This window comes from Hippopotamus amphibius, chromosome 8 (genome assembly GCF_030028045.1).
Source record: "Hippopotamus amphibius kiboko isolate mHipAmp2 chromosome 8, mHipAmp2.hap2, whole genome shotgun sequence".
Taxonomy (NCBI): Eukaryota; Metazoa; Chordata; class Mammalia; order Artiodactyla; family Hippopotamidae; genus Hippopotamus; species Hippopotamus amphibius.
Window position 1 is genome coordinate 20,663,458 of NC_080193.1, and position 56,480 is coordinate 20,719,937.

At 47.2% G+C, this 56,480-nt stretch overlaps 2 protein-coding genes across 6 annotated transcripts; one reads left to right on the forward strand and one right to left on the reverse strand.

Moving 5' to 3' along the window:
- Positions 1–5,278: 5,278 nt before the first annotated feature.
- Positions 5,279–22,171, forward strand: KMT5A (lysine methyltransferase 5A). Of its 4 annotated transcripts, none has more exons than XM_057744999.1 (8): positions 5,279–5,340; positions 10,161–10,282; positions 11,401–11,557; positions 14,624–14,843; positions 15,218–15,305; positions 18,280–18,339; positions 20,262–20,452; positions 21,188–22,171. In XM_057744999.1, the coding sequence occupies exons 1-8, from the start codon at positions 5,331–5,333 to the stop codon at positions 21,396–21,398; spliced, it is 1,059 nt and encodes a 352-aa protein (XP_057600982.1). In that variant the 5' UTR covers positions 5,279–5,330; the 3' UTR covers positions 21,399–22,171. The 4 variants fall into 4 exon arrangements, with proteins under 4 accessions (XP_057600982.1, XP_057600984.1, XP_057600983.1 ...); XM_057745001.1 differs by lacking the exon at positions 5,279–5,340 and adding an exon at positions 5,350–5,376; XM_057745000.1 differs by lacking the exon at positions 5,279–5,340 and adding an exon at positions 9,588–9,897.
- Positions 22,172–25,839: 3,668 nt separating this feature from the next.
- Positions 25,840–46,003, reverse strand: RILPL2 (Rab interacting lysosomal protein like 2). Of its 2 annotated transcripts, none has more exons than XM_057747256.1 (4): positions 45,335–46,003; positions 37,056–37,138; positions 32,562–32,675; positions 25,840–26,374 (listed from the first exon to the last, which is right to left on the reverse strand). In XM_057747256.1, the coding sequence occupies exons 1-4, from the start codon at positions 45,650–45,652 to the stop codon at positions 26,344–26,346; spliced, it is 546 nt and encodes a 181-aa protein (XP_057603239.1). In that variant the 5' UTR covers positions 45,653–46,003; the 3' UTR covers positions 25,840–26,343. The 2 variants fall into 2 exon arrangements, with proteins under 2 accessions (XP_057603239.1, XP_057603238.1); XM_057747255.1 differs by having other exon boundaries at positions 37,056–37,207; positions 45,335–45,999.
- Positions 46,004–56,480: the final 10,477 nt, after the last annotated feature.

Consider the following 56,480-nt stretch of genomic DNA (forward strand, 5'->3'; position numbering starts at 1 on the left):
AGAAAGCCCGCATGTAGCAAGAAGACCCAACAAAGCCAATAAATAATTAAAAAAAAAAAAAAGAAGGTATTAACTAGACAAAGTGAAGAGGAAACTGTACTTCAAGAAGAGGAAACAGCATATGCAAATGTCCTGAAACAGACAGGAACAAAGCAAGTGCACCAGTTCTTAAGATACTGTTTCTGAGCTCCAAACCCAAGCATCTGTGCTCTGCTTGGTGATGCACTGCACAACTATATTTCTGCTTTGCCAGCTGTTTCAGTGTTAGACTCTGCAAGAGGGAGTGCTGGAGGGAGACTCCTAGGCTGGGGGAGGAAAAAGTTTCCTGTGAACGTCATCCCAGCAGCTCCTCTTCACCCTGGCACATGCCTTTCCTTCCCATAGCAGCAGCTCTATCCAGTTTGCAGCTTTTCCCCACACTTTACTTGCAGAGCTGGCCTCGTCACACCAAACTCTCCTCCCAGACGTGAGGACCAATGAGAGCATCCACAGGGTCACCCTCTCAGCTCAGAGACACTAGCACCAGCTGAGAAGAATCCCTTCCTTGGAGTGTGGGTTTCAGCAACATGGGACCCCTCTTTTTTCTTTTAAACTTTCCTCCAACTTTTTTTTTTAAGTGAGTGAGGGACTTCCCTGGTGGTCCGGTGTCCTGCAACTTTTAATTTTTTATAATTTTTAAAGGTTACACTCCATTTACAGTTATTACATGGGGCCCCTCTTCTACATTTCGAAGCTTAAATTACACCAACCCCTTCCCTTTGTCCCCTTAGCCTGAGTGGTGAGAACTGCTTCCCATAATTGCAACCTCTGTGAAGCCTTAAAGTCCTCTCCTTACCCTTTCAGTTACCTAGTTAACCAGTTTATACGTAGTTAACAATTTATTATCTTAAATTATCTTCATTAAATAACTGATGTACTGTCTGTCTCCTGTCTGCACCTTGATTGATACAGCAAGTAAAAAGGAATTACTAGTAGGATTGCAAAAAGTAGATGAAGGTCATTCTCAAAGAGCCTTTTATAGCTGAATTGTACTTTATTTTGTAAGCTACAAAGAACTCAGAAGCCTGTTATGCAGAGAACTGCCATGGTTAGATATGCATTCTAGAAGAATCACTCTGCAAGCAGTGTAGCAGATGGATGTAAGAACTGGGCTGCAGATACAAAGAACAGACAGGTCAAGAGAAGATAAGAACAGGACTTCCCTAGTAGTAGAGTGGTAAAGAATCCGCCTTCCAATGCGGGGGACATGGGTCCGATCCCTGATCAGGGAAATAAGATGCCGCATGTAAGACAACGCAGCCCACGTGCAGCAACTACTGAAGCCCGAGCGCCTAGAGCCTATGCTCTGCAACAAGAGAGGCCACTACAATGAGAAGCCCCCACACCACAACAAAGAGTAGCCCCCACTCACCGCAACTAGAGAAGGCCCGCGTACAGCAATGAAGACTCAACACAGCAAATAAATAAATAAATAAATATTAAAAAAAATAAGTTCATTCCTAAATGTCTACCATTTCAAACTTTTACATCCCCATATGCTTTATATTCATTCTCTCATTTAATTCTTTCTTTTATTTTTATTTTTGGCTGTGTTGCACAGCCTGCAGGCTCTTAGTTCGCTGACCAAGGATTGAACCTGGGCCTTCGGAGTTCTAACCACTGGGCAACCAGGGAATTCCCCTCTCTCACAATATACCTATGAGGTAGAGTATTGTTTTACTCTCTCTTGCGTTCCAAGTATATCACATATATTTTATATATATATATACTGTATGTATTAACATATATGTATATATACATATGGGGAAGTTTATATATTTATATGTATCTGTGCATATCTATCTATCCATATATATGTACATATTTATATATATACACACATACATATAATAGGAAAATGTATGTATATTATATATACTCACAGATGAATGGAAGGAGTTAGTAGATCACAGTGGCCACCAGCTGTGGAATACATGTCCCATTCAGTAGAACTTTATAAGAACTGATGCTAATAAAAAAGAATTGAGGACTTCCCTGGTGGCGCAGTGGTGAAGAATCCGCCAGCCAATGCAGAGGACAGGGGTTTGAGCCCTTGTCCAGGAAGATCCCACATGCTGCAGAGCAACTAAGCTCACGCCACAACTACTGAGCCCACGTGCCCTAGAGCCCGTGAGCCACAACCACTGAAGCCTGTGTGCCCCAGAGTCCGTGTGCTGAAACTACAGGGCCCGCATGCTGCAATTACTGAAGCCTGCATATCTAAAGCCTGTGCTCCACAACAAGAGAAGCCAGTGCAATGAGAAGACTGCGCACTGCAATGAAGAGTAGCCCTCACTCACCACAACTAGAGAATAGAGAAAGCCCACGCGCAGCAAGGAAGACCCAAGGTGGCCAAAGGAAAAAAAAAGTATTGGGACTTCCCTGGTGGTCCAGTGGTAAAGAATCCGCCTTCCAATGCAGGGGATGTGGACTGGATCCCTGATTGGGGAACTAAGATCCCACATGCTGCAGGGCAGCTAAGCCTGACTGCCGCAACCACTGAGCCCACGTGCTCTGGAGCCTGTCCACCACAACTAGAGAAGAGAAATCCCGCACACCATAACTAGGGAGAGGCCTGCACGCTGCAACGAAAAGCCTGTGTGCTGCAACAAAGACCTGATGTAGCCATTAAAAATAATAATAATAAAGTATTTAACGACAGCAAAAGCCTGGAGCAAATATTAATGCAAAGACAACACTAGAGTAAGGACAGTCATCTCAGCACTGGCGTGATTTCACCCAAGTGATGTGGCCATCGTAGGGAAATGGAGATCATTAAGCAGACATTCCTGAAGCATGTCACATTATTCTAAGATTCTAAGTCTGGATGCAGATTACTGTAACTTAAGTAGCTATTTGCAATCCTTCTGTTTGTGTAACTGTTTGCAAAATTACTGTTGCAATTCACCAATCTATCTACCTCCCCTTGGCTTAAAACCACATAGTGACTTCTTATCAGACTTGGGATAAAAGTCTCAGTACTTACTAATGGCTTTTGTGTCCACCAGGGTCCAGTCAGAAAAGCAGAATTTGAAATAGGAAATTCATTAAACAGGTGGTGGAGGACTGAACCAGCAAAAAGGGAACATTGAAGTAATTTAATAATAACCGCAGGAAGCAGCTCCCATTTCTATGACTGGAGAACAAAGAGAACAGTTGGGGTTAGCAGAGCAAGAAGAATCAGAAGAGGATTCCTGGAGGGCTGGTTCTTTTGCCTCTGAGAAAGAGGCACCATGACATTGGTGCTGGCCCTTCAAGGGCTTAGGGGAGGGGCCCTGCAAAGCTGGGGCTCAGAACTCTGAAGAGGGGCTGCTGCTGGTACTTCTGAGGTAGCACACTGAGGCTATTTCTGGGAAGAGCCTGGAGAATGAACCCAATGCCCTGTCAGAAGCAAAATGTTACCATGATAAGAATAGCAAGAAAATGGGCATCGGTGAGTCCCTCCCACTGCCTTCCACTCTCCCTGTATCCTCTCCTATTGACAGAACCTAACACTAGCTGACAAAGGTGCACTACAGTTTGCAGCCCAAATATTGCAAAGCAGGGTAGAGAAGAGAGAATTTGGACCTGAGAGACCAGCACAGCCTTCAATGGCCTATGTGATCTAGCCCCTGCCTACCTTCCCAGCCTGCCCTCCATTCTCCTCATCATATATTCAATTCCAATCACATTAGGTTTCTTTTTCTTTCCCAGGACAACCAGGCTTATTCCCACTTCTGGGCATTTGCACTCACTATTCCCTCTACTTACAAGTACCTTCTCTCTTCAGACTCATTTTAAGGTATAACCTAAAGCCACCAACTCAAAGTTTCTCTGACTTCACCAATCTATAGAAGCAACAATCTCCCCACTCACACTCTGTAAAATTCCCTATTTTCATTTTACCCATCTCATTAATCACTATTTAATATTTAAAAAGTGGTTTCTTGTTTGTTTCTTTCCTAAAAAATTTAGGGATGTCTTAGTTTCCACTGTATCCTTGGGGGACCAGACAGTGTCAGGTATACAGCTCAATAAATGTTGAATTAATGCATCTTAGTGTATTTAATATATTTACGGAAGCTAGAAGGAATCTTGGAGATCACAGCTGATTCCATCATTTGACAGCTAGGTAAACTGAGGGACAGAGCGCTGAAATGATATACCAAAGGGCACACAGTGAGTGAGAAAAGTATTGCTTCCTACTTTTCCCAGTGCTTTCACATACATCACGGTATTTTGCTCTCCTGCTTTCCTGGTGCAATGGTAGGGTACTTGGGCAGTGGTGAGGATTCCAAAATCTTCTTGGGGAACAAGAGAGAGAATGGATGAGAGACTTCTGCTCATATCTCCAGGAGGGGTCCCCAAGGAAGAGCTGTAACTGGACACCTTACCTGTATTCAAAACAAAGAATACCCAGGACACCTGTGCTTCTCTGGGAGCTTACCAACCAAGCTCCCCTGGGTGGGAAAAGGTGCAGGGTTGTTTCCCTGGGGTTAAGGTAGCCCTCTAGTGGACTAACAGTCAAAAGACTGATCCAGGACCTGCAATTAAACTGCTGGGTGACATTGGACAGCAAGTTAGTTACCTGTTCCTGCTGGTCCTCTCTTTCCGCATCTGTAAAACGGTTGGGGTGTATTGCTAGGATCGTTGTGGTTCTGGGAGGCTGACTCAGTCGGTAAGAACTGTGCCCGCGGGTTTTGAATACTTAAAGAATAGACTCGATAAACCTTTCAACCTAGGAATGACTGGATTAAACTGCTGGAAAGGTCAAGGTGGGTGAAGATGTTAAACTGCTGGGAGCTAGGCTCCCCAGGTCATAAGGGTAGGTCGAGGGGTCAAAGGTCAGGTTCCGGGCAAACCCGAGAAAAACCGGAAGTCCCCACTGGGTCTACTCAGAGCTGGGGCCTCCAGCCGCGTGACTAAATCCCTCCGGGGCGGAGCTTCAGCACTGGGAGAGGGCGGAGTTTGGGGCCTCCCAATGGCAGCGCGGAGGTCCTTCTAGCGCAGCCAATCAAAGCGGGGAGACAGTAAAATTTAAACCCCCGCCCCCCACCTCCTCCGCTGAGACCTGTCCTGAAAGCGTTTGTAGAAAGTGCGGCCGCTTGCCCCGCCCCCGCCGGGGAGGCGGGGAGAAGGGCGGGCTTTTCCTCCCGAGTTCGCCTATCACGGCGGGCCGCCTGGGGAAAGGCGGGCGGCGGTACCAATCAGCGCAGCAGCCGGGGCCCGGCGAAGCAGTTGGCTACAGTTGCTGCAACTTTTTTCGAAAGCTGCGTTTCCCGGGAGATCCTAGGCTGTGACAGAGCGGGGCTATGGCTAGAGGTATTGGCCCAGGTGGCCAGCGCCGGAGCAGCTAGGGTAGGGGGTCGCGCTGGAGGCGGGACCGAGGTGGCGAGAGCTGCGGCGGTGAGGCGCGCTCCTGCCAGCTGCTCGGAAGGAGCGCGGGGGCAAGTGGGGGTGCGGGGGGAGGGGCTGCGGAACCTTCCCCACCTCCTCCCCCCTCCCAGCTCCCGAAGCTCCCAGAAACCCCTCCCACTCCCGTGCCTCGATGTCCCCTCTTTAAAGGGTGGGCACCTGGTGGCCTGCCTCTCCCGAGGCAATGGGCCATATGTCAAAGCTGTTTGGGAACTAAAGCGCAGGGCACCTCCAGGGAATGGTTGTCATTGATACAAACGGGGGAGGGGGAGGGGCGCTCTATGGTTGGGAAAGGAGGTGACCCCGAGGCGAGGGCGCAGGTCGGCAGCCTGCGTGGTGGGGAGCGCGTTGGAGTGGACACCGCGGCAGGCGCCTTCCTTTCCTTCCCCACGCCCTGAGTCAGCTCTGCGCCGCCGGGGCGGAGACGGGCCCCGCTGGCCCACTTTGGGCTGAGACAGGTCCCCTGGCACCTCCCGGGGCGGCCCTTCGCGCCGCTGCTGATGAGGACTGCTGCCCCCTGGAGATGGCTTGGGTGGGATTGTGCAGCCGCGAGCGAGGCGATGTCCCTGCTTGAAGTTCTTCGCACAGTTAGTTTGCTGTCAGGACAGGGATACCCACGTTATGCGGCAAAGGGATCTCCAGCCGCTGGTTATTTCCAGCCGCTGTGTCTCCTTTCTGCAAAAACTCGAGCGTGGCGGTTCACTCGAATTATTTAAAAGAAATGAGTTGAGGTTTTACATTTATCTCAAAATTCCCAGGGTATTACATGTTAGGAATTTACCTTAATGCAGTATGCACCCTATAGCGATTATAACGAATAATATAAGAATTTATTCAGCAAACATTTATTGGGCTTCATTGTTTTCAGCCCGTGCACCCAGTTGCATCATTTATTCTCCCAGCATCCCTTTAGGGTCTTTTGGGACAAGACTTACCTAGATTATGATTAAGAAATGAGGCATTGTGAACTTCTTGTTAAAAAGCTTCATAACCCAGTCCACAAAGAAAAGTAAGATGCCCTAAATACTTTTCTCCAGAGAAGTGAAAGCATCTAAAAGTATATTTAGTAATACCTGATTAATTTATCTGACAAATCTTAATAAAGCTATGCTTCCACGATTCATTTTTTCATTTTTCCCATCACAGCAAAATCTTTTAAACTGCTTGTTTTAACAGTAGTGCATTAAAAAAAAAATCTTGCTTTAATTAATCTATGGGGAAAAAAGTGAACCACCTTGCATTGAAATCCTTAAATACTTAATATGGGCAAATAATAATTACCATTGAGAGCCAGGCACTTTATTATGTCAGTTAATCTTTACAAACTGTAATTTCCATTTTCCAGAGATGGACGCTGAAGTCCAAAGTCACCGTACAGACTTTGGCCATTCTGTGTCTTTGCTTGTTCCACTCTACCTCCCTTATTTAGCCAAAGTGAAGATGAGTGTTCCCACTTCTACCATAAAAGGCTTACAAATCACCTTTGCAATGTACTGGTTAGTGATTCTCACAGACTCACATGACCCCCCCCCCCCCCCCCCCCGGCCATGAAGGGTCAGTCTTTTTCTTCTAGAAAAGAGGTCTTTGTTCCTGACTTGTAGTTCACTTTGAGAGCCCTGCTGAGTCACATGAACAGAATGTTCAGATACCGGGCAACTCCTCCCTGGGTTTGAAGTTTTACAATTATGTAAATACTTACAGCTCAAGGATGTTAGTTCCAATAGGATCCGTCTATCTACTTTTCCCCATTTCTACTGCCACTGTGAGATGGCCTCCTACTTGGTCTCCCTCTTTCCAGTTTATCGTGCCTCAGCAACTAGAATGGTGCCCAAGAACACAGGTTTATATCATGTGACTCTCACCAGTCCCTCCACTCCAAGCCTCCCCTTTTGTTCTTAGGATCAAAGCCATAGTCCTCACTGTGGCCTATAGGGGCCTACCCATGCCTCTGGCCTCAATGTGCTCCATCTGTGTTTGTGTTCACGGTTGTGTCTTTAGCACAGGGCTTGGGACACAGTAGGAAGTCAAAAGATGCTTGTTGAATGCATGACTTGGTATTTTAGTGTCTGAGTTTGAGGTAAGCAATCTACATTTTTTGTGCTAAAGTATCTTCATCTCCATCAGTATCTTAGTCATGTAACTCTTAGGCAAGTGATTTCGCTTCCCCAAGCCTCAATTTCTACATCTGTGAAATGGAATAGTGCCTTCTCATAAATAGTTGGGAGGATTAAGTTAAATAATGTATTATTTTACGGCCTAACACAGTAAACATTCAGTAAGTGTTAGCTATTTGTATCATTGCTGTTGAATTCTATTTCTGTGAGGTCCTGAGCAACATTAAGAGTTTCTATTTCTGTGACTGGGTACATGTATTTGTTATGCACATATGAACACCTCACGTACAGAGAAAAGAAAGTGTTTTGAAACTTTACTACATTTTGTACTACATTTACTGTATTTTGTGCTACATTTCCTAGTTACTTGAGCTGCAGAGTTGAGAGGAATGGGTGCTAGACTTGTATTTTAATGTACCCCTGCATTTTGTGGGCTAAGATAGAGAAAGTTATAGCCATGAGTATGTGTGTGTAATGGGGGCGGGGGAGTTAAAATAGTATGAGAAATGGACAAGATGATCTGAGCAGCTGCTCCCCACCTCCAAACCATGATTCCCATGATAGTTTGGCAACAAACTACAAAGCTTCTCTGCCGTGCAGAGGTAACAGACACTGTTACACATGGCTCAAGCTGGGTGTCAGAGTGTCACTTTAGAATCCTAACTCTCTGCAGTCTCTTGGGTATTCAGGTAGGCAGAGTACCCTATCCCCCTGGAGCTGGTGGTTGGGTGGAGATGGAGGGGGTTCCCCAGTCCTACTCTGAAGGATTCTAAAGCATGAGCTGATTTGGGAGGCATTGTCCTGAGCAATGTCTTGCCATCTAATCCTCTGTCTTATCCCTTCTCAGGGGAGGCAGCTACTTAAAGTGACAGCCATTTGTTTATCTGTGGATGTTGGAAGGTGCCCTGGGTGGGTTATGGAATTCCTTGTTCTTGGTTTTTATTCATGAGGATGCTGAGGCCTAGATTGGGGGAGGGACTTGGCCATGGTCACAAAGCACCTATGAGGCAGGTGCAGGGAGAGATACCCAATCTTTGCCTCCCAGACCATAACCCAAGGCTAGATGCCCCAAGGTGTCTTGTTTGCATCTGTGACTTTGCACAAATACAGGAACTCTTTGGCTGTGGGCCCTCAAACCCTAATGGCTGCAGCAAAGTGGTTCAGGGCAGTAAGCTATGCTGAGATGCCGAGACACCACAGTACCTGGAACCCCTGCCTCACGGAACATTTTCTCGTGGGGGGGCAGGAGACTTGGGTGACTTGCTGAACCCTCTGCGACACCATTGACTCCTCCCTCCTTATTTGCTCATCTGTAACCGGGAAGTTAGTGGCTGGAAGTGTAGGCTCTGGTGTCTGTGGGCCTGGAAATCTATTTCTAGTTCTGAGAACCTGGCCAAGCTCCTCACTTCTCTGAGGTTGTTTTCCCTGTCTGAGGAAGAGAAACTAATGGTGTCTACCTTCAAAGGGCTGCTGTGAGGTTGGAATGACATAAGGTATGCAAGAGAAGCGCCCAGCAAACATACCATTATAATTCCTGGCTCTATCCCCCCAGGGTCTGGGCCGGTCCGGAGCAGACCGCCTGGGTTTGACACCTTGACCTGATCGCTTTCTAGTTCTGTGGCTTTGGGCAAGCCCTTGCACCTCCCCGGAGCCTCAGTATCCTCATCATAAACGGGTTCGCCACAGGACTGGTCCCCACGGGCTTGCCGAGAAGGTTCGGTGCCCAGGAAAACGCTCCGTGGGCACAGGCTCGGGCACACAGGAGGGCTCTCGCCAGTGGCGCTCACCGCTGCCGACTGCGCCTGGCACTGACCCGTCTCCCGAAATCCCCGCTGAGCCGGCGAGAGCAGCAGCCTGGCCCGCCGAGAGCCCGCCTGTTATTATCATGTTTCCCACCCCTTCCTCCCCAAGTGGCTGAGGACGCGCGAGAGGGGGCGCGCCCGAGTCGGGATTCGTCGCGTCGGCGGGGCCCGCCCCTCCCCCCTCCCTCCGGAGGAGCCTCGCAGCGCCGCCCCTGCCAGCCCCCTCCCCGGCCGGGAGCGGACGGTGGGCGGCGGCGAGCGGGCGGGCGGCGGAGGACGCGCCGCCAGCGCCTCTCTCCCTGCGTCCTCGGTCCCGGGCCGGCCGGGGCTGCTGCGGCGCGCGGGTGCCGGGCCCTGCCTCGCAGGCCATGGGGGAAGGGGGCGCCGTGGGGCGCCGCCGGCCCTTCCCCGGGGCGCCGCGGCGGCGCTGGTGGCGGCGGCAGCAGCAGCAGCAGCGGCAGCGGCAGCGCTGGTGGCCGGGCCGCGGCGGCGGCGGCGGCGGCGGCGAGGGCGCGGGGCGCGCCGCCATGGGCCTGGCCGGGCTGCAGGTGGGTGTGTCGGGCCCGGCCGCGCGGGGGGCGGGCGGCGCGCGGGGCCCGGCCGGGCCGGGCGGCGGGAGGGCGACGCGGGCCCCGGCCCGGCCGGCCGGCCCCGGCCTCCCGGCGGCGCGGGCGGCCCAGCGCCGCCGGGCCCTCGGAACATGGCTGCGGCGGGAGGCGCCACCGCGGCGCCCGGCCCGGGCGGCCCCGCTCCCCGCCCCGCCGCGCCCTGAGCGCCCCCTCCCCCGCTTCCCCCGGGTCCCCCTCTCCAGGCAGGAAGATGTCCAAGCCCCGCGCGGTGGAGGCGGCGGCGGCGGCGGCGGCGGTGGCAGCGACGGCCCCGGGCCCGGAGATGGTGGAGCGGAGGGGCCCGGGGAGGCCCCGCACCAACGGGGTAAGCAGGCACCCTCCCCGCACTCGCTCGGCGCGCCCCGAGGGGCCGTGCGGCCGGGCGCCCCCGCCGGCCCCGCTCCGAGAGCACGTGGGCGCGCCCGCGGCCCTGGGGCGGGGGTGCGGGCGGGGCGCCCGGCCGGGCAGCTTCCTTTTCTGCTGCCTGCCTGGGAGTGGCGTCCACACTCGCTCCGCCATGACCCTGGCAATGTTTTGACCTCGGAAAAGTTTGTGTCTTCATGGCATTTCCATTCCCTGAGACCCAGCCACCCCGGTGGTGGCTGCCTTCCCAGAGTGTGCGGTGCCTGCCCGGGGCCCTCGGGGAGGTCACGGGTCTCGCTGACTTGGTGTTGAATGGCTCACCAGGCAGAAAGGCCCAGCAGGGTTTCTGGGAGAGCCCTCCTCCCGTCTGTGCTTACTCAGAGGAGGAGAGGCCCCACGCCCAGAGACACCAGCAGTGACCTGTACCGCCCCACCGGCCTGCCCACCGCAATAGAGGGACCGCCCTAAATGCGCTGGCTCTAGGCGTTTCTTTCATTAGCTCTCGCACCCCCCCAGTTAGCCTGGGAGAATTATCCCAGTCGCAGCCCAGTCCCGCAGTTCTGGGAGGCTGCTGGGCTACATGAAATGCGAGGGGCCGGGCTTGGGCGCACAGAAGGCTCAGGCAGGAATGGCAAGTCCTGCCAGCTGACCTCAGGACGGAGACGTGGTTAATCAGGTTCCCTGAGGCCTGTTTCTGTGCTAGAGTCCCTGCAACTCTTGCCAGGGCAGTCAGCTCCTGCACTAGGCCAGCCCTTCCATTTCCAGCCTTGTTTACCCTGGTCTTTCTGACCTCCTTGCTACTGGTAGGTTGCCTCCTCCTCCTTATAGAGACCTTTGTGGACAGCTGGTTCTCCTGCTGGCCAGATGTCCCCCTTGGCGACTGGAATTCAAGACCGACTTGGACTTGGGGGATTCTAATCCCTCCACTGCTCTACTGGGGCTGGCTTCCTCTCGTAGACCAGTTTTTGAGAGATGTCGTCTATTTTTTGTCTTCTGTGCTCTGATTTGCTCCTTCTCGGTCTGAATGTTGTGGGATCTTCTTCTGCAAGCCTCTTTCAGAATATGCGTTTGTCGTTTTAGGAGAATGTATTTACCGGGCAATCAAAGATCTATACCTACATGAGCCCGAACAAATGCTCTGGAATGCGTTCCCCCCTTCAGGAAGAGAACTCAGTTGCACATCATGAAGTCAAATGCCAGGGGAAGCCATTAGCCGGAATCTACAGGAAACGCGACGGTAAGCCTCTGAAATGGCCCCGTTCTGACCACGGCTGGCCACATTATCCTCCATGATAAGGCCTGTATGTTGAATTTTTATCCAGCCTTTTCAAGCCAAAGTTCGAAAGATTTGAACCATGTTCTGTCTTGCTGCTAAGAAACACAGACACAGGGGAGAGAGAGGCCTGTTCCAGGGCGTGTGCCCTGTTGGTCTAACAGGTTTTCCCTGCTTTCACAAGAGTTAGTGTGTCGTTCAAACTTGATTGTCTTGTCAGGTTGCAAAAAGACGGCACCTGGCCTGTAGTTAGAGAGCTTCACAGGTGCTAAAAGTACAGAAATTATGAGGCTAGGTTGTCCAGACCAGGAGTTTGCAGTCTGGGTGAGTCGTGTCAACCTAAGGAACTGATTTCCTCCCTTTTTTTTTAATGCTGACCTCTTTTTTTTTTTGGTTTGTTTTTTAGTTTCTTTCTACTCAGGCGTTCAGTGCTAGCCTCTGATATTCTGGAATGAGATTTGGAGTTAAAATATTGAGCAAGAAAATACATGATTGTTGAAAATTCTGTCCAGCCCTGCAAAACATGCTGCTACATCTTAGAAATCTTGCTCTAGTCCAAATATTCCCTTTTAAAGATTCAGTGGTGGGTGCATGAGCTTTCCCCAAGTCACCATGCCCCCTTCTAATTAAAACTTGCCTTAAAGAAGCAGAGCTCTGCCACCAGCAACTCTGTACAAGGAAGCTTTGTATTCGTTAACAGAAAGTGCCATAAGGGAAGGCATAGCCCAACCTCTGGCCCAGATCTGAGACCCCGGGGCAGCCCCTGGCCTGACTCACGCTGGTGCACAGGGTGATATTACTTCAAGTGACTTAGGTTCTTGTCCTAGCTCTGCTGTTCATGAAAGGAAGGGATGTGGGCAGTTTGCTCCTCTTTTCTGAGCCTCGGTTCTCTCATCTGTACAGTGGGAGAGAGAAGAGTCCTCCACCTCACAGGACCATTCTGAAGATCAGTTAAAGCACATGTGTAGAAGAGCTTTGTGAGGGAATTCCCTGGCAGCCGAGTGGTTAGGACTCGGTGCTTTCACTGCTGTGGGCCCCAGGTTCAATCCCTGGTTGGGGAACTAAGATCCCACAAGCCTCGAGGTGCTGTCAAAAAAGGGCAGAGGGATGGGGGCGTGGGGAGGTGCTTTGTGAGGTCAGCCCGTTCTCCGCTGGACTGCAAGCATCACGGCCTGCCTGGCATCGGCAGCACTTAGGACAGCACTCACCACACTGGGACTGAGGAAGGGGCTCTCTCCAGATGGCGGTCAGCCAGTCTCACATCCCTCCTGGAACAGGGCGAGATGTAGATTGTCCTAAATGGTGACACGGGGCACAAGCTAGCTTATTGGACTCGTAGCGTTGTGTTACTACATGACGATAGTCAGAATTGGGGGCTAGAAGAACATTGGAGGAGACCCCACGGGCCAGGCTCTTGTCTGTGAGTCTCGACCGTTTTCCTGCCTTGACACAGACTCACGTGACAGCTGACGTCCACGGGCAGCACACCTAGTCCTAGGGTCCTGTCTCAGCCTTAACTCCCTCTCGTTCCACTCAAGAGGGCGTGTCCAGGAGCCAGAGAGTGGTCTGGGTGGGTGCCGATGTATTTATTTTTCTCTCTTGTTTATTGAGATATAATTCTCACATCCTGAAGTTCACCATTTTAAAGGGTACAAATGAGTGGTTTTCAGCATAGTCACAGATAGGTGGAACCATCACCTCTGTCAAACTCCAGTACATTTTTCATCACCCCAAAAAGAAACCCCGTACCTATTCACAGTCACTCCCCATTCCTCCCTTGTCCCAGCCCCAGGCAACCACGAATCTATTGTCTATCTCTATGGATTTGCCTATTTGGACATTTTCTATAAATGGAATGTAACATGTGGCCTTTTGTGTCTGGCCTCTTTTACTCATAATGTTTTCAAGGTTCATCCATGTTGTAGGCTGTGTCAGTACTTCGTTCCGTTCGGTGGCTGAATAATACTCCATCGTGTGGCTATAGCACCTTTTATTTACCCATTCGTCATTTGATAGACGCTTAAGTTCCATTTTTTGGCTGTTACCAATAAGCTGCTACAGTCGTTCGTATACAGGTTTCTGTGTAGACATATGCTTTTAATTCTCTTCATAGATGCCTAGAACTAGAATTGCTGGGTCATGTGGTGACTCTGTGTTTAACATTTGGGAGAACTGCCAGATTCTCTTTCAAAGTGACTGCACCATCTTAAGTTTCCACCAGCAATGTATTATTTAATTATTTTTTAAAAGTAAATTTTTTTTTTTGGAAAAAAATTAGTTCAACGCTGGTGCCGCACAACTATTTTTAGTAGCAAGTCATTGGCGACATCCCTCACAGCACACTGACCGGGGTCACAGCACCATGCTGGGAGCCACCGTGAATGCTGGGCTTCAGCTCTGTTAGGGGAGGGAGTTAAAAAAAAAAAAAAAGAAAAGAAAAAGTCTGAAATGAATCATGCCGGGCAGCTAGCTCATGGGGAAGAGGTCTTGGCTGGGGAGAGGCTCTGCTTTATCGCCTTCCTCCTTTCCACCAATGCTGGAATTTAGGAATTTAGCTTTTTTTCCTGGGGTCTGCGGCCCATTTCCTGAAAAGCCATCGCTCAAGCCCTCATGCCAGCGTTGCCAGCCGTAGTGCTTCTGTTTCAAGGGTTCTTTCCCTCAAGATGCGCAGAAGACCTGATGTGTTGATTAATTAGATGAGAGGATTCTGCTTACAATGTCAACTCATCATGGTGGAACACTTCAAATATCTTCTAATTGTATTTATCAATTATACCTCAACAAAGCTGGGGAAAAAAAGATGCAGAAGACCAAAAGCTCTGCCTGGTATCTGGGTCAAAAAGTAAAGCCCAATGCTTTTTGCTCATGATACCGGTTTGTGGACACCAGGCTTAGCAGCCGAAGGGCACAGCTGCCCGGCACGCCCCTGCCCCTTCCTCCTCAAGCCTGCCTTAGCGTGCAGCCGAGGGCTGGAAAGCGGGAGGTGGTGGGTCCAGAGTCAGCCTTTCTCTCCCCACCTTCTGCCCACAGAGAAAAGAAACTCTGGGAATGCAATACGAAGCTCCGTGAAGGCCGAGGAACAGAAGATCAAAGACGCCAGGAGAGGGCCCCTGGCACCTTTTCCAAACCAAAAATCTGAAGCAGCAGAACCTCCCAAAACCCCGACCTCGTCTTGTGATTCCCCCAATGCAGCCACTGCCAAGCAAGCCCTGAAAAAGCCCGTCAGGGGCAAACAGGCTCCCAGGAAAAAGTAAGTGCCCCCGGAGGCCACCCCTAACACAGGACGACCTGCCCAGTGTCAGCTGGGGTGAGGCCGCCCACCCTCTCAGCCCCTCGAGCCGGCAAGGCTGATTCCTGAGTCACCACCAGGGACACCACTGTTTGTCAATACCTTGGTCTGGCATGGGTCCAGAGCTCAGGAGCCCCCTCCCCGCCAAGAGTGGGCAGCCTCACTCTGAGGCCCCCGTGGGCAGGTGAGCCTAAGTGACCCTGGGCCACAGCGGAGAAAGGTGTTTGAGTGGCATGGCTTCCAAGGAGCCTGTTCCTAAGGGGTCATGTGCCTCCTGGATGTGAATGTGGTCTCGGTGCTAATACTTGTTTCCTCCTCTTCCTTTCCCACCCCAGAGCTCAAGGAAAAACGCAGCAGAATCGCAAACTCACAGATTTCTACCCTGTGCGAAGGAGCTCCAGGAAGAGCAAAGCTGAGCTGCAGGTAGAGTCACGTGGTTTCAGTTCCCGCTCTCCGAAGGGGGGAGGGCATCCCAGTGGGCAGTGCTTGCTGTGCACAGCCTGAGCTCTCTTTGTATCATTTTGGGACAAGTTTCTTGGCCTCCGTGGCCTTGATGTTCTCCTTGGTCTAGAGGGGGTTGTCATAACGCCCTGGGTCACCGTGAAGCTTACTTCAGATGCCTCTGTGGAAGAGCCTTGTCGCCTATAGCATGGGGCATGGAAAGTCAGGACTTATCATGAAAGCGGTTCCTTCAGGAGTTGTTGGCAGGGCCGTTGGAGCCTAGGACTGTGGGGAAGGCTGCGTGGTCTTGCAGAGGCTTGTTTGTCTGCTGTCCAGAAGTTTCATGTTTCCAGGTGGTAAAGAGTAGTGACTTGGGAACCACTTCCTGGTTGTATGACGTTGGGCCAGTTACTTAACTGCTTTGTGCCTCTTTGTCCTGTCTGTAAAATGGGATAGTAAAGTAGCACTGTGTGCGGTGGTTGGGGGGTTAGATTCGTTAGTTAATGCATGTAGGACACTTAGAACCATTCCTGGTAGGCAGTGAGCACCTGTTAACGATTGTCACCGTTGCTTCCCCTGTGTTGTCCCTTCCCGGGGCCCCTCTCTGCTCTTTCCTACCCAGCCACTGTCCCTCGGAACAGGTAAAAACCGGGCAGGAGAGCCTACTGCGCTGTGAGAGCCCCGCCCGCCGTGTGCAGAGAGCTGAGCTGTGCACAGTCAATCAATATTTGATGCAGTGAGGCGTGGTTACTGCCTTTCTGTTAGGGAAACCCAGGGTGGGGCCTGGCCCTGCAGACCCCGGCTGCTTCCCTCCATCCCCCCACCCGGGGGCAGCAGAGCAGCCTCCAGGCCTGGGAGTAGTGCTCAGGATTGCCCCCCCACCGGGGGAGGTGGGGGACCCTGGCCTTCCAACCCACACAGACTCCTTCAGCATTTTGATGTTAAATCTATAGCTGTACAGACAGTGATCTAGCCGCTCCCTCTCTCCTTCCCTCTCTCTCTCTCTCTCTCTCTCTCTCTCTCTCTCTCTCCTTGAATTGATAGGACTTCATTTTTTAAAAAAAGGCGGTGGGGGGGCCCTCCATTTTTCCCCCTAGAGAGAAGCTTTGGCTTTATTTCCTTAGAAAGGCAGTGTCTTTCAGCCAAGAACAAGCTGTTACAAGCTGTTTGCCTGCAGCGGGAGGCTGTGCGAGGTCATCCCAGAGACAGCACTGCAGAGGGTGAGGCGGTGTCGGCCCCCAGAGCCCAGGACATCTCCCAGCCACTGTCAAAGCCGCAGGGAGGCTGGGGGTCCACGGAGGGCTGCTGTGGGCTGCAGGGTGGGGGCAACTGAGTTGGCCTTTTTAAATTAAAAACAAAAAAAAAAATGAGGGGTTTTCTGTCTGGATTGGTGGAGGCTGCAGCGGGATGTGCTGCGGGTCTGCTGAATCCTGCAGCAGACGGGCAGAAAGCAGCAGGCACGTCCTTCCCCAGAGCTTGGTCTGCAGGCACAGGAATGCTCGCTCTGTCACTGGACCAAAAGCCAGTGGTGAGGGGGAGCCACGCCGTGCCGGCCACCATTTGTGTTGGAGCTGCCAAGTGGGCCCCACGGCCAGGTGGTCGCTGGCCAGGGCGACGCGGTGGCTGTTGGCCGGGGTGGTGGGGCTGCGGCTGGCGGGGTGACATCGCTTGACAGCAGAGGTGAAGTCCGAGGGTGGGGCAGCGGGGCCTCCTCTCAGGGGTGAGGTCAGGCCCGACCACACTGCCTCTCTGGGCTGGCTAAAATCGAGGCCCAGGCAGACGGGACATAAGGGGAGGGTGTGGGCAGCTGGGGTGAAACAAGTAGAGAGCCCTGAAGACACCTCGCTGTGGCTGAAGACAGAGTGGGTGGGGCCGGGTCTAGGTCCAGGGTCCACGTCCAGGGCAAGAGGGTGGAAACTGGGCCCTGGAGAGATGCCCTGAACCCCTCAGTGCTTCGCTGCGGGGACCCCTTCTCTGGTTGGCCTGGCTGCGGGTGAGGTGACAGGCAGCCCTGGGGGCAGGGACTGCAGTGTTGGCAGTGCCGGGCTGCGTCATCCCCAGCCCAGCCCAGCCCCGGGCCTGATGTGCAGAGCAGCCTGCTGACTCCAGCTCAAGAACGTCTCGAGTCCGTCCCTCCTTCCTGTGCGCAGCCTTCACCCGCGTTCAGACCTTGCTCCCTTCCTGCCCACTCAGGCCCCGGGTCCCCAGGGCACTGCTGCAGGAATCCTCTTCAGGACACTCAGAGCTGGTTGCTCGAGTGCCCCAAGCCCCTGAGCCTCCAGAGTGAAATTCGGGACGTCTCCCCGGCCCCCGCTCTCCTCAGCTCACCCCCTCTGCCTGTCCCGTCACAGCAGGAAAGTCCCCCGTCACGTATCCCAGTTTTCCTGTGATTACTCGCATTTACTTCTGCATACTTGTAACTAATTATTTAACCAGGTGGTTGTGCGTGTGCGTGTGGTCGGGGCGGGGGAAGGGGGGGCTGTTGTTGCTCTGAGGGCTCACTAGGTGCCAGGTACTGTTGTAGGCCAGGAGATTCCACAGTGAACAGGAGGTGGGCGCGGCTGATGGATGGGCACACGCGCCCCATCTAAAGGGTGTGGCCTCTGATCAGCCCTAGGTGATTTTATATGAAGTCAGAGTCCTGATTTTTAGATGTCAGTGATTTAGATATTTTTTAAAACTCTGCCTGGGGCAAACAGAACATGGCCACAAGCCCGATTCTGCCCTCGGGGCCACCACTGTCTCCATCCTGGCCCGTTTGAACCCCAGGTGGCAAATGGTCCATCTCAGGCAATGAGGAAAGGATTGGGGCTTGGGGGCCCAGGCATCGTTGGGGACCGATGCCCTGGAGGTCAGCTGTGAGTGACCCTGTGGGCGGCCTGGGCGGCCAGGCTACGGGAATAGCCCCGGAAGGAACACTGATGCACTTCTCATTTTTTCTTTCTTCCCCACCCAGTCTGAAGAAAGAAAAAGAATAGACGAATTGATTGAGAGTGGGAAGGAAGAAGGAATGAAGGTAAGGGGCTGCGGGGCCCACTGTGTGGAGGCTAAGGCTGTGGAGTCGCACCTTCCCTGGTCCAGAGGCTCGTGTAGGAGCTGTGCTACTTTAACCCCCTGATGGTCACTGTGACCAGGCAGGCTGTTTTAAGTTGTCAGGGGGCCAGATGCTAAAACTGTCCTTAAGGGAACGTCTCACGAAGGAAACATGAGATGTTATCCTGAGAAAACTTTGTATAAATTATGATGAAATACATATAAAATTCACCATTGTAACCACTTTTAAGCGTACAATTCAGCAGCATTAAGTACATTGTACGTTCACAGTTGTGCAAGCGTCATCTCTGTCTAGTCGCAGAACCTTTTCATCCTCCCAAATGGAAAGCCCGTGCCCATCAGCAGGCACTCCCGTTCCCTGCCCTCAGCCCCTGACAACCAGTAGCCTGCTTTCTGTCTCAGTAGATTTGCTTATTCTGGACATTTCTTACAAATGGACTCATAGGGTGTGTAGCCCGTTGTATCTGGCTTCTTTCATTTAGCGTGACGCTTAGGGAAACTTTTAAAAGGACAAACTAATACATTTTTTCTGGACTGCTTTCCTGGGAAATGGCAGTGCCCAGAAGATTGGCTTTTCTCAGTGTATTTCAGACACATTAGGGTTCATGAGAGGGAGTAAGCCTCTGCAGTGGGGGCCACGTGGGCCTGGGCTAGGACCCGGGGGTCTGGGGGCCACGTGGGCCTGGGCTAGGACCCGGGGGGTTGGGGGCCACGTGGGCCTGGGCTAGGACCCGGGGGGTTGGGGGCCACGTGGGCCTGGGCTAGGACCCGGGGGGTTGGGGGCCACGTGGGCCTGGGCTAGGACCCGGGGGGTTGGGGGCCACGTGGGCCTGGGCTAGGACCCGGGGGGTTGGGGGCCACGTGGGCCTGGGCTAGGACCCGGGGGGTTGGGGGCCACGTGGGCCTGGGCTAGGACCCGGGGGGTTGGGGGCCACGTGGGCCTGGGCTAGGACCCGGGGGGTTGGGGGCCACGTGGGCCTGGGCTAGGACCCGGGGGGTTGGGGGCCACGTGGGCCTGGGCTAGGACCCGGGGGGTTGGGGGCCACGTGGGCCTGGGCTAGGACCCGGGGGTCTGGGGGCCACGTAGGCCTGGGCTAGGACCCGGGGGGTTGGGGGCCACGTGGGCCTGGGCTAGGACCCGGGGGGTTGGGGGCCACGTGGGCCTGGGCTAGGACCCAGGGGTTGGAACGCTTCAATTTCCACCCCCCATTGAGGGGGAGCTGAAATTTTTTTGTGTGTGTGGCCCACACCACCCAGCATGCAGGATCTTAGTTCCCTGACCAGGGATTGAACCCATGCCCCTGCACTGGAAGCTTGGAGTCCTAACCACTGGACAACCAGGGAATTCCTTGGGGGGGTGGTGTCTGGATTTACGTTTGGGCCCCTCAAGCAGTCACCCTCCATCTCCATGTGGAATGGAGTGAGGAGAAACCCAGGAGGTGAAATAATGGGATAAAGGAGAGACTCAGAACACTGGATCCTGCTGTTCCCCCAAAGAGGCCAGGGCGTGGATTTGAGTCTGCCACCCCATTTCCTGGCTTTGTGGCCGCGGACAGGTGACTCTGCCTCTCTAATCCCGTTGGCCCACCTGCAAAATGGGGCAGCGCCCACCTCGCAGACCTCTCAGGATCCTGCGTAGCAGCACTTTGCAAATGGGCACAAGCGAACTCTTTGGGGTGATGGATTGTGGCAATAGTTGCACAACTGTATACACTTAATAACACGCATCGAACTGTCCGTGTGAGATGAGTGAATTTTATGGCCTGCCGCAGTAAAGCTGTTCAGAGGAGGTAGTGCAGGCCTCCGGCCCCCTGGAAGCCGGCCCTGCACGCTGGCGTTTGTTGCTGTTATGAACCAACCCTCCCTCCCGGCACCTCCCAACAGATCGACCTCATTGACGGCAAAGGCAGGGGCGTGATCGCCACCAAACAGTTCTCCCGGGGCGAGTTTGTGGTCGAGTACCACGGGGACCTCATCGAGATCACCGATGCCAAGAAGCGGGAGGCTCTGTACGCACAAGACCCCTCCACGGGCTGCTACATGTACTATTTTCAGTACCTGAGCAAAACCTACTGGTAAGTCCCCTAGTGTTTTGTGTGGCTCTTCCTGGCCCCGGCAAAGGGCCACTGAGGGCATCCAGACTCTTTCTTCTGCTCCAGCTTCTCGTTTAGTTCTTGCTACCTTTTTGGCAAAGGTGCAGTGCAGCCCCCCACCCTTTAATTTTGGGGATTGGAGCAGTGCTGGATGCCATCTCGTCGGATGAGAGGTGGATCAGTTGCATGGAAGCCTGCGTGGGGGCTCACCTGGCCTCCCCCTTGGGCATGTGGCCAGAGCAGCTCTTGGAATCGTTGACTTCTCTGTTCCTGGTGTGGCAGTGTCATTGATTGTTTTTGTTATTGTTGTTTAATGGACTGTACTTTTTAGAGCAGTTTTAGGTTCCCAGCAAAACTGAGTGGAAAGTACAGCGAGTTCTCATAGACTGCCTGCCCCCACATCCGCCCAGCCTCCCCCCACTGTCAACATAGTTGATTTTTATTCATTTGTTTATTATGCAGAACTTCCACACTTGCCTCTGGTGCTTCCACAAAGAGCCTTTTGCATTCCTGTCCACACCCGCCCCCTGCCTCAGATACCCCACACCCAGCAGCCCTCTGGGCTCTTAAAGATATTTTTTTTTTTGAGTTGAATTGCCTTCCCCAAAACGTGGCTGTAAATCACCATCCCACCAGAGCTGAGAGCAAGTGTGACTCTGCCCGGGTTCAAAAGCCTCTTTATCAATTTAATCCTCTGTCGCCCTCCCTCCCCGCCAGTGTGGATGCAACTAGAGAGACGAATCGCCTGGGAAGACTGATCAATCACAGTAAATGTGGGAACTGCCAAACCAAACTGCACGACATCGACGGCGTGCCTCACCTCATCCTCATCGCCTCCCGCGACATCGAGGCCGGGGAGGAGCTCCTGTATGACTATGGGGACCGCAGCCGGGCTTCCATCGAAGCCTACCCCTGGCTGAAGCATTAACCCCACGGCCCCGCCCCTCCCCCCCCTTCTCCAATGGACAAAAGTGCCCTCAAAGGGAATTGATTTTTTTTTTTACACACTTAATCTTAGCAGATTACTTCTTCAGATGTTTTTAAAAAAGTATATTAAGATGCCTTTTCACTGTAGTATTTAAATATCTGTTACAGGTTTCCAAGGTGGACTTGAACAGATGGCCTTATATTACCAAAACTTTTATATTCTAGTTGTTTTTGTACCTTTTTTGCATACAAGTTGAACGTTTGTGCTTCCCGTGCATGCAGTCAAAGACTCAGCACAGGTTTTAGAGGAAAGAGTCGAGCATGAACTAGGAAGCTGGGCGACGCGCCTGCCTCCAACCGAAGAGCCAGGACTCTCTCCCCCCCACCCCCCAACATCCCAGTGCCAGGCAGGCGCGAGGAAGACCCTGCCTCCCCACGGCCTGGACGGGATGTTCCCAAGCTCTTGTTTTCCTGACATCTCGACAGGCGCACATTGAAGTGTATGAATATTTTTTAAAAAGGTTTCACAGAAAGATAGTCTTCCCCTCTGCTTTCTCGAAAGCTTACTGACCCGGCAGCTCATAGGCCGGGCCTAGATTTACTCTTCCACGGGCTGCCGCTTTTCTGGGCACCTCGAAGCATCAGGGCGGGGAATCAAAGCAGATGTGGGCAGGGACAAGCATTGCTTACCTAGCCCTGCCGGGGCAGGGTTTCCCGAAGCGGGGTTAATTTCTTTATAGAAATGTGAACACTGAGTTTATTTTAAAAAATAATAATAAAAATCAAAAAACAAAAATGACAAAAAAAAAAACCACAGAAGACAACTTACGTGTATATAGGTCTTGAAGTGAGTGAAGTGGCTGCGTTTTTGTTTTGGGTTTTTTTTCATTTGGCTTTTGATTCCCCCCCCCCCCCCCCTTGGTTTTATTTCTGTAGAAGAGATTTGAGATGGTACACTATTCTAATCAAAAATAAAGTTTTGTAGTGGGACCAGAAATTACCCAATTCCCCCCCCCCACCAACCCAGCCTGATTCTGCTGGGTTGAAGGTTCCAGACCTGCTGTCAAGGCTTGTGTTTGTCAGACCACCTGGTGTCCTTCTTGTGAAGATGCAGCCATGAATCAAAGGGTGAGCTTACAGGCCCTGAAATGCAGGGCCCCCACCCCAGCTGCTGGGGTGCAGGGGAGTGGGCAGGCCCAACGACCTAGGGATCATGGCTAAGGGTAGAGTTTTCACCTTGATGGTGACAGCAGCAGGAGCAGGTAGCTTCCTCCTGAAGGGGGACCTGTTCCCGCTTTCTGTTAACCTGTAGTTCAGGGGCCTGGGGCTCTGGAGCTGTGACCTGGGGTCTCCCGGCCCCCTGCTCCCAGGTAAAATGTGAATGGAGACAGGTAATGAGAGCCTGTCCTCAACTTCAGTGCCCCCAGCCCCGGCCTCACGACGGTGCTACCTAAGAAAGTCTTCCCCCCCCACCCCACACTTGCCTGGTCAGTGGTCAGCTAATTGGAGGAGGATCCGACGGGAGTGTGTAAATGTGAGATAAAATGTCTTGGTTGTACCTGTTTGTGGTTTAGCTTTGTATTTAAAAAAAAGGAAATAAACTTGAAAATTATTTGTCATCCTAAAAATGAAGCAAAAATTAAAATATTTATTACCAGGCGAGGCTACCTGTGTCATTCTGTTTTGTTTTGTACAAGGCAGAGGTAGAAAACAGGTTGGATTTGGGGGCGGGGGAGGGGGGTGGTTTGGCCACACTGCACGGCTCGTGGGATCTCAGTTCCCCAACCGTGGATTGAACGCAGGCCGTCGGTAGTGAGAGCTCTGAGTCCTAACCACTGGACTGCCAGGGAATTCCCCCTTTTTTTAAATTTTACAAAAGGGCCACACACCAGTGTGAGTCAGTTTTGGTAACTATCCTCATAGGGGACAGTCTCTTAGTTTTTATCATGGAGGGGGGGCACAGGTTGCTTGTGGAGATTAAAAGGTAAACACGTTGCCCCCCTTAGAACAATGCCTGGCACGTAGCATACGTTTTAGCTGTTGTAATTGTGATTATTGTTGTTTCTAATGTGCTAGACTTGATTCTCAGGTAGGCCTCTCAGAGTCATCAACCGCACCTGTCTGGTGCTGGAAGCTCCTCCCGGCCAGCCCAGATCTCTTTCCCCACCGCACATGCCACCATCCACCCCGGGAGGCTTAGTTCCCTCAGCCCCCAGGCACAGGAGGCAGGTTGCGACGGTGGGTTCAGTCTTTGGTTTACAGGTGGGAGATCCATCCCCGGCACCAGCTTTAAGCGTTTGTCAGCTGTCACCCCCAACAAATCAGTTACCCTCTGAAATTTGTCCATCAAGTTGAGAACAGCTTCTGCTCACCTGCCTTGCAGGGGTTTCCCAAGGATTCAGTCATCATATATTATATATATAGTCTTCACCTTGGAGGGGACAGTGTGGCCTGGTGGCCAAGTGCTCAGCCCTGGAACACAACCCTATGTTCCAGCCACTTAGCAGCTGTGTAACCTTGGGCAGGTTACCTAACCTCCCTATGTGCCGCTTTCCTGCTTGGTGACACGAAGACAATACTGGTGCTTGTATTAGGGTGATGGTGAGGACTGGATGAGTTGAAGACACGAAAAGTACTTGTGCATAGATAATCCTCAGTGATCAATGTTAGCTATTGTCCGGATGAAAATTTGGGGTGGTTTCCATCATTCACTGCTTACAAGTGCCCAGGACTGATAGATACCGCTTCTAAGCCTACTCCTCCTGGTGCGGATTTGGAGATGGAAGCCTGCAGTGTGGGAGTGGCTGCGTCTATGTTGTCTGTGGTCACACTGGGCCCAGCTCCAAGAGAACATCCTCCAAGAACTCACCTTCTGGAACTCGAACGCCCACACCCCAGCATCTGTGGTTCTGAAGTCAGGATCTCGGATTCATTTCCCAAGTCAGCTCTTACCTCCAAGGTGCAGAAATCTTCCTCCTCCCTCCCCGCTGTTAAGAGGGGAGCCCCTGGTCAGGGTTGCCGCATTATACAGGGTTACAGGAATCAGAAGCCCCTCATCTAAGATGCTGTTGAGATGGCATTCTCGACCAGACACTTAAACATTGCTGACTTTTTTTGGGAGGCGGAGTGGTTTTGGCCTTTGCACCTGGGTTCAAGTCCTACTTCTATCACTTTCCAGCTGGGGCCTTGGACAAGCCCCTTTAGCCCTGCCGTGCTGGCACCTGCTTGGGTGAACCATGGGGAAAATAATCACACCCATCTCATAGGGATAAGGTGAGGCAATGTATAGGTGTGTGCCAGGCATGCGGTGAACTGCCTCAGTATTAATACCAGCACTTTCTGGAGAATCAGTACATACAGCTTCACAGACAAGAATTGAGGCCTTAGAATCAGGACTGTGTTTGCATCCTGGGCAGTACCTTCCTACCTAGGTGCCCTCATGTAAGGTACTTTAACCTCTCAGGTCTTGGTTTCCAAATCCGTAAACTGGGAGATTAGTATTAGTCCCTTCTCCTCAAGATGTTATAGGAATAGGGACTTCCCTGGTGACGCAGTGGATAAGACTCCAAGTTCCCAATGCAGGGGGCCTGGGTTCTATCTCTCGTCAGGGAACTAGATCCCACATGCACGCCGCAACTAAGAGTTTGCATGCCACAACTAAGGAGCCCACCTGCTGCAACTAACACCCAGCGCAACCAAGTAAATAAATATTAGAATTTTAAAAAAAGATGTTATAGGAATAAATGAGAAAATCCAGGCAGCTGGGAAATGCGTTCAGCAAACCAGTGTTATTCACTCAGAAGGCAGGCTCACAGGGTGTGTTCAGCAGGCTCATTAGTTTCTTTGCAAAGTGCAGTCACCCACTATCTATAGATTGTATTTCATTGATTCCTAAATACACATTTTTTTCACATTTTAACATCACTGAAATCAGGATGAGCCTTAAAACCAAGAGCGTCTTTATGTTATAATTTGTAGCACTTTTCCTGTCACAGCAAAAATACACAAAACGGTACACCGTGTGTGTGTATATATATATACGTGTGTATAGATATACATGTATGTATATATACATGTGTGTATATATGTGTATATATACGTGTGTATACATATATATATATATGTGTGTGTGTGTGTATTTGGCCCTTGAACAATGAAGGGAGTTATGGGCGCCCACCCACCCCACCGTTGAAAAATCCGCGTACGGCTTAGTCAGCTCTCCGCATTCGAGGTTCCTCTGTATACTCGGATTCACCACCTGCAGACTGTGCACTACTACAGTTTACTATTGAAAAAACCCTGTGTCAGTGGACCTGCGCTGTTCAAACTATGTTGTTTCAGGGTCAACTGTATACAGTTCAGAGGTTTGGAAGCCAAGACTCCAAAAAGCTGAAGTACCTTGCACAAGGTCATGTAACTCGAAGAGGCCACTCTAAAACACAGAAAGTGTAAAAGTCATTTTACTTTAATACAAAATCATGTAAAGAAAGTCACATTAGCAAAATCAAACATTAAATATCAGTGAAGGCAGCACTGTGACGTCCATACCAGTTTTCCCTGCTCCTCTTCTCTCCACCGCCCGCTCTGGGCTGGTGTATTTCGCAGCTATGCAGTAAAGACCGAGGTCGTCTGTGGGCCCAGAGAAGCAGAATGTGCCTCCGCACACTGGGGGCCCCTGCGCGGTGGAAGTGGGGCTGCAGGTGGCCCCGGTGAGCTTTCCTCCTCCTTTCTTGATCTTTTTGTGCCGCTTCACCTGCCCTGGCCCAGCCTTCGGGGGTGTCTAGTTCTGCAGCTGGGGAGAGAACCTCACCCTTTCCTCCTCAGACAGCTCTGAGGGGAAATGAAAGAGCAAGTGCAGTGGGTACGCGTTGGCGCTGAGAGATGATTTTGGAAGTTGTCTTCGTGGGTTGTCTTCTGAGTCTGAGAATGTAGTCATGGCCTCAGGTCTATGTCTGCTTCCCTGATCGGAAAAAGAACCTGGGTGGAGAGAGAGATGGGTCAGAGGGAATAGAGCAAGTTCTGAAAGGGGTGGGGTGCAGAACCCCCTGCAAAATCTGTAAGCAGCTCCTGCATGCCATTCAATCCAAAATTTATTTCCTTGGGCTCATCATGGGGCAGACACTGTTCCAGGGCTTTCCATCTACTAGCTCATTTCACAGTCATAACAACATGAGGAGGTGAGTACAATCAATACCCCCATTTTATAGATGAGCAAACTGAGGTTCTGAGAGGTTAAGTAACAGGCCCAAGGTCAAACAGTATATCTTGGAACCGGGAGTTAGGCCCAGAGCCCACTTAACCACTGTGCTGGACTGACAGATGGAGTGTGAAACCTTTTTTTTTTTTTTTTTTAATTTCGAGTGGTTTTTATTGTAGAGGAAGCGATAATTTCTCAATGTTACCCACCATTAGAAAACATCTTTGCAATGAATAAAGAGTAATGTGTAAGTTCTTGGATATAACAGATAAAACATATAAAGATATATCCCCTGAGGCATGAGTACCAAACTTTCAGTCCCCCTCATGCAAAGTTTTGAAAAGGAAGAATGACATCTGGCGTTGATCACAAAGTACAGTGTCAATGCTATTTACAGTTGTAGGAAAGATGCAAAGATGGCCAGTGGGCTGAAAAGTCAGTGATGGGCATACGGGCTCTTGCTCCCAGTCAAAGACAAACCCCCGAGCACCGCTAGCAGCTCTGCCAGCAATGGCAGGGGCAGGCCCTTGACTCGTGTGTGGATACAGGCGTTAGACCTCAGCCGCCTTCCCCCGGAACCTGCACGTACCACCCCCCCAACCCCCACTTCCCTGTCTCAGGAAATGACATCATCCCCCACCCAGTTGTTCAAGCCAGGAAATGGGAGTTGTTCTCAACTCCTCTCCCCTCACCCCATCTGTTGTATTTTAGTCATCATGCACCAAATATGTTCCTAATCCCAACACTTCTCATCTCCACGGCCACCCCCAGGCCAAGCCACCATGATGAGGAGAACAGCCTCCCCGTCCCCCCGACAATCCACTCATGTGGCGGCCAGGATGACTGCATCACCATGCAGAGCTGACTAAGTCATTCCTCAGCTTAGACCCTTCCACGGTTCCCCATGGTCCTCAGCACAAAGACAAAAGCCCTTCTTAGCATGCCCTACTCCTTCAGAGAGTCAGTCATTCATTCACTCATTCTTTCCACTGGCTCAATAAGCTTGTCTGATCATGAAATTGTGGCCTCACACTCTTTAAACCTGTGTCCTCAGGCTGGCTTACCAACATTGTATGTTTGCTGTATCAGGCTCAAACTCCAATTAAGTGACCCAAAGAACTCCCCTAGAAGAGGCAGAAAAAAACTAGTAGCTTATGCGTCTGGAAGCCTTGTTTACAATGATATTCTCGGCCAATGAATGTCCCAAATAAACACCTTCGGATCCGACAACACCCACTGTAGGGTGGAGATGCTCTTTTATTTATTATCTTACCTAAGGAGACCCTTTCCTGTGGAAGAAACACTTCCACTGGCCCTACTTTGACTGTGTCCCCTCAAATCAGCCAGAGTGAGCTTTTTATAGGTGAATACAGACATGTCGCTCCTCCGCTTAAAACCTTCCAAGGTCATTCCAAAGCACTTAGAATGTCACTAGGATCCACTTGGCCCTGGATGGCCTGATCCCTCCCCGTCTCCCACCTCACCTGCCTTCTCTTTGCTGCCCCAGCCACCATGACCTCTGATGCAGAGCTCTCTCCAGCCTCTGGAGAGAAGCTGTTCCCTCTGCCAGGAAGGCAGGGAAAACGGGGGTCATTATGGGCTTTCAGGGCTCAGCTTGAATGTTGCCTTTTCATAGAAATCTTCCAGGACTCCCCAGATCTAAAGTAGCTCCCTATTGGGAACTCTCTGGCAGTTCAGTGGTTAGGACTTGGCACTTTTAGTGCCCAGGGCCCAGATTTGATCCCTGGTGGGGGAACTGAGATCCCATAAGTCGCGCGGTGCAGCCAGAAATTAAAAAAAAAAAAAAAAGTATCTCCTGATCAACCTCTCTCTCAGAACTCTATTTGATGGTCTTCAACGCATATAGGGCCATCTGAAACTGACCCATTGATACAGTTCCTGACTGGTTCACTCTCTGCCTCCCCTACTAGAATGTAAGCACCATGAGGGCAGGGACTCTGTCTTGTTCACTGTATCCCCAGCACCCAGAAGAGTGCCAGACACACGGTAGGCTCTCAATAAATATTTGTGAGAAGAGTAAATAAATGTGTTTTCAGGTGGTCTTGTCTGATAAAGCTGTTTTCATGCAGCCATTCAAGAAAGGCTGGTAATACTTATCTGAACTAAGCAGACACACACCCTGGGCTGTTTGTGCCTGCAGAACCACCTCCTCCCTTCTCTGGCCTGCTCTCTGCTCCAGGAGGCTGGGCTCAGCCAATGCGAAGCACCAGCAGGATCTGGAAGGGTGGGAGGAGAGAGAGGTGGGGGTATTCACTCCCACTCTGTCCCCACTAGGCTTTGTTTCATTAGCTACTGTGTGCTCCTCTTCTGAAGCCCACACGCCTGTCTGACTCCCCCTCTTCCCCTCCAGCTCCCTCCCCTGGCCCCTCTGCTATCCACCCCACGGTGCTTCTCCAACCCTTATCTCTGTTCCCACATCTGTAAAATGTCCCTTCTTTAAATCTTTTCAGTAGCTCTTTTGAGTGAGCCTTTGTTTCTTGATAAGCAAGAACCCTGGCTGATAGGCCCTGTGGTCCTGCAATTTCACTCCTGGGTATATATACCCCTTGGAAATTCACACACAGGGACAAGAGAGGGCATGAATAAACAGAGAGATATTCACCGCAGCGCTGTCCACAGTGGGGGAGGCAACCTGGGATCCTATCACCGGGGTCAGAAACAAGCTGGATGTCTACACTGCTATACAGATAGATCTTAAAAACTGCTTAATGTCCATCAACAGATGAATGGATAAATCGAATGTGGTTTATACATACCATGGACTGTCACTGCACCTTAAAAATGAAAGAATTTCTCACATATGGTACAACATGGATGAACCTGAGGACATTATGCTAATCACACAAGCCAGTCACAAAAGGACAAATACTGTATGTCTCTACTTATATGAGGTCCCCAGGGTAGTCAGATTCATAGAGCCGGAAAGTGGAGTGGTGGGTGCCGGGGACTGGCGGAGGGGAACGGAGGAGTTAGTTTAATGGGGACAGAGTTTTGGGACAGGATGACAAAAAAGTTCTGGAAATGGATTAGTGGTGATGGTTGCACAATATCTTAAATTCATTTAATGTGACTGAATTGTACACTTAAAAAGCGATTAAAATGGTCCCACAGACAGAGAAAACAATCTTATGGTTACCAAAGGGGAAGTGGGGGGGAGGATAAATTAGGAGTTTGGGATTAACATATACACACTACTATATATAAAATAAACAACAAGGACCTACTGTACACCCCAGGAAACTATATTCAATATCTTATAAAAACCTATAATGGAAAAGAATCTGAAAAAGAATATGTATGTGTGTGTGTGTATATATATAACTGAATCAGTTTGCTGTATACCTGAAATTAACACATTATAAATCAATTATATTCAATTTTTTTTTTTTTTGGCGGTGCTGCATAACATGTGGGGTCTTAGTTCCTGATCAGGCATCGAACTTGTACCCCCTGCAGTGGAAGTGCAGAGTCTTAGCCTCTGGACCACTGGGGAAATCCAACTATACTTCAATTTTTTTTTTTTTTTTTTTGGCACACGGGCTTAGTTGCTCCGCGGCATGTGGGATCTTCCTGGAGCAGGGATCGAACCCATGTCCTCTGTATTGGCAGGCAGATTCTTAACCACTGCCCCACCTAGGAAGCCCTATACTTCAATTTTTAAAAAATAATTAAAATGGTAAATTTTATGTTAGGTATGATTAAAAAAAAAACACTAAAAAAAAAAAGATCATTCAAACTCAGTTCTCAAAGTCAACGCATCTGACCATACATCGGCTAACGTGTGCTGTCCAATATAGCAGCCACTAGCTACCCATGGCCTTTAAGCCCCTGAAGCATAGGGAGTCTTAATTGAAATGTGCTGTCAGCGTAAAACATACATTAGATTTCCGGGGCTTACTATTTTAAAAAAAGAATGTAAAATATCTCATTAATAATGTTTTATAGTGATCACACATTGAAATGATAGTATTTTGGATGTGTTGGGTTAGTAAAATATATTATTAAAATGTAAAAAAAGAGTGCCTGAGGGAACTCCCTGGCAGTCTGGTTAGGACTCTGTGCTTCCACTGCAGGGGACACAGCAACCATCCCTGGTCGGGGAACTAAGATCCAGCTTGTGATGGTGCAACAAAAAAAATTGAAGAAAAAAAAATTTTTTTTTTCCTAAAAAAAAAAAGAGTGCCAGATAAAAAAGAAAACAATAGTGCTTAGTGAATAAAAAAAGCAATACGAGGAAACAGAATGACGTGTCAAATATCATATCAGTTACTATTGAAAACACATCCACACAAGACAATATACACTTTTTAGAACACTGTAAATAAATACCATGGGAGATTGGCTGAGGGAGAGGGGAGCTGGCAAGCAGAGTGGGAATGGGGGACGGGAATAAAGAGGGAATAAATAAAACCAAGAAGAAAGGGGTCTTATGCTCACAGTGAGGCTCACTGTGCCATGAGCCGAGACTCACTAACGCAGCCCTCTGTTCCGGAGATCCAAAGTGAGAGAAAAAAATTTCTCCTCTCTCTTGAAACAAAGGCATCTTAATGAAACCTGCCCTGGAAGATAACTCAGACTCTCTGACTCCTCATAATTATTTCCCTGTGAAATTGGAGTCGAAGGAGTCCTTGCAAAACAGGTCACTGCAGTACCCCCGGGGCAAGCACCACACCTGGTGCACGATATAGGCTCAGTGAGGGTTTGTTGATTGACTAGTGACCGAATGAATAGAAGAAAATGAGGTCCCCTCAGCCCTCCCTGAGAGGCAGGAGTGATGGAGCGAGAGCCGGATGCCGGCCTAGGACCCGACGCAGCCTGCAGTGGTGGGTCATTTGGGTCATACAGTCTTTATTCTTAAGCTTAAATTATTTGCCAGCATTTGGAAATCAGATTCCATGACCAAATGCGGCTTTTTGGCTTCTCTCAAGAATCAGAAGCTCTGGTAACGTTATTCCTCGGCCAGACAGAACGGAGGGGCAAATGTCCCCTACCCCACCCCACACCCCATCACTGATCCACATGAAGTGCTTGGCCCCCGTAGGCTTTTGGGGTTGAGATCCCTGACCCAGGCTGTTTCTCACTTTCGATCCAAAAGATCAGGAGCTGGTAAACTGTTCCCAGGCCAGACATTCTCAAAGCAACTGAGGCAAGCAAGCTGCTTACTTCAGCATGTGGTGGAGGAAAGGTGTGCCTACTTGTACAGACATCTGGAGACAGGAAAGGGACATCTCAGGCTGTGGTCCCAGGGCTCCCTACATCAGAACTGTCTGGGAATTTAGTAAAAATCTAGATTTCTGGGCCTCATCCTAGAACCAATGACTTGATTTCTAAGTATCTGAATTTTAACCAGCATCCCACACTCTATAGTTTGAGGCACAGCAACCAGAGAAACAAGGGATTAACCGTGGTGCATGAACACGAGGGGAGTATTTGAAGGAAACTGCAGTGTGTGTCCCAGTGTTGGGAGACATGGGGTCCTCCAAAGTTGCAGATAAGATAGACGATGAATTAGCCCTCTTAAACTCCAATAATTATTGTTATTGTGTTTTTCTTGTTGCTGTAATATTGTTGTTATTTGATTATTGTTATTATATCACAGGGAGGCAGCAGAGTGTAGAATCTGAACTTCCTTGGGTTCAAATCCTGACTTCACTATTTACTCTCTGTGTGACCTTGGGTACATGACTTTACCTCTTGGTATTTATTTCCCCATCTCTAAGTTGGGGATAATAACAGTTCCTACCTCACAGGGTCACTGTGATGAGTCAATGAATTAATATATGTCAAGTGCTTACATTACTGCCTGGCAGATACTATAATACAGCAGCACTGAGTTATCATATCAGCTGCAAGACCACCACCAGGAGAGCAGGACCTCCCCCTCTCACCCCAGCTCCTTCCTTTAGCAATTATTCAGTAGCTCCAGGGGTCAGCAAGGTGACTTACAGCTTCCTAATGATTGTCTTCTCCTCCTTGTTCCTGCTGGCCTTGCTGGCCCTGGCAACCAGAGCGTCTTTTTCTCTTCTTCCTCCCGAGCCCTCTCTTGGTGGGATCAGGCCACTGGGAAAAGGAGACAAATAAGTGGGTTGTTTTATTGCAGATCTCTTATCTGTGCAGCTCTGAAAGTGAAGGTTCTTAATAACTATTATTACATTAATAATATTATCATTGAAAGTGCTAGAGGGACTTCCCCAGTGGCGCAGTGGTTAAGAATCTGCCTGCCAATGCAGGGGACACAAGATCCACCAGGGAATTCCCAGAGAAGGACTGTCTTTAATACAAGATAATGAGGCCAACAAAGAGAAGCAAAGAGGGAGGAAGGAGGCACCCAGTCACTGATTCCAACCCTGAGGACTTAGTTGCAGTTTTTTCTTTATTTCTGAGAGCAATTCCAGGATCCTTCCCAGCTATGTGAGCCGATAAAATTCCTTTTTGTACTTAAACTAGTTTGAATTGGATCTGTGTCACTTGCAACCTAAAGAAGTCTGACCACGATGAAGCATTTCCATGTCTGACCCAGGGACTTCCCTGGTGGTCCAGTGGTTAAGAATCTGCCTTTTAATGCAGGGGATGTAGGTTTGATCCCTGGTTGAGGAACTAAGATCCCACACGCTGCAGGGGCCGCAATGAAGGATCCTGTGTGCCACAACTGAGGCCTGATGCAGCCAAAGAAATATTAAAAAATAAAAATAACTGACTCAGTAACCTCATTAGATCCACTTAGGTATTTTGTTATGGTACCTACTGGTAAATTTATGTCCATACTACAGGCAGCAATTTCCCCCTTACTACAGATTGAACTCATATGTTGAAGCCCTAAGCCTTAATGTTATGGTATTTGGAGATGGGGCCTTTGGAAGACAGTTTGGTTTACCTGAGGTCATGAGGGTGGGCCCTCATGATGGGATTAGTGCCCGTGCAAGAAGAGACACCAGATGGCTTGCTCTCCCTTTCTCCCCACTATTTCAGGACACAGCAAGAAGGCAGCTGTCTACAAGCCAGGAAGAGCCAGAACCAACCACAATGGCAGCTTGATCTTGGGCTTCCAGCCTCCAGAACTGTGAGAAAAGAAATTTCTATTGTTTAAGCCCCGCCAGTCTCTGGTGTTTTGTTATGGCAGCTGGAGCTGACTGAGATACCTCTTTAGGTATGAACATCATAGAGCAGAATTTACCCCTCTCTCTCTTTTGCTGCAGAGTGGGCTCTTATTACTTAATATTGTTATTTCTATTTTATTATATATATTTATTATAATAATATTCATATGATTTGATAAGAGATATCATTTAAAGATTCCTTTTCCCTATTATCTACTGTTACATAACACCCTAAAACAGTCATTTATAACAATGATGATTTATGACTTCTCATGATGGCTCTATTTCTTTTTTTTAATTATTGACAGATCTTATTTTTTATTTATTATTATTATTTTTAATATTTATTTGGCTGTGTTGGGTCTTAGTTGCAGCATACGAGATCTTCCTTGTGGCAGGTGGGCTTCTCTCTAGTTGTGGCACACGGGCTCTGGAGCACACGGGCTTAGCTGCCCCCCAGCATGAGGGATCTCAGTGCCCTAATCAGGGATCCAACCCACTTCCCCTGCATTGGAAGCGCAGTGTCTTAACCACTGGACCACCAAGGATGTCCCGATGGCTCTATTTCTTATGGTTGATTTGGTGGTTCTCCTGATGGTCTACTGTGGGGTTCTCAAGTGGCTGCTTTCAGTTGGTGGATCAGCTGGGGGCCGGGCACAGCTGGGGCTATCATATAGGACACCTCAGTCCTCCTTCATGTGACCTCTCCATGTGATTATCTTGAGCTTCCATATAGCATGGTGGTCTCAAGCCAGCACTCTGAGGCCACAAACATGGAAGCTGCTAGGCCTTTTAGAGCCTTAACCTAGGAAGCCAAACAGCATCACTTCTACCACATTCGACTGGTCAAAGCACACAGCTGTCCGGATTCAAGGAGAGGGAAAATAGATACTCTGGTGAGAGGAATGGAAAAGTCTCATTGCAAAAGGAAGGCAGGATGGGAATAACTGTGGTGACCAGCTTTAGAAACAGTCTACTATATCTGCCTCAGTTAAAATCTATCATTAGTATGAGCTTAGGCTTCCAAATTGATGTGGTTGCTAAGAGAACACCTCAGTTGACATGCTGGTTTCTCCAGAACATATAACATAAGAGACTAAACAGAATCCTGCTGTCTGTCTATTGGCCTGTACCAGGTGGGAAGTGCACATCTGTTGTTCTCTGGGAATTCAAAACCGGAACTCACGTGTGTTGCTTTATTCACTAACAAGCTGCTCACAGCATCGGCAGTCTAGCAGCTCCTCTTTTTAACTAACTGTGTCTGCAGTACTTATTAAATGAGATGAAGACAGGTCTTTCCATTAACATGGCTCCAACCTCAGCAGAAGGAAGACAATTAAATTCCTGTTGGCGGAACTCAGCCTTTTTGGATTTGGCTTCCTAGGACCTTTTTACTTTGCTGCTCTCTTAATGATGCCACACTGAACGAATTTAAAGCATAATATCATTGGGGCTTTGTTTTGTTTTAAATCAGAGTATGTCCTTACTCCTAAACTTTCCATGTCCAAACGTGGCATGATAATTAAAAGCTCAGGCTCTAATGTCAGGCTGTCTGAGGTCACATCTCAAGGTTGCCACCACCAGCCCTGGGACTTCAGGCAGGTACTTGACCTCTCTGACCTTTGGATCATCTTGGGGATAACATTACCCTAACTCACAGGCTTGCTGTGAACACTAATTGAAATGATGCTTGGGATACACTTAGCACGTGGTAATAAGCGTTGATAAATATTAGCTGGCACTACGTTTTTTGTTTGTTTTGTTTTCTACTTTTTGGTGGTGCCCTGAGGCATGTGGGATCTTAGTTCCCCCACCAGGGATCAAACCTGCATTGGAAGTGCAGAGCCTTAACCATTGGACTACCAGGGAAGTTCTGGCACCATGTTTTTGTTCTCTTGGTCTTTCCTTCTCCGGCCTCTAAGGAAACCTGCTTCGCTTAACTCAGTGTTTTTCAGAATTATTTAACCACAGAGCTCCTTTTCGCTGTGCCGTGTGGCTTGCGGGATCTCAGTTCCCCAACCAGGGATTGAACCTGGGCCACAGCAGTGAAAGCCCAGAATCCTAAGCAATGGACCACCAGGGAACTCCCTAGAGCTTCGTTTTCAATTTTGGGGAATGTGGTGCAGAAGGATACAGCAAAGTCCAAACCTATGTCAACAGCTTCCTTATTTCCTCTCTTGCTTGTCCTACACTTCCTCCTCTATACAGTATTACTGTGATCTTTTCTAACTTTTGATTTTTATACAATTTCTAACTTAGAGAAAAGGTGTAATATTAGTACAAAAACGTCACATATACTCCTTTTTTTTGTTTGTTTGGTTGCACCCAGTCTTAGTTGCGGCTTGCCGGCTCCTTAATTGTGGCCTGCAAACTCTTAGTTGCAGCATGCATGTGGGATCTAGTTTCCTGACCAGGGATCAAACCTGGGCCCCACCCTGGAGTAGGAGCGTGGAGTCTTATCCACTGTGCCACCAGGGAAGTCCCCCCCATATACTCTACCCAGATCCCTCAAATGCTTATCCATGTATCTGTGTACCTACCTAACTATTCATTCATCCATCCATCTATCCATCCATCCACCTACCCATCCACCCATGCATCTATCTATCTTCTCTCTGAACCACCTGAAAGTAAAGTGGAGACATCTTACCCCCTTACTCCTAAATATTTAAGTGTCTTTCCCAAGAACAAGGACATTCTCTCACATAACCAAGTGATTCAGTTATCAAAATCACCACATTGATCTTTTAAAATAGTAAACCAGATCTTGTCATTCCTTTGATTAAGACATCCCCAAATCTCCTCATTAGATTTACAATAAAACTAGAGCTCTTCCTGTGGCCAACAAGGCCACCTCTCGGTCTCTTCTGGACCGTCCTCTTCCTTGCATGGTGGGTCTCTTAAGTTGGTCAAATGGGTTCCCACCTCAGGGCCTTTGCACTTCTTGCTCTACTTTTGCCTGACCAAATCTTTACATGGTTGGCTGCTTCTTGTCATTCACCTCAGAGGGGTCTTCCCTAACCACCCAATCTAAAGCAGCACCCCCCGCCAGGCACTCTGCTCTCTGTCATGTCACCTTGTTCTACACTCTCTTCAGCACCTACCACCACCATCCTGTGTGTCTGTTGCAGGCTTCCTGGCTGACTGCCTGTCTTTCCCCTAGACTAGCACAGACTTTCTGTTTTGTTCCCTGCTCTACCCCCAGGGCCAGGAATAGTGTCAGGCATATAGTGGGTCTTCAATAAGTTGATTGGATGAACGTAAGAACAGATGTGTAACATATCAAGGAATTCGGGCAGGGTCTGGTTCTGCGGTGTAGGAGCCCCAGGGCAGCACAGCCCACCTCTTATAGCACTGCAGCTCTTCCTGCACCACCAGCAGCTGCGACTTGAGCTTGTTACGCTCCTGCAGCACGTCTCTCAGCTCCTGTAGAGTAAAGCGTGGTCGGTTGGGATCTGTCAGGTCAACCACCATTTTGTTTGGTCCCAGGTTCACCTGTAAGAAAAGACATCGCTTATACAGTTTCCCTCATAAGGAAGGACTGTCCATCCTGGAAAGGAAAGTTCTCTTGTTCTGTTCCTACTCCCAGGGACCCCACGAGATGGGACACTGCCTGCCGGAAGTGTTTGGTGAAGGTAAAGAGGCAAGAGTTCTAAGTACCATTCTCTCTCTCTCTTTTTTTCTTGGCTGCGCTGTGTGGCATGAGGGATCTTAGTTCCCCCATCAGGGATAGAACCCATGCCCCCTGCAGTGGAAGCGAGGAGTCTTAACCACTGGACTGCCTGAGAAGTCCCCTAAATACCATTCTCCAAGAAAGGAGCCAGGGCTCTCTGGAGAATGGCTGATTCCCGGGCTGGAACAGGGAAATTCTGAGTTGAGTCTGCAACATTCCATTGTGTGAGGGATGGAGGCAGTTAGGAGGACACAGTTTGAAGGCACTCCTACAGGCCAAAGTGAACAATCTGAGTATCAACACGAATAATAACAGGAATGGATAATAACCCATCAAATAAAAACAGGATTCAGGAATCCACACTTCAAACTTTTAATTTAGGGACTTCCCTGGCAGTCCGGTGGTTAGGACCCCGAGCTTCCAGTGCAGTGGGGGGCATGGGTTCAATCCCTGGTCAGGGAACTAAGATCCTGCATACCGAGTGGCATGGCCAAAAAAATTAAAAAAAAATTTAAGTTAACTAATTAATGGGGATGTAATGGCTAATCTTATGTGTCAGCTTGCCTGGGCTAAGGCAGGCCCAGATAGTTGGGTAACCCATTATTTCTGGGTGTGTCTGTGAAGGTGTTTCTGGAAGAGATTAGCATTTGACTTGGTGACCTGAGTACAGCAGAGGCCCCTCCCCAGTGTGGGTCAGCACCATCCAATCCACTGAGGGCCTGAAGAGAACAGAAAGGTGGTGAGAGGGTGAATTCATGCCCTGCTTGAGCTGGGACATGCTTCTTCTCCTGCCCTTGGACACTGCACATCAACGCTCCTGGTTCTTGGGCTTTTGGACCCAGACCAGGACTTATACCATCAGCCCCTGACACAAAGCTTCCGACTTGGACTGAATCACACCACTGGCTTTCCTGATTCTACAGCTTGCAGGCAGGAGACTGTGGGATTTCTTGGCCTCCATAACCACATGAGCCGATTCCTATAGTAAGTAATCTCACCTATGTCTGTAGCTACATCTATATCTGTATCTCCTATTGTTCTGTTTCTCTGGAGAACTCCGACTAAAACAGGGGAGGAGGAGGGAAATCTACTTTACAGCAGAATGCCAATTAAAAAGTGTGGAAGGGACCTCCTAGGTGGCACAGTGGTTAAGAATCCACCTGCCAATGCAGGAGACACGGGTTTGATCCCTGCCTCAGAGCAACTAAGCCCATGCACCACAACTATTGAGCCTGCGCTTTAGAGCCCCTGAGCCACAACTACTGAGCCTGTGTGCCACAACTACTGAAGCCCATGTGCCTAGAGCCCATGCTCCGCAACAAGAGAAGCCACAGCAATGAGGAGCCCAAGCACCACAACGAAGAGTAGCCCCTGCTCGCCGCAACTAGAGAAAGCCTGTGTGCAGCAAAGAAGACCCAACACAGAAATAAATACATACGTACATACATACATAAATACATAAATAAATACATGAAATTAAAAAAAATAAAGTTAAAAAAAAGTGTGGAAGATGATAGGCTTAGAAAATCATCCTTTTGCAACCAATTTAGTAATAATTGATTCAGGCAAGACTAAGGAATGGACCTAAAACCTTTGGGTGAAAGTTTGTTGGGAAACAGGATATTCTACACAGTTTCAAAGTATTTCCCCACAAGCTACCTACCCACTACAGAGGGAATAAAGACACCCTTACAGTGTAGAAATCTTGCAGATACCACCTTAACCAAGTGACAGAAGTTACCATCACCAACGATGACAACCTGAATCAGGCGCCTCCTGATATGAGGCACCGAGAGGGACACAGCATCGCTTAAGTGGTATCCCTGCTAAACATATGTAACTTGAATTTAACCATGAGGAGATACCAGAACAAGCCCAAGTTGAAGGCGATTCTTCAGACCAACTGATATACAATCTTCAAAAATGTCAAGGTCATGAAAGGTAAGGAAAAGCTGAGGAACTGTTCCAGACTAAAGTTGACTAAAGAGATGAGTCCTAAAGGTACCGTAGAACCCTGCATCGGGTCTTGCATCAGAAAAAAATACGCAATAAAGGATATTATTATGAATTTTGAATAAGGATGACATATTAGATCTTAGTATTCTACCAACTTTCCTCCCTGAATGCGATCATTTATTGTGGTTATGTAACAGTATGTCTTAGGAGATATATACTGAAGTATTTAGTATTTAGGGTGAAAGATCCTAATCTTTTACCATCTCTGTAGCTAACATATATCTGCAGATTTTGAGTGAATAAATAATATATATACATAAACATTTGTTAAATATGAGTACATGTGTGCCTTAATACATATATATGTATATGTGTGTATATAAATACTTCAGTGTGTATCTCTTAAGACATACTATACACACACACACACACACACACACACACATATATACACACACCTGAATATAACACCTGAATCTAGGTGAAAGGTAACACCATTATTTATTAAATAATTGTACTTATCTTGCAACTCTTTCATAGGTTTGACATTTTTTCAGACTAAAGTTAAAATAAAGCAAATATTTGAACACAACCTAAATGTCCATCAGCAGAAGTTTAGTTGAATAAACTAAGGCACAAGCACACTCTGGAATATTCTACAGGTGATAAAGAAAATAAGGTACACTATAAAGAGAAATGCAGTAGTGACCACATTCCTCCTCTCAGATTGACAAACATTGTGTCTGAAAACACACTGCGTTGTAAAAGCTGTGGGGAAATTGGCTCTCTTTAACCTCTTTGAAGTGCAACTTGGCAATACTTACTAAAACTTCCAGTGCGGCTTTCCTTTGACCCAGTGAGTCCACTTCCTCTGGATACTCAGAGGCCAACTGGTATAGTTCAGAATAATTCATTGTTGCATGAGCTCGGAACAAATGATTGGAAAATGAAGGTCTTTTGATAGGAAACTGGTTAAATCAGAGATTCTTTACCTTTTTTTTTGTGCCATGGACCTTTTTTGGCAGTCTGGTAAAGCCCACATGGATTCCCTCTCAAAATACTGATTTGATTTGATTTTTTAAAAATATTTATTTATTTATTTGGTTGCACTAGGTCTTAGTTGCAGCAGGAGGGCTCCTTAGTTGTGGCATGTGAACTCTTAGTTGTGGCATGCAGGATCTAGGTCCCTGACCATGGATCAAACCCGGGCCCCCTGCACTGGGAGCTCGGAGTTTTAACCACTGCGCCACCAGGGAAGTCCCAATACTGATTTTAAATGTATAAAATAAAAGGCATAGGATTATAAGAAAACCAATTAAGATAACACACACTCATCAAAATCTTCTAAAAATAAATTTGCGATTCCTAGACCTGCTCCTTTATTAAATGACACTATGTAGCCACAGGTCTAATAAGCTACAGAATGAAAACAAAGTTCTGAGATCTGCACTGCACTGTAGTGGGTATGAAAACATCTGTAATTTCCATTGGTGACTGTTGCAGGTACTGCTCACATCACTGTAGTTTGTCATCTATAGTCATAATTGAAGAAGGTGTTATATTTCAGTTGGAGGTTGGTGAAAATAAAAATACAATTTCTTCTCATGCAAGTTCATAGATTTTGTTGACTAGAATCACGATTCTCTTTGAGGGGCAGGGGGGCACGGGCATCCAAAAACTCCAAATTAAGGACCCTCAGGTTGAACAATTGATAATACTGTATAATGGAAGTTTTCAGAAGCCATTAAAAGACAAGGAAGCTCTTTATGTACTGATTTAGTACAACTTTCATGCCATGTTAAGTAAAAATAAGCAAGAGGCAGAACAGGCTATATATTACAATGCCATTTCTGTGAATAATGGAAAAATATATTCATATCTGCTTGTGTTTGCATAAAGTATCTCTGGATACTTTAAGAAATTGATCATTTTAATTTTTTCCACAGAGGGGAAGTGGGCGGCTAGGGGTGTAGAGAGATGGTGAGGGAGCTTTTCCAAGGCAAACACTTTTGTAACATTTGAATTTTGTCTTCAAGTTTTAAAAAAGAAAGGAAAAAAATTATCTCACACCCATTGGGATGGCTACTGTGATCAAACAAACAGAACAGAAAATAAGTGTTGGCAAGGATGTGGACTGCGCGTAGGAACGTACAATGGTGTAGTCACTGTGAAAAATGCAATGGCAGATCCTTTACAAATTAAAAATAGAATTCTCATGTGATACAGCAATTCCAATTTTGGGTATATACCCAAAAGTCTTTTTTTTTTTTTTTTAAATAAATTTATTTATTTATTTATTTGTTGGCTGTGTTGGGTCTTTGTTGCTGCGTGTGGGGTTTCTTTAGTTGCGGTGAGTGGAGCTACTCTTCGTTGTGGTGCGCCGGCACCTTACTGCCGTGGCTTGTCTTGTTGCAGAGCATGGGCTCTAGGCGTGTGGGCTTCAGTAGTTGCAGCACATGGGCTCAACAGTTGTGGCTCACGGGCTCTAGAGCACAGGCTCAACAGTTGTGGTGCACGGGCTTAGTTGCTCCTTGGCGTGTGGGATCTTCCTGGAGCAGGGATTGAACCTGTGTCCCCTGCATTGGCAGGCAGATTCTGAACCACTGCACCACCTAGGAAGCCCCTATACCCAAAAGTCGTGAAAGCAGGGACTTAAAGAAAGATTTATACATCCATGTTCATAGCAACATTATTCACACAAGTCAAGAGATGGAAGCAGGGACCTTCCCGGTGGCACAGAGGTTAAGAATCCACCTGCCAATGCAGGGGACACAGGTTGGAGCCCTGGTCCTGGAAGACCCCACATGTGGTGGAGCAACTAAGCCCATGCGCCACAACTATTGAAGCCTGTGTGCCTAGAGCCCGTGCTCCGCAGCAAGAGAAGCCACTGCAATGAGCAGCCCGCGCACCACAATGAAGAGTAGCCCCCACTCTCAGCAACTAGAGAAAGCCCGTGCACAGCAACGAAGACCCAACACAGCCAATAAATAAATAAAAAATAAATTAAACAAAAAAAAAAAGAGGTGGAAGCAACCCAAGGGTCCTTCCACGGATGGATAAACAAACTGTGGCAGATTCATACAATGGAATATTATCCAGCCTTAAAAAGGAAGGAAATTCTGACACATTCCATATCATGGAAGAACCTTGAGGACATTAAATGAAATAAACCAGTGGCAAAAGGACAAAGATTATCCGACTCTCCTTACACAAAGTACCTAGACTATGTAAATCCATATAGACAGAGAGCAGAAGAGTAGTTAACGGAGGCTTAAGGGAGAGGGGGAATTTGGAGTTAGTGTTTAGTGGGTACAGAGTTTCAGTTTCGCAAGATTGGAGTTCTGGAGAGGATGGTGGTGATGGTTGCATAACAGTGTGAATGTACTTCATGCCACTGAACTGTGCACTTAAAAAGATGGTGAAGTTTATTTCTACTTTACCACAACTAAAAATAGTAATTAAAAAAACAAGAAAAAAAAAAACCAACTAGGGCATATTTTTACAAACTGTCTAGTGGCACTAAATTTTCATTTTCTCTGCCTTTTTCCCCACCCCCGTTCTTAAGTCTACAGTTTGGGAGGAAAATCTGCTGGCTGACGAAGCCTTTCCGCTCCGCCCCAGATGGGAAATGACCTGGCCCCCGTGCAGACCACATTGTTCATGGTCCCTGATGGGACTTCCTCCACATCCTCGTGCCTGCAGTTGGAAGTGACAGGAGAAGAGCACAGAATGTGAGCTGGCGGATCTTTGGCAAGTCATTTAACTGCTCCTGAACCTCAAAAGTCAGGCTACTAATCATAATACTCAACCATCTCATACAATGGATACTAAAGAAGAACCTTATTTACAAATATAATCATCACCGTGAGTCATGAGTAGGTGAAATAAAAGTGTATACCAAAGGAAGCTACCAGAAACCTTCACTCTTCCCTGTGAGTTTCAGCCACCCTGTTCCTGTTGTCCTTTCATGTCATACCTCTCGGTTTGTTATCCTGTGGGCTAGTTTTGGAGGTCTGTGTCCCAGACCTGTGTCTTGCCTCTCCCACTAGATGTGAAGCTCCCTGAAGGCAGGGACTTTGTCTAATTTAGCACCATAGTCCCAGAGCCTGCACAGTGCAGCCAGTCATCAAATGTTACTACAAGTAGGTCATAGGGCTATACTTTAGTACAGTACAGTGTGGTTAAGACTAGCATCTCTGAGCTCAAATCCTGCCCACCTCCTATTTCCTGTAAGTCCTCACCCAAAGTACTTAACTGTTCTATGCCTCCATTTCTGTAACATGGGAATAATAATAGCATGAGGATTAAATGAGATAATCCACTTCGGGCAGGTTTTTTTTTCCCCAACTGTAGCTGGAGACCCACTGGTGAGTCATATTAATTTAGTGAGTTGCAAACTAATTTAAAAATTGCTTCTTTAAAAAAAAAAAGAATTTATTTTATTATTTGTTTATTTTTGGCTGTGTTGGGTCTTCATTGCTGCCCGTGGGCTTTCTCTAGTTGTGGTGAGTGGGGGCTACTCTTGTGGTGGTGCAGGGGCTTCTCATTGTGGTGGCTTCTCTTGTTGCGGGGCACGGGCTGTAGGCAAGCAGGCTTCAGTAGTTGTGGCCAAGGGGCTTAGTTGCTCTGCGGCATGTGGGATCTTCCCAGAACAGGGATCGAACCTGTGTCCCCAGCATGGGCAGGTGGATTCTTAACCACTGCGCCACCTGGGAAATCCCGCGTAAGTTGCTTCTTGAAGCTTTTGTTTCATCAATACTGGATACTGGGACTTCCCTGGTGGTGCAGTGGTTAAGAATCTGCCTGCCCATGCAGGGGACACAGGTTCAATCCCTGGTCCGGGAAGATCCCACATGCCACGGAGCAACTAAGCCCATGCACCACAACTACTGAAACCTGTGAGCTTAGAGCTGGTGCTCTGCAATGAGGAGTAGCCCCCGCTCGCTGCAACTAGAGAAAGCCTGTGTGCAGCAACGAAGACCCAACAAAGTCAATAAATAAAACAAATAAATTGATTTAAAAAAATTGGATATCCATGTAAAATGTAATTCTGTAAAAGGGGGATACAACATATACACAGAAAAATGCACTAATCTTAAATTTATAGCTTGATGATTTTTATCATATGCGCACACTCATGTAACCAAGCCTGGATTAGTTCTCTGTAAATTTCCCTCCTGCTCCTCCCCACTCTCCCATCCTGGGGTTACCATTAACCTGTCTTCTATAAGTAAAGATTATTTTGCCAGTTCTTGAATTCCACATACAAGAGGCTTTCTTTTGTACCTGGCTTCTGTCTCTCAATGTAATATCTGTTGGATTCACCCATACAGTTGTATGTATTGGTACCCTGATGTTTTTCATTGTTAAGTAGTATTCCATTGTATGGGCATACCACAGTTTGAAAAATCCATTCCTCTGTTCATTTGGATTGTTTCTAGTTTGGCCCAATTAGGAATAAAGCTGCTCTGGATATTCTTGTATCTATCTTTTTTTTGTGGTCCAGAAGCACTAATTTCTCTTTAGTTAAAATGTATTTCTTACTCGAGGTCAAAGGTTCTCATAGTGTGATACCTGGACCAAGAGCACCAGCATCATCTGGGAACTTGTGAGAAATCAAGATTCTCAGGTCCCATTGCAGACCTACTGAGTCAGAAGCTCAGGGGCTGGGGACGACGGGCAATCTGTGTTTTAACGAACACGGAAGGTGATTTTGATGCCTGCTAAAAGCTTGAGAACCACTGCTCAAGGTCCTGGTCAAAAATGCTGGAAGGCGCTACTTTAGAACACACTCAGCACAGGGCCCAGCGCCTAGTAAGTGCTCACTTAATGTTAACTATCGGAACGCTTTTAATCTGAGGACTGAATACTCGCAGTGATTTGTTTTGAGGGGCTTGGATGTTCAAGAGAGGAAAGCGGCCCCCCCTGCCAGTGGGCGCCTCTCCCCCGCATCTCACCGCCTCCCACGCGAGTCCCATCCGTCCCGCACTCACCTCCCCGCCGGCCGCCGGGCCCTCTCTCCGCAGCCCCTCCACTTCCTTCCTGAGGTTGTCCCGCTCCATTCTTAGCTCCTCCACGGTCAGGTTGCCCTCATTCACCAGCGTCTCCAGCATCTCCAGCACGCGGACGATCTTGAACTGCAGCTGTGTCACCCGCGGGTCGCTGCCTAGGGCCATTAGCTCGCGGCCCATCACGTAGGAGATGTCATATACGTCCTCGGAGGTCAGCTGGAAGGGGCTTTTGCCCAGGGCCCCCTCGGGACCAGCCTCGTCCCCCTCCTCCTCCTCCTCTCGCAAAGGGGGCTCCTCCATGGCTGCCCAGATCCCCGCAGCCTCCGGAACTGCTTTCTCGGAGTCTCCAAATGTTCAACTTCCTCCTGGCACAGAAAACTTTCCACAGGGCAGAGGACCCTGCTTGTCCAGGGCGGGAGGATGGCCCAGGAGCGGCCAATCAGCGCAGCCGAGGGGTAGGCGGGTGTAGAAGGAGGCCCCGAAGGGCGCCTCGCAGGCCGGGACTCCGGGTGCACCTTCCCAGCCGAGGCCCGTGCGGGAGTGCCGGCTCCAGGATGTGGTCTGGGGCACGAAAGGACGAGAGAAAAGGAGGGCAGCCGAGAAGAGGAACAGAGAAGTTACGGGGAGATGGTGATCGCTCCCAGTCTGGGAGCTGTTGCAGACCTGGGGAGGGGCAGCGACCGCAGCTCCGCCCTTGGTGACAGCCACCGCAGAAGGCGGGTTTCCACGGAGACGGGGGCGGGGTTTCCACCGCGAGCCTAGGAAAGAAGCTAAAAAGCACACAACTTTTCCCTTTCTGCACTCAGGCCTTTCAGCCATAGAATTTGCATGGTACGTGGAGGCAGATCCGGTCTCAGAATATTTTCTGCAGCCTGCGGCAAAGCAGAAAACAGCAGTTGGTGGCAGCCCGCGGGAGTCCAGAGGTCTGGCCTGCGCAGAGCTTCCAAGCCAGTTGTCACCGGCACCTGAGGCATCTGACCCTCAGTTAAATGGAGATTTTCTGCGCTACGCACCTGGCCCTCTCCTGGGCTCCCCCATTTTACCTGGTGTGCCCTTAGCAAGTTACTTAACTTCTCCGAGCCTCTCTTTACTCCTGTGTAAATAACGGTACCAACGGAGTAGGGTTGCTGTGAAGAATATATGAGATCGTGAGACGATGCATGTGCCGAAAAGCACTTAGCAGGGGCTCAAAAAATGTCAGCCGGTATTCTGCATTCTTCCCTCCGACAAACACTAAGCTTGTGTGCCAGATGTTTGGCACATGGGTTGGGGAGGGGGGAGTAATAAACATGACAAAAATCACTGCTTTGAAATTAGAAAGCATTCTGCAGCTATACAGGGTATTACTGAGAATATTAGCAGTGTGGATTGCAACGGAGCTTGTCTTTCCCAGGAATATATTGGCAGTTTTCTTCATGGTAGGTGTACAGGATTTCCTCCACAGTGAAGTTATGGAGTCAAAATGGAGAGTGGACAAGGATAAAACAAGCAAAAAGCAACCAAACAAAACAGACACTATTTTCAGACAGTACAATGTTCTGTTGATCAAAGCAAGGCTCTGGACAAGGGCTCAGTAATCCATTAATTACAGACCTGACAACACCCAGTGATTAAATATGGAGATAAAATATTAGCCTTACCATAAGTAAAACATGGTATATCCATACAATGGAATATTATTCACTCATAAAAAGGAATGACAGAATAGAGAGTCCAGAAAGAAACCCTCGCAAGCACAGTCCAATAATTTTCAACAAGGGTGTCAAGATGGTTCATTGGCGAAGGGACATTCTTTTCAATAAATGGTGTTGGGAAAATTGGATACCCATGTACAAAAGTGTGATGTACCTAACCTGACACCATATACAAAAATTAACTCAGAACGGATCAAAGGCCTAAAACTATAAAACTCTAAGAACAAAACATAATGGAAAAGTTTTATGTCAACAGATTTGGCAATGATTTCTTAAAAAACACACAGGCAACAGAAGAAAACACAGATAAACTGGACTAGATTGATGAAATAATTTATATTTTAAGGTAGGACAAGAAAATTTAAACACAAAATTCTCTCTCTCTATCCATTTGGGCCTCCTCACTCCCTCCCTCCCTCATGTGCAACGTGCATTTTTGCATTATACATTGACCAGACCTCCTCAAAGGTGGGAATGCTTGCTTGACTGCAAAGATCAACTTTTTTTCCCCTTTTTTCTGATGCTAGAAATGTAACCTCTTAAAAGATTAGCACTCTTTCCAAACTCTGTAGGGAGTCATGGTGACTTGCTGCTTGCTTACCTGGACTATGTATCTTTGGTGAACTTCATGTAAAATGTCAGTATGTCATTCTGATATATGATCCTTTGTCTCAAAAATGTGTATGGCTGTGCCTTCTACTTCTAATAGGCGGAACAGTTCTCAGAGCTTCTGAGAGTCTGTCTCTTGGGTTCTAATCCTCAGTTTGGCTCAGATAAAATTCTCTTTTTTCCTTCTTGACTTGATTGTTAATTGAATTTTTGTCGACAACATTAACATTTAAAACTTGTGCATCAAAGACCACAATTAATAGTGAAAAGGCAACCTACAGAACGAGAGAAAATATTTGCAAATCATATCTAATAAGGGGTTGGTATCCAGAATATATATAAAGAACTCATAATAACAAAAAATAATTAAAATAACTCGATTAAAAATTGAGCAAAGTAAAAATAGATGCAAAATCCTTAGCAAGATATTAGCAAACAGAATTAAGCCCTACATAAAAAGTATTATATATCATGACTAGGTGGGGTTTATTCCAAGGATGGAAGACTAGTTAAGAAAATCAATCTATGTAATTCACCATATTAACAGGCTAAAGAATCCACAAAGAAAACTATTAGAACTAATAAATGAGCTCAAGGTTGCAGCATACAAGATCAATATAAAATATCAATTGCATTTCCATACACTTGCAAGGAATAATCTGAAAATAAAGTCAAGAAAACAATTCCAATTACAATGGCATCAAAAAGAATAAAATACTTTGAAACAAACAGCAAAAGACGTACAAGACTTGTACACTGAAAACTACAAAACAGCACTGAGAGGAATTAAAGACCTAAATAAATGGAAAGCAATTTCCATGTTCATCAATTGTAATACTTAATATTGTTAAATGGCAATACTTTTCATCTTATATCTCCAGTTGATCTACAGAATCAGCACAATCTCTATCAAAATCTGCAGAAAAGAGTCCGCATAGCAGGCCCAAGAATGCTATCATTTGAAAATCCTGCTTGCAAGGTTGGCCTTGGCTAGGATCTGGGAACTTGGATTTGGATCACCCCAAGTGATAAGAGTGCCTTAACCATATGTGCAAACAACACAGCTTATGGTGAATGTGCTCGGCCGGGGGTGCCTACATGACCAGGTCCAAGAGAAACCTTTGGTACAGTCTCTGATGCTTCCCTTGTAGACAGCATTTCACACGTCACAACTCGTTGCTTGGAAGTTATTCTAAGTCAAAGAAGCCAGTCGCAAAAGACCTCGTATTGTCTGATTCCATTTATATGAAATGTCCAAAATAGGCAAATCCTTAGAGACAAAAAGTAGATTAGTGGTTGCCCAAGGCTGAGAGGTATGGAGTTTCTTTTTGGGGTGATAACCCTGTGAATAGACTAAAAATCATTGAATTGTATACTTTAAATGGGTAAATTATATGGTATGTGAATTGTATTTTGATGAATTATTAAAATTTAAAAATAATGGGCAAAGGACTTGAATAGAAATTTTTGCAAAGAAGATATACAAGTAGCCAATAAGCACAGGAAAAGATACAATATCATTATCACTAGGGAAACACAAATTAGAACCACAATGAGATATCTCCTCAAACCATTAGGATGGTCATTATGAAAGAAAGGAAGAAAGAAAGAAAGAAAGAAAGGAAGGAAGGAAGGAAGGAAGGAAGGAAGGACCAAAACACAACACTGAAAAACAAACAAAAACACAGCACTGTAAATCAACTATACTTAAATTTTTTAAAAAATGGAAAAAAAAAAAAGGCAGAAACTAGCAAGTGTTAACAAGGATGTGTAGAAACTGGAACTCTTGTGCACTGCTGGGGGGAATGTAAAATGGCATAGCCTCTATGGGAAACAATATGGTTGTTCCTCAAAAAATAAAAACCAGAATTATCATGTGGTCCAGCAATACCACTTCTGGGTACATATCCAAAAGAACCGAAAGTAGGATTTCAAAGAGACATTTGCACACTCATGGTCCTACTAGCGTTATTCACAAAAGCCAAAAGGTGGAAGTAACCCAAACGTCCCTCCATCGATGAATGGATAAACAAAGTGTGGCGTATCCATACAATGGAACATTAATCAGTCTTGGAAAGGAAGGAAATACTGACACATGCTACAACACTGATGAACCTTGAGAACATTATGCTAAGTGAAATAAGCCAGTTACCAAAAGATAAATACTGTATAATTTCACTTATATGAGATACCTAGTGTACAAACTCACAGAAACAGAAAGTAGAATGGTGGTTGCCAGGGGCTGGAGGGAGGAGGGAACCGAGCATTGTTGTTTAGAGGGTATAGAGTTTCAGTTCTGCAAAGTGAAAAAGTTCTGGAGTTTGGTTGCGCACAATGTGAATTGTACTTAACAATACTAAATTGTACACTTAAAAGTGGTTAAGGCTGTAGGGCGGTAAAATAAATTTTTATCTTATGTGTACTTTACCAGGTTTTTTTGTTTGTTTGTTTTGTTTTGTTTTTTGCGCACAAGGAAACTCTGGGGTGATGAAAATGTGCTACATCTTGATCTTGGTAGAGGTCACAAGAGTATACACATAGGTGAAATGCTGTGGAACTGTATGCTTAACGTTGTGTATTTCCTTTAGGGAAATTATACCTCAATAAAGTACTGGTGAGGAGGTAAGGAATGAAGCACTGACAGGTGCTACAACGTGGATGAATCTTGAAAACATTTCACTGAGTGAAAGAAGCGCCAGCCACACAGGCCTCCTATTGTATGTTGTATTTATATGAAATGTGCACAGTAGCAAGTCCGCAGAGACAGAAAGTAGATTAGTGGTTGTCTAGAGCTGGGGGGAGTGACTGCTAATGTCACAGGGCTTCTTTTTGGGGTAATGAAAATGTTCTAAAATTAGATTCTGGTGATGGTTGCACAATGCTGTGAATATACTAAAACCACCGAACATCATTGTTGGAATGCTGCCTTCGCAGAGCAATGCTTATCAGAAAGAATTTAATATCGCTGCATTGCTTTCTTTTTTACCGTCAGGATAGCCAGCCACTACTGCTGGTATGATTCTCTTCCGCACCATGTCCTTTACAAAAGTTCCTTTTGCCTTGAAATTTCTCTAGAAATTTTGCATTTCTATGAAAGGCACCATATGTTCCTTCCTTCCTTCTTTGTTACATAGTGAAACCTGGTAAGTCATGCTTTTATTTTATTTTTTTTTAATTTTTGGCCACACCACGCAGGGTGTGGGATCTTAGTTCCCCAGCCTGGGAAGTGAACCCGCACCCCCTGCACTGGAAGGCAGAGTCTTAACCACTGGACCACCAGGTAAGTCCCATCATCCTTTTAAAATGTCAAAATGTCTTCCATTGAGTAACTAGGCTTTTGATATTTAAAAAAAAAAAAGATTCTTTTGCTCATTCATTTAACAATTTATGTACTGAGTGCCTACTATATGCCAAGACTGTAGTGCAGTCGTCAAAAGGGCTGTGGAGTTAAATAGTCTTTGACTTGAACCTCACAATTATTACTTGCTGGTACATATGTTTGATCACATTCTCTAATCTCCAAATCCCCATTTCCTTCAGTCAGCTTGGAAAAATAAAAGTATTCCCCTCACTGGTGTGAGGGTTAGACGAGATAATTCGTGAAGAGTGCCTCATCCAGTGTCTAGCACATCATAAGCATCCGTGGACGTTGGCTGTCATTATCAAGTGTCAATGATCTGAACTCTTAGATCCCTCAGAGAACTGGACAATCTGTTGGTAGGTCATCATGACCATCTCCCTCCATTGGGAAATTATGAAAACAGTTCTGAATTACAGCTGTTAAAAAACAAAATTTGGGACTTCCCTGGTGGTCCAGTGGGTGAGACTCTGCGCTCCTAATGCAGGGGGCCAAGTTCGATTCCTGGTCGGGGAACTAGATCCCACATGGCACAAGTAAGAAGTCCACGTGCCACAACTAAAGATCCTGCACACCACAATGAAGATCCTGCCTGCCACAACTAAGACCTGGCACAGCCAAAATAAATAAATAAAATAAATAAGTAAACAAACAAAAGTAAATATAAAAAAAAATCTACGGAGTATATTTGAAGATCTCATTAGCTTTACTTGCCGATTCATGAAATGGGCAGCATCCCATCTAGCAAGTAGAAAAGAGCTCCAGAGGAGCAGGACAAAATGGAAGGTTTCGAAAGGCAGAAAAGGGGGATAGGGCAAGGAAGTCATAAACAAAAGAAAGGATTGGGGATATGTGTATAAAAACAGATGATTGAACCTGGTGTACCCCCAAAAAAATTTAAAAAAATAAAAAAAAAAAAGAAAGGATTATTTCAGGTAAGGCCACTTTCCTTTGGGGGAAAGGTGGGGAGTCATACTCACTGGGGATGATGAGGAAATTCCAGACTGACTGGTTTAAAATTCCACCCCTGGCAGAGGCTGAAACTGAAATTACACCTTAAGTTTTAGTTTGCTGCCGTGGGGCTTAGCACAAGCACAAGGGATTTTATTTGCTTAGCACAAGCACAAGGGATTTTATTTGGGGCCTGTTTTCTAACTCAGCAGAGGCTCTTAAAGTGTGTTTCCGGGACCAGCAGCATCAGCTTTACCTGGAAACTTTTTAGAAATGCAAATTCTTGACCCACTGAATCAGAAACTTTGGGGGTGGGCCCCAGCGGTCTGTATTTTAACAAGCCCTCTAGGTAATTCTGATGCACATGCACCCTCAAATCTGAAAAACTGGGACTTCCCAGGTGTAGGACTGGTTAAGAATCTGCCTGCCAATGCTGGGGACACAGGTTCGAGCCGTGGTCCGGGAAGATCCCACATGCTACGGAGCAACAAAGCCCGTGCGCCACCAAGTACTGAGCCTGTGCTCTAGAGCCCACGAGCCACAACTACTGAGCCCACGTGCTGCTCCCCAACAAGAGAAGCCACCGCAATGAGAAGCCCGTGCACTGCAACAAAGAGTAGCCCCTGCTTGCCACAACTAGAGAAAGCCCGTGCGTACCAACAAACACCCAATGCAGCCAATAATTAATTAATTAATTAATTAAAAAAAGAAAGAAAAACTATGAGTGACAGTATAGTGTTCAGGGTTGGTTCCAGACCAGACCACAGCTGTTCAAATCTTGATTGGCTCTGTCATTTGCAAGCTATGCAATGTTAGGCAGGGAAATTACCCTTCTCTGGGGCTTGTTTTCCCAGCTATAAAATGGGGATTAGGGTAGAATCCACTTAATAAGATCTTTGTGTTTTAGAACAGCATGTGGCACACGGTAAGTGCTCGCTACGTGTCGGCTATATTATTACCATGACTATTATTATTATAAACTACTTTATCTCCAAAATATGAAGCATAAGAAACTCCCCAAGTTCATATGATTATTTGGGAACAAGATAGGAAAAGTTGGAGCAGTAACACACATAGCATGTGTCTACAACAAAGCTTTTTAAAAAGTCCCGATGATACATCATTATACGAAGTTTTAAAAATTTCAAGAACACTCATCCCCTGAGATTTAAGGCAGGCATGCAGCAGTGTGCAGCTGCGCTGCCCCCCAACTCCTCCGCCTTTAAGGAGAAACCAAGTTGACTGCAAAAAGAAGCATAAAGTAAGGTCTTGCCCTACTCATGGTTAAACAAAGGAAAACATGATGACATGGGAAACTAAAATAGTGGGTGGGTCACGCTTCATAAAAGTGGAACCATAAGTGTTTGGGCGTCAATTCTACCTACAGGAATGTTCCATTAGCAAATACCTGGTGGTCCTATTTGGTACATCAAGCAGAGTAAGTCTCATGCTCTTCTAAATACCTGTGGCACCAGTTAATTTCCAGAGGGGCACATTCAGTATGTCTTTCTTCCTGTTCTCCAAAATTATTTTCAGGTCTTGTTACCCTTAAATGCTGCACGGAAACAGCAAGGATTATGGAGATTTCCCAGTTTGATTTAAATGCCTGCAATCCTGGGTCAGTGACTTCATCTCTAGGAGTTGAAGGTCTTTAGAAAAGAATTTGGTTGCAGGAAGCGTGGTGCCCCAGAGCACTTGTTTTCAGTTGGTGTTTGCATAACAGCACACTTTATTTTTTTTTAAACTTAGGTGAAACGTTTATTCAGGGTGGTGAGTGGGAGGGTGGGAGGTGTGGGGCAGAAGGCAGTGTGGGTGGGTGCAGGAAGCATTGAAGGAGACTACCGACCAAGGGACTAAAGTCCTCCACCCTCCTCTCCAGGCCAGCTCTTGTCCCACTGAGGAAGGTAACAATACACTCTGCAAGGAGTTACTGAGAGAATGAGGTGAGCTTAGCCCAGTGCCTGGCAGGGGATGCTAAAAGTTTGCTTTAAAATGATATTAACTTGGTGTACCCCCCCAAAAATAATAAATAAATAAAATAAAACAAAACAAAACAAAGATGGTATTAGTGTGGTGGTGATCATTTTGAATTGTACAGAAACATTGAATCATAATATTGTGTGCCAGGAACTAACATAGGGTTATAGGTCAGTTATACTTCAAAAACAAACAAATAAATAAACATAGAAAAAGAGATCAGATTTGTGGTTACCAGAGGTGAAGCGTGGGGGTGGGGGAACTGGACGGAAGCAGTCAAAAGGTACATATTTCCAGTTATAAATTAGTACTAGGGATGTAATGTATGACATGATAAATATTTTTTAACACTGCCCTATGTTACATATGAAAGTTATTAAGAGAGTAAACCCTAGGATTTCTCATCACAAGGAAAAAAATTTTTTTTCTATTTCTTTTATTTTGTATCCATATGAGATGACGGATGCGCATTACTAAATTTACCGTGGTCATTTCATGTTGTGTGTAAGTCAAATCATTATGTTATATACCTTAAACTTACATAGTGCTGTATGTCAATAAAATCGGAAAAAGGAAAAAAAAGATTGTATTAATGTGAAACGTCTATAGAAATCTCTAGTAGGGTTGTTCACGTGCCCTTCAGATCTTCTGCTTGGTTTGTATTTTGTTATAGAATTAATTTTGTATATAATTAAACTTTAACTATATAGATGTGGCAGTCATGGAGGTGCCTTTCAGATGACCCTTCAAGAGGCCAACAAGCACATGAAAAGATGCGTCACTAATTAGAGAAATGCAAATCAAAGCTATAAGGAGATATTGCCTTGCACCCATGAGGATGGCTATTATTTATTATTAGGGTGATAGTGGCCTCGTAGAATGAGTTTGGGAGTGTTCCTCCTTCTGCTATATTTTGGAAGAGTTTGAGAAGGATAGGTGTTAGCTCGTCTCTAAATGTTTGACAGGGGTCTTCCTAGGTGGCGCAGTGGTTGAGAATCCACCTGCCAATGCAGGGGACATGGGTTTGATCCCTGCTCTAGGAAGATCCCACATGCTGCGGAGCAACTAAGCCCGTGAGCCACAACTATTGAGCCTGCGCTTTGGAGCCCGTCAGCCACAACTATTGAGCCCATGTGCTGCAACTACTGAAGCCCATGCGCCTAGAGCCTGTGCTCTGCAACAAGAGAAGCCAAGGCAATGAGGAGCCTGCGTACCACAATGAAGAGTAGCCCCCATTCATCACAACAAAAAAGAAAGCCTGTACAAAGCAAAAAAGACCGAACACAGCCAATAAAATAAATAAATTTATTAAAAAACTAAAAAATAAAAAAATAAATGTTTGATAGAATTTGCCTGTCAAGCCATCTGACCCTGGGCTTTTTGTTGTGAGATTTTTAATCACAGTCTCAATTTCAGTGCTTGTGATTGGTCTGTTCATAGTTTCTATTTCTTCCTGGTTCAGTCTCGGAAGATTGTATTTTTCTAAGAATTTACCCATTTCTTCCAGGTTATCCAATTTATTGGCATATAGTTGCTTGTAGTAGTCTCTCATGATCTTTTGTATTTCTGCGGTGTCCGTTGTTACTTCTCCTTTTTCATTTCTAATTCTGTTGATTTGCATCTTCTCCCTTTGTTTCCTGATGAGTCTGGCTAGTGGTTTATCAATTTTGTTTATCTTCTCAAAGAACCAGCTTTCAGTTTTATTGATCTTTGCTATTGTTTCCTTCATTTCTTTTTCATTTTTTTTCTGATCTGATCTTTATGATTTATTTCCTTCTGCTCACTTTGGGGTTTTTTTGTTCTTCTTTCTCTCATTGTTTTAGATGTAAGGTTAGGTTGTTTATTCAAGATTTTTCTTGTTTCTTGAGGTAGGATTGTATTGCTATAAACTTCTCTCTTAGAACTGCTTTCCCTGCGTCCCATAGGTTTTGGGTCACCATGTTTTCATTGTCATTTGTTTCTAGGTATTTTTAAATTTTCTCTTTGATTTCTTCAGTGATTTCTTAGTTGTTTAATAGCATATTGTTTAGTCTCCATGTGTTTGTAGTTTTTAGTCTTTTTCCTGTAACTGATATCTAGTTTCATGGTGCTGTAGTCAGAAAAGATGCTTGATATGATTTCAATTTTCTTGAATTTACTGAGGCTTGACTTGTGACCCATGATGTGATCTATCCTGGAGAATGTTCTGTGTGGACTCGAGAAGAAAGTGTATTCTGTAGTTTTTGGATGGAATGTCCTATAGAGAATGGCTATTATTTTTTTTAAAACCCCAAAACCCAAAAAATGGAAAATAACAAGTGTTGGCCAGGATGTAGAAAAATTGGAACTCTTGTGCACTGCTATTGGGAACAAAAAGCGGTGCAGCCACTGTAGAAAACAGTATGGCAGTTACTCAAAAAATTAAAATTAATCATATGATCCAGTAATTCCACTTCAGGCTATATAATCCAAAAGAATTGAAAGCAGGATCTGGAAGAGATATTTGTACAACCACGTCGTACATGGCAGCATTATTCACAACAGTCAAGGAGTGTAAGCA

What these genes read in the sequence shown, in the direction of transcription:
- KMT5A (XM_057744999.1), top strand. An exon ending in AATCTACAGGAAACGCGACG is followed by an intron (nt 11,558 to 14,623) that starts GTAAGCCTCTGA and finishes TTCTGCCCACAG; the next exon opens with AGAAAAGAAACTCTGGGAAT. An exon ending in GGAAGGAAGAAGGAATGAAG is followed by an intron (nt 18,340 to 20,261) that starts GTAAGGGGCTGC and finishes ACCTCCCAACAG; the next exon opens with ATCGACCTCATTGACGGCAA.
- RILPL2 (XM_057747255.1), bottom strand. Translation starts at nt 45,652, where the DNA reads ATGGAGGAGCCCCCTTTGCGAGAGGAGGAGGAGGAGGGGGACGAGGCT. An exon ending in GAGCTGCAGTGCTATAAGAG is followed by an intron (nt 32,676 to 37,055) that starts GTGGGCTGTGCT and finishes TCCTTTTCCCAG; the next exon opens with TGGCCTGATCCCACCAAGAG. An exon ending in AAGACAATCATTAGGAAGCT is followed by an intron (nt 26,375 to 32,561) that starts GTAAGTCACCTT and finishes CTCTCCACCCAG; the next exon opens with GTTCTTTTTCCGATCAGGGA.